Below are 72,089 nucleotides of genomic sequence, written 5' to 3' on the forward strand. Positions count from 1 at the left end.
CTTATTCTTATATAGATTTTTACACTTCGAATGCATGAATATAGATTTTTACACTCATTGTTTATACATATGGAAATAAGAAAAATTATTTAGTGTAGTGAGGATTTAAATGGTTCTCAATTTTTTTGACTATTTGAAATGTGATCTCGTATCCGTGGGAGCAGGGGTGGAGTTAAAAATTTTCGCCCTTAGCGGGGGTGGGGCGGGGTGGAAGGTAGAGTTTGTCCGTGGAAGCGGGAGTAGGAAATGACAAACCCAACCTGTGGCCACCTTTATCCATTAGGTTCATTTACTTTACCCTTTTTTTTATATATTATTATTATAAAAGATGGAACCGTTTACTCTATCAATACCAGAGGAAAGACTCTTGTAATTTCATTCAATTATTAATATTATTGTTATTATGGAGAGTTGTAAAAATGTAACATCAACACAAAATAATTGTAATGTTATACGAATACAATTAATTTATGTATTAAATTATGCAATTAAATCTTGAGAATTTTTTTTTAAAGATCCTTAGTATTATGATTTTATAAAATAAAGGACATACAATATTGAAACAATCAGTGATAAATCCAATCTAAGGAGAGTATAAGGCATTAGGTCTAATGGATTTTTTTTTTTTTTTTTATTTGATGAGAGGTTCAAACTTTGTGAAATAATTTAGTGAGAAATCTTAAAGGATATTTTGTTTCCAATTTTACCCATTAACTTTTTTTATATGTTTGACTTTTTCTTGATTATCTGTTCAAATCTATACCTATCTGTTCAAATTTTTTAACTCTATGTTCAATTTTTTATCTTATCTGTTCAATTTTTTCTCTTAAATTTTACCTATCTGTTCAATTTTTTCCCTAAATTCTATCATTTGTTCAATTTTTCTTATCTATTAAAATAACAATTTCTTATTTATTACTCAAAGTTGAAAGTTCATTTTTCCTATCTGTTTTAAATTCACAAACTAATTTTTCAACCTACTGGAATTATCTACACCAACACTCAAATATTACACAAAAATTCACAAACTATTATTATTTGTTTAATTTTTGACCAACTTTGTCCTATATCTGTTCAAAATTTTAACCAAATCTCACTTATCAGTTCAAAAGTTGTCCTATATCTGTTTTATCATCATGGGCAACAACTAAAAAAATAAAAAATAAAAAATAAAAAGTAGAGATCTGTTCTGTTAAACAAATCAGTGGCTTTCTCCGCAAATCCAAATCTACTACACATTCACACACCAGAGATCTGAGCCGAAATAAAAATAAAAATAAAAAATAGATAACCAACTATTATAGCTCTGTTCAGATCTAAGCTGTGATAACCCGGTGTGTTATCTGTCTTGCTTCTTTTATTTAACCCCGAATCTTGCCCCGTTAGTGTGTCGGGTTTCACTTAGAGCTTTGTAGATCATTTGGGTTTATAGTATTCGGAAGTTTTCCCTCAAATAAATTCTTGTTTTTGTTTAATCAGTGTTAAACTTCACTTGGTTCGAAAGGTGCACGGCCGAGTCCGGAGTGCCTGGGAGCGAACCAGAAAAATTCTAGGTTGCTAGGCCTTAGGCCGTACGTGCGGGGGATGAGGCCGCACGTGTTGGGAGGGGTGAGTTTTTTAGGGTTGCACACTGCTTAAATTGCAGGTACAGAGGGGGAGGTGAAGAAGGAGCCGCACGTGCGGGAGGCACGCTCCGCACGTGCAGTCGGGCTTTAATCCAAGAGGCTCTATTTTTCTTTTCTTTTTAGGCTGTGTTTATCATTTTGCTTGTATCTCTCTCTCACTAAAAATCATCTCCTCTCCCTTTTGTCTACATTCCATAGACCTAAAACACTTAGAATCCTTGATCTCTTTAGATCTATTACTTTTCTACCCCAAGTTTCTTCATTAAAGTTGAGGAGCAAGGCAAAGGCTTCACTTTGTATGGAGGATATCGGATTTCTACACCTTTTAATCCTAGGGCTTCTTCAATCTCTTCATCAAGCTTGAGGTAGGGATTTCTTGAGTTATATATATATGTTTTGCAAGTGATTAATAAGGGTTTTGGGTTTGTTTTGGGTATAATGTGTGAGTTTGATTTTGGCTCATGAGTGTAGGGTTATTTCAAGAAGGGAATTTTAAAATCTTTAATCTTTCTAAGATAATGCCTTGAGGGTTGAAACCATCTTGGGCAAGGGAATGGTGCCTTCATTAGTATCTCTTTCAAATGTTGGAGTATGTGTGTGTTTTGTAAAGAAGAAAACCTAGAAATTTTGGAGATTTTCTTGAATAAAGGAAAATAAGGGTTTTGGGTGATATATACATATACATATATATATATATATATATATACATGAATTCATAGTTGTGTGTCATGATAAGTAAAGGGAGTAGAGAGTTTTTCTTGTTTTATTACAAATGTGTATATATACATAAATATTGATGATGAGTTTCTCCACACATGAGAATTGTTGATATTGGGGATTGCTTGTCCAAAGCTTTACTATAACCTTAAAATGATGAAAATGATGAAAGTGCATGAATTGGGAACATGTTATTATGTTATTGATAAATGGTAGTAAGTTTTTGGCTATTTGTGAAATGGCATTGAAAGGAGAAAAATGAAGTTTTTGATCATTATAAAATGCTTGTTGAAATTATGTTGAAACTGGAGAAATATGGCATAATATAGATAATTGTTGCATTGGCATTTCTAAAACTTTGCATATTATGAACATTGGATTGAGAGTTGGAATTTTCACTGAGAATGTAATATTGTGGATGAAATCACGGAAAATGTTGTGGAGTAAATACATTGGTAAGTCCAGTTAGGAGGTGTAGATGAAATTGATAAGTTGGCCTGAGTGTCTTGGGTGAAAAACTGAAAACATGCGCAGAAAATGTACCACTTCCCTTTCGGTTAGCAACCGATAAAGTGGGCTATTGGTAGTGCTTGTTGAGCCTACTTGCAGACATCAACCTAGTGATTACCAGTGTCGTGTTTACCGCCCCTATTGATTTAAAATTGGAAGTTTCAGAAATTATTGAGATCACAAACTGTAATGAAACGTGGTGCTTTTCAAGAAGAGCATGAAATGAAATTTTCCTTAAATTGGCGTTGCATGACATTTGCATTTGCATTTAACATTAAGAGTTTGCATAACTGTATATACTTTGTAAGAATTCTCTACTGGGCTTTATGCTCACCCCTATGGGATTTTGGTGCAGGAAAAGACGGGGTGATCCTGCCAAGTTGAGGGCGTGGATAATTTGTGAAGAGTATGTAGCTTTGTTTTGTTGTGATTTAATTGCTAACCAAGATTATTTTTGTATGGGTCTGAGAGGCCACTTTTGTGTAACCGGGCTTAAGCCTTAGAAATTGTAGCCCATGAGGGCATTTTATTTATTTTGAAACTTGACGCTCTACATGCTATAGATTCATGTATTCAACATCCTTGAATGTATAATTCGCATGTGGAACTTTTGTATAAAACCAGTTATTAATGATGTAAAGGTTGAAGGTTTCGTTATATTTACATTGTGAATGTTGGTTAAAGTATTTCATCTTGATGGATTATTTTCAGGGAGTTACATAAGCCAACATTCATCATCATTATCATCAACAACAACCAACTACAAAAAAAAAAAATAATAATAATAATAATAATAATAATAATAAATAAATAAAGAGGAGAGAGAGAGAGAGAGAGTCTGTATATCTATTTTTTTATATAAAAAAAGACAAATCCAAACAACACATATCTGAAAATCGAACAACACAGATCTACATTAATGGAATCGAACAACACAGATCTACATTAATGGAATCGAACAACAGATCCACAGATCAAAACCGGACAACAGATACACCAATGACGACTATAAGGAACTATCTACTGCAACAAAACATATGTGTTGTCAACACCACTTAAAATAGAGATTTGAAAGCAAATCAAAACAAAATGGTTAAGAATAAATTAAAGATTAATAAATAAAATTTCAACATTGTGAAAATGATTGTGTAGAAAATTAACCTAAAATGCAACTCAGTTTTAAGAAACTAAATGAGCAAATTGTTCAACAATTTGAGAATCAAGAAAAGAGAGTAGAACATAGTGTTGAACAATTTGAGAATGTCACGACCCAAACCCGCCCTTATAGGTTTAGCGTCGTAACCGGCTAGTAATCTTAAGATTACCAAAAGCCTTTGAGACAGATTAGCAAAATAAGGGGCTAACGGAAGTAAAATACATAAATACAATGTCCATAGAGCTGTGCAGACTTATATGGATAGAAAATTTAAACTTATTTTTAGATATATTACCATATCATTCTTACGTCATTCATACACATACAGATAAACATAAATGGACATAGCCCTATTTATAGAGTAACACAAAGACTTGTTCAAATAAACAAAAGAAATAAAATCTTAAAACTTGTTCACAACACATTGATTACGGAACTTATCCACAAAAGACTTTCAGGAACCTCCATGTGAGGCACTTAGGTTAGCTGACAAAACAGAAGTCTAGACAGGTGCCATTAGGCTCGGTCTTGCACTCAGTCACCTACATGTATATATATATAAACAGTGAGCTAAAGCCTAATGAATAACATTAAGGTAAAGAGGTTAGTGAACGAATTCCAAACATTTCATAATCATAAAACATATCATAACATAAGCATTCTCATATCTTAACATAATAATTGTACATCCAATAAAACATAACATATCGTTTTTCGACTAGAGTAATCGGTCCCGGACTTCGATTATCAAACATAACATCACTTTGTCAAGTGGCAAGCGAGATCTTGTAATCACATATATGTTATGGACCTGTATTAACATGTTGTCCCCCATGACTGGGGACTTTCTTTGGATGTTATAATAGATCAAAATAGGACATTCGTTCACGAAAACAAAATATAATTTTAGAAATCATAACTTATCCAATACCATTTTGAATATGATTCGTATGAACATATCTTTACAATAACGTTACTCACAGTGGACTTCCAGAAACGGTTGATCAGTTTTTGAGTCTTGACCTACAATCACGAACATACATAGCACAAAACATGTCTTATCATTACACATTCGTATGGCCTTCATGGCTTAGCTTCCTTTACATTAACTTCTTATTCTTCATTATCACATTGCTTGTACGCATTGAAACACACACTCTGAATACACTTGACTTATCACATTTTGTTTTTAGGTGTGTTTCTAATTCTTATCCTCATTATTATAGCTTAATCATAGCTTAAGAATACCTAGGATGTAATGAGGATGCAATTATGCACTTTGAAACACTTGACAAAATTTTAGAAAACAGGACAGTTCGCTTAATCGAAGCTTTGGTCGCTCGAGTGGACCCCTTGGTCTGCAAAACTTCTGAGAGCTCGCATTTTAGGCTCGAGCCAACTTCTCGATCACTTGAGCCAAGACTGAAAATAAAAGTGGTCGCTCAGGCTAACCATCAAACTCTGCAAAAGTACTGAGAGCTCGCAAAGTACGCTTGAGCGGTGAGACAAAATTATGAAATTTTTAAATTTATATTCAGAGCTCAAGACTCAATTTCAATGCACCAAAACTCATTCTTTTGGGCCAAAACTTGAGAAAACACTTAGAAACTTGTATAACATCATGAATTGAAGGTCATTTCGCAAAATCAAAGCCTAAAAACATATCAATTCTTCAAAACCAAACTTTAAAAACACATGTATGAAATGATCATGAAATCCAAATGTCCAAAACATGGACAAATGAGATGTTTAAATAAGAAATCATGGTGAGCTCTCCATTCTTAGCGCGTATAAACACTTGCATGTGTGAAATCTTAGAAATAAACTTAAAACTTGCATGCATGTGGAAATCTTTTCCAAAATTATTGTTAAACTTCAAAAACATAGAAATCACTTTCAAAACTTCGTAACTCATGCATGCATGTAACTTATAACTTCTAATTTCATCTATAATGACATGAATGGTGTTAAAAAATGAGAGTTCATGACAAATTCATGCATGTATGTATGAAATTGACCTTAATTCTCACAATCCTAGCTTAATTATCAAAAAACATGCAAATGATCAAGTATCATCCATGAATACAATTCTAAAACACATCATCTTCAAGAATTGAAAGGTACATGCTCACCTAAAGGCTTCAAACACACTAGTTCTTGTACAATCTTGATGAATTCAAGCTATGTCTTCAAGTTCACCTTCAAATATGCACTTTCTCAATCTACAATTGAGCTCACTCTCTCTCTAAACTTGATTTTTAGATTTTTGCACGTAGATAGTGAAAGTTGAGCTCACAAATGATCCTAAGGCTCTCTGTATATAGCTATGAGTAACATAATACAATAATTAGAACATTAGGTCAATTAAATACAACTTAATTTATCAAACTGAATCAATTTTTAATTAAACTTACCAAATTGTTCCAAAAATTCCAAATAACATATTGATGTAACCAATTTCGGTTTCGGATGCAAATAAGGCTTTAATTTTCAGATCAAAGCAGAATTCCAGATAAATATTTCTACGAGTAATAAATAGAAAGTCAAATAGCATGTAAAACACACAATGAACACATAATTTTATTTTAACCTTTTAATCCTTAACTATTGATTAAGAGCATATTACGGATTGGGGTTATTATAGAGAAACAATAAACAAAGCATTTGAAAAGTGAGAGAAAAGAGAGCTAAAAAGTTTATTAGGATGGCGGTGGCTAAGCGTGTACCAAAGACATGTTTTTGGAAGGATAGAAAGCTTGAGCGGTATCACCGAGCTGCGATTGGTATGGGAGACAAAAGAGATCCAAAGCTTCGAGAGAGAGATTAGAGAGCTGAAACCAAATAGCGAAGCGTAGATCTCGACGGAGACAACGTAGATCTCCAAGAGAACTCAAACGCTGGTGAGGACGCGAATGACAGATTCTGTCACGACCTCATTCTGCCCCTAGTAGAATGGTGCCATGATGGCTAGTAATCCGAGATTACCAAAGGCCAACTTACAAAGTCACACACAATCAGAGTATACATATGGGGCCTACATGTGCGGAAGCAATATATTTAAATCTAAGTAGTCCATAAGAGCTGTACATAGATCAAATGAAATGACATACATCTTAACATGGTTTTATAACTTGGATACAAATAAAATAAAGTACATATTACATCTTGATCAAAAGGCTTCTCAAGCCAACATATACAAAAGAAGTGAATTAAAACTAAGAAACATAATCTTCAAGAGGTTAGCAAAATGAATCCAAAACAACTAGCAAATAACATCTAGGCGTCACCGCCTTCTTGCTCACCACCTACATATATATAAAGGGGAGGGTGAGCTTGGATACTCAGTGAATGATATAATTAATAAACATTTGAATGAATGATATCCGAGATCTTTATCAAAACGATACATATCTGTAGACGCGCCCGTGGGCCTCATGCTACAGTTCGAACTCGATTTGTGTCACGGTTCTAAGTCTGAACCAAAGAGTCCAAATCCGGCAAATCGTTTTGAGAAAAACAGATTTTTTTGAAAGAAGTGCCAAACATGGACTGCTTTGCCAGATACAGAGTCGCCACCTAAATATTTTAAAATGGGGGAATTTAGGAAACCCTGACTCGGTGCCGAAGGCCACATGTCCGTCATCACCGGAGTTGTCTCGGCTCGGGAGCTTGGGTACGATCGGGGAAGGTCAGCTATGAGCACCCCCTTTCGCCCGGTCCGAAGACCGGCCTCTACTAACCGTGATATCCGATTTTGAAAACGTTATGTGTTCTTATTCCTTTTATTAGCCTAGAATTACTATGTTATGCGCGCAGCAAACAAGTATAGACCAAATCACCCAAATTGGAACAAAACATTTCATGTTTGTTTTGAAAATGGTTTGCTACTCGCAAGTAGGCTAAAATGCAGATTTCGCCACCCTCAAGTGGGTTTTTAGAAAAGATGACTTTGCCACTATCTAGTGGGCTTAAAACTCACAGTTTTAATGCATTATTCCAATTTAGGTAATTCAACCTCCATCCACAGGCATTCAAGCAGTTATATCACATAAGCAGCTAGCCTCATGGTAATCATGCTACCATGGCAACATTCACACGCATGCGATATGCTAAAGCATAAAAGCTTACCTAGTACTCCATGCCAAAACAGTAAACTAGTTAGCAAAAATGTGCGTGTCCTAGTTCATGTTAAATTGCCTAATGCAACACATACAAGATGCAATTTAGATAGGCTCGGTTAACCTAAGCATGGCATATGTAATGCGATCAACTAACAAGTACTCAACTTGGAATTGAAACATACAATATAGTTTGTATGATGTACCGAGCCCGGTGCATGTCAACAAATGCATGAATGCACGCATGCATAGCATAAGGTATGCTAAATTAAACGTGCCCTAATACTAACCATCAAAGCAGGTAAGTAAAAGGGAAGAAAGAAGTGGGGATTGGAAGACATACACACCACCCACGCACACTTATTACAGATTTGCCCTCGCTCGGAGGGACCAAATAAATATTACAAATTAATTAACTACGCAAGCTAATTAATATTACAAATTGCCTAATTTAATTAACAAATTAAATAGACTAAGAAAAACAGTAAAACGCCTCGAGAAACGTGCCGCCATGCGCAAGCTGCCTCTGTTTTCCTTCTTTCACTCCTCTGGAGGCTGTCAAAACCTCAGGATTGCATCCCTGGGCACTGGGAAGTACCACCGGCTGAGTGGAATCACCACCGGCACTGGTGTGTATCCATCGGCACAAAATTGAAGCTGTCGGCAGAGAAAAGATTGCCGGCCGGCACCTTACACTGCCGGTCGGCAAAGAAAGCCTGCAGAACCTGCAACTCACAGCAACAGAGGGCAAAACAAGGCATGGCAGCACAATTCAAGGCATTTAAGCACCAATCACATTCCTTATCATGTTAATGACTCAAAGGAGGATGTGCCCCGATTCTCGGACCACCAATCACGCATTTCCACGCATGATGGCCCAAAGAACCAAGTATGCAACTTTGATTTCAAATGCATGCAAACCAATCAAACAAACTAAAGCCCAACCTCTATCACATGATCAAGAGGCAAGGCATGCATGCCAATGCAATGCAACCTAGGCATACGAGCTAAGGATGCAACATGCCGATACAAGCAAACATGCAAGGTGAGCATGCAAATAAGCAAGGGATGGTCTTAAACATGAATTAGGCAGCTCTAGTTAGGCCCAAAACAGTGGCCAAAATGCTAAGTACATGGAGGCAAACGACATGCAAACATGCATAGATACATGGTCCAAGACTCAAGCATAATGAAGCAACTTTTCGACGCATTTGAAAGGCACAAACATGGACAATTTTCATGCAAATTTCAGAGGCGATAGGTGATGCAAAACAGCCCCGAAACATAACGAAACAACACTCAACGCATGGAATGAATCCCGAAATGCAAAATTAGGCCCATGAAATGGTTTACAGCTATACAAAGCATGCATAATATGGACATGGAGCATGAAGACAGAACCAAGGCAGCCCTGATATGAGCATTTTTACAATTTATGGCATGGCCAAACAGCAAGCAAAGATGGGGCTAAAATGGCATACAAAAACGGGCATAAACATGAGATTATGAAGAAACTCACAGCTGCTGTCCCCAAACATGTTAGGGCCCTTCAACAACATTGAAGAGGGGCCCAAAATATGCACATTTACAGTTCATGGCAGCCCCGAAAACAAACATGGGTAGGACTAAGCTCTTATGCAAGAAACGGGCCAAAAGGTGGCCAAAGAAGCAAGTATGCAAAACATTCATCAAACAGCCAAAGACCCTTAATAAAACATGACAAGGGGGTCAAAATATGGCTGTTTTTAGTTCGGACCTCAGCCCAAAAACAGCAACATCAGGGGCTGCCAAGACATACAAAAATGGGACCAAAAAGAGGATATAAAGGGAAGTACAACATGGAAATCCCAAACAGTGTTGAGCCCTTCTTCAATGTTGAAGAGGGGCTCAAAATAAGCTTATTTTCAGTTTACATCAGGCTCTAAAACAGATCACACACAAGCCAAAAATTCTATGCAAGATTATGGCATTCAAGGAGGATATTGAAGCAAGTGCAAGCTACTGTCCTCAAACAGCAAGAGGTCCTCAATCAAACATTAAGAGGACCTCAAAATATGATGGTTTGAAGTTTGGGTCGGAGCCCAAAGATGTAAGCACAAGAAGCTAAGATATAGGCCAAAAAAATGCGCAAAAGAGGGAAAATGAGACTCACCCTTGTAGAACCAAACTTTAGCAACCTTTGGACTGAGTTTGGGAGCTTTTAACCTCTGGAGGACAGCCTCAAGCTGCTGGAATAGGCATTGGATGCCTTGTGCTATGAGTTGATGAAGAAATGGCCCAAGAACAAGGGTGTTTGATGGTTGGATGAGAGAGATATGGAGAGAGATTGAGGGTTGTATGTATGTATATCAGATATATGTATAATATCTCTGGTTTGTTTGCTTCAAATCTCTAACCTAAACAAAGGAGGAGGAGAGGTGCTTATATAAGCAATGCTAAGCTTCTAAGACAAGCTTCAAAGGGGCCAAGGGGTTCAAAGGGGGGGTGCAAGGCTTCTAGAGGAAGCTAAAACAGCTGGCCAAGCTTCTCCAAGAAGCTTGGCCAAAAGGTTCAAGCTTCTAGAAGGTTGGGGGGTTCAAAGGCTCACAAGGTGCAAAACAAACACACATGTGCGTGGGGGATCAATTCTGTGCATTCCAGCTGGCACAGCTGGAATCCACTCAATCTGCAGAATGCTCCGGAAGGTCGTCGGCTAGCAAAAATTGCCGGTCAGCAAAATAAAGTGCCGGTCGGCACAATAAATGGCCGGTCGGCACAATAAATTGCCAGTCGGCACAAACAGAGTGCCGATGGGTGGCCGGTGAGGTCAAAAAAGTGCCGGTTGGTGTCCAAATTGAAGCCCCGGAAGTTAGCTTTCCAATGGCGCAAACCTTGCATTAAAATTCCTTCTGTGCAAAACGTTATGCCCTTTTTCGTGAAGCCGCGCAGATTCGATCCAACCAGGATGATGCCCGACTTCAACTGATCATATCTCCCCCACCCGGACTTGGCTCTAGGAGATTCTTGAGTGAAAAATGAAGCCCCGGAAGTAAGCTTTTCGACGGTGGTGGCTCTATAGCTAAAATCCAAGCGTACAGACAGATAAGCCCGATTCAGGGAGGGCTGCGCGACTCGCTTCTACCCGGATTCATGCCGAACTTCTCCCAAATTAGTTTTCTCCTCTCCTTTCCTCTCTTCTTCAACTCCAAACTCCTAAACAAAGTGTTTTGAAGGATTTGCCTCTCTCCTTGCCAAAGAAACTGAACATTTCCCCTGCATACCTGTCTCCACCAAGTAAACCATCAGTAACGCCCAAGTCTTAAGGGCGGTCAAAAATGGGGTGTCTACAGTTGCCCCTCTTTGACAGAACTCGAAAGTCATAACAATGACGGGAGTGAATGTCAAAGCCCAGAGACGACCCATTTTTGACAAGGCCGAAGACTTGGACAAACAAACAAAATACAAATGAATGAATGGTTGTGCCCGCAGGCTGCCTACGTATCCCTTTGCAAGGAATCAAACCAGCGTAGTTCAGGGGCAGGATGCAAATGATATGAAAGGAGACTTTGACAATTGGACTTATACGCTACGCGAAGCCGGTTTGTATTCAAAACAATGCAATGTACTAACAAGTACAAGTGAGGTGCGCAAGATAGCGTGAACGAAATGTAATGCACAAAACAGTGCGATGCACAAAATAGCGCGAACACATGCAATGCACAAACAAGTGCAATTGAGGTGCGCAAGATAGCGCGAACAAATGCAATGCACAAAATAGTGCGATGCGCAAAATAGCGCGAAGGAAATGTGATGCACAAAACAGTGCGATGCGCAAAATAGCGCGAAGAAAATACAATGCACTAACAAGTGCAAGTAAGGTGCGCAAGATAGCGCGAACAAATGCAATGCACAAAATAGTACGATGCGCAAAATAGCGCGAAGGAAATGTGATGCACAAAACAGTGCGATGCGCAAAATAGCGCGAAGAAAATACAATGCACTAACAAGTGCAAGTAAGGTGCGCAAGATAGCGCGAACAAATGCAATGCACAAAATAGTGCGATGCGCAAAATAGCGCGAAGGAAATGTAATGCACAAAACAGTGCGATGCGCAAAATAGCGCGAAGAAAATACAATGCACTAACAAGTGCAAGTAAGGTGCGCAAGATAGCGCGAACAAATGCAATGCACAAAATAGTGCGATGCGCAAAATAGCGCGAAGGAAATGTAATGCACAAAACAGTGCGATGCGCAAAATAGCGCGAAGAAAATACAATGCACTAACAAGTGCAAGTAAGGTGCGCAAGATAGCGCGAGTGAATGCATGTTCTATGCAAATGAGGTGCATTTTCTATGCAAGTACGGAAGAGTGCATTTTCTATGCAAAAGATACGAGCATTTTCTATGCAAGAAACAGGAGCATATTCTATGCAATATTGAAAGAAAATTCTATGCAGAATCGAAAGCAAGCATATTCTATGCATGAATCATAACGATGTGCGGCACACATGTCACAGAAGTGTATATGAAAGTGCACATTCTATGCAATGGAAGGGCATCAAACATGTACTCTGGTGCCTCCGATTTACCTTTTGGAGGACTTTGTAACAGACTCAGCTCAAAAGGGGACACCCTGTTTATGTTGGCAAGAGATAACATCTGCTGCTGCTTTAATTGCCATTCTGACTTGAAGCAGGCTTACACTTGGGGTCGAGATACACTCATACTCCAGGGAAATGGCGAGGTCTGGGAAGGTGCACCTGAAATGCAGTCTCGGATCTTGCCAAAGCTGGAACACCCTAAGATGCTCCAAATTTTCCTTTTTTTCTTTTGCTTTGCAGTCTGGAACCTACATAACTTCAGATAGGTCCTTGATCTACTGTTCACACTTATCGGGGGTGGACCCTGCAGTTTTATGAAAGAACAAATACTGTTTTGCACAAATGTGGAGAATGGCACAGCACTCTGAGCACAAGATGATTTTTTTTGGAAATTGAGAAATGAGTTCTTAACCGGGTATTGAGCCGACGACTGGCCATAGCCAAAACGACTCGACAAGGAAAAAAAAACAAAGGTAAACAACCTAAACACATTGAGTAACACGCTCGGAACGACTCAAAGCAAGAATCGAGACAAACAAAACAAAAGACACGGCACACAGACGTGCACAGGGAGCCTGTTTCACCTGGTATTATTCCCACCCTTTCTTATTTGTGATTCTCACATCACTCGGCTCTCAAGCTCGGTTTTTCTCTCAAAACCCTTTTCTCGCTTTTTCTCTCAGCGCACATCTCTCTATTCTTTAATCTCTCGTTTTTCATCCCTCCCCTGGGTGGTTGATGGATAGGCTGGAAATTGTGGGCTCTTGCCCCTGGTATTTTACCAGACTCTTGTTCACAACAGTAAGTTTCTCCCACAGAGGGGTTGTGCTACAACTGGGTGAGTAGCAAATCTGCAGCTAACATCGGTTGATGATGCCCTGCTGGGGAGTTTGGATGTGGTTAGATCTGTCCAGATGAGGGAGTGGAATATCTCGCCCCATCCCAGTTCGTGCTTCATACTTGGCTCGATACCTCGTTGCTTGGAGGATGAAAGAGCTTTCAGCCCTTTGTTGTTGACTTCAGTTGTCCCCTTTTCTGGCAGGTAGAGTGCCCTTCTTGGCAAGTATGTTGAAAACGGGGAAAAGACAGGAAGCCTGACTCAACTGTGCCCCTAGTTCATCATTTTGACCATTTTTTATTTTGTTTTTCTACTAAAACAATTTTGACCAACATGAGAGTTAGATTAACACACTTGTTCGATTTTTGATTTGAAATCATGCAAGTTAGGCTATGAGCACTGAAAATTTTCCTTTTTTGGGTCCAAGAAATGGTCCAGTTTTTGGAAAAGATGGAACAATTTTCGAGAAAATTAGTCAACCTCAGTAAAAATTCTCAAAAACTATTTTTGCAAACAGCCAATGCTTAACAAGTACGGAACCCACTCTTGAGACGCACAACCTCGGATTTGGAGGAAAATTGCCCCCTTGCTTGAAGAGAGCTACATGGCAACGGAAAGTTGCCCCTTGTTTGGACGGCACCGCAGCGCATTGAATGGCAACGGAAAGTTGCCCCTTGTCTGAATGGCACCGTAGCGCATTGTAATCAGTTCTCAGAGCGATGATTGCAACCGAACTCCCGGATACAGAAAAGACAAAGATGACTAGAACCATTACATGGACACAGTTGAATTTGAAGTGTTTTAGGCTGGACTTCAGGATGAAGTTGCCTACGTATCCCAAACATGGGAATCAAGCCTTACGTAGTTCGGGGTTAAGGTACACTCGGGTATTAACCTCTCCTTTTTAGGCTCTAACTTTTGCCAAGGCACCCGTTGCGGGTTTTCGACCTTGCGAGCTTTGTTTTTCTTTTCTTTTCAATTCTTTTCATTTCTTTTCATTTTTTTTGATTTTCTTTTTTTGTTCTTTTCTTTGCATTTTTTTTTCTTTTTTGTATTTTTCTCTTGCTCTAACTTTTGCCTGGGTCGCCCTTCCGGGTTTTCGGCCCAGCAAGCCTCTCAAAGGGTGAAAGCGTAGTTTGGTCCATGTCAAATGGTTGTAGGACTTTGAAGCCATCCGTATCCAGGAAAGTGGCTGTTGATTTGCAAGAGGACTCATCTTCGGCTCTTCGAGCACGTCTGACATCTTTGTCCCTAGTTTGAAGGGTACTTCTGTTCTAGCTTTGCAAGCTTCTTCTGATGAGGTCTAATCTTCTTGATCTGACTTTCTTGCCTCTTGTCCGAGGGCTGCTTCGAATCTGGCCACACAGGCCTCACGTTGTGGTTGACCGTTGAACGTTCTGAACTCAGGTTCAAGGTTTGAAAATGAGGGGTCGAGTCTTGAGGCTGAGAGCGATCCTAAGCTGCACAATCTCAAGAGCGATTCCACACAGGTCTTCGTAGGACTGCACAAAACATTTTGTTTTTGAAAGTTTTTAAGAAAGCGACAGATCGCTCGCGCCGAAGACAGTGTAGAACCAATCTGGATCAAGTGAGGATCCTTCTCAGTACTCACATTAACAAGCATGATCTCGATCATTAAGGGCTTAGCATGCCTCTCTTTCTCTCAATTGATTAAATTTTGCAAAACCCAAGGAATTCCTTCCTCTTTGTTTTTATCACAATGTTTCGAAAAAAGTTTTGGAAAACTTAGGTCATTACAATGACTTCAAAAGCACAGAAAAGGCAGGCGAAGAGCACTGTCATTCCATTCGAATTTTTGGTACAACTGACACAAGGCAGAAGTAAGCACAAAAGCATGAAAAACCACTGCTGTTTCATTCATAACTGTTGGTGTAACTGGCTCCATGGCAGAAACAGACTCAAAAGAAAGCGAAAAGACAAACACAAAACAAAATAGTGATGCCCGAGGTAACACCCCCGGAATCACCTGACTTTAACAAAACAGGACTGACTCGAAACAACAAGACAGACCTGAATGACTCAGTATGAAAAGACTGACTCAATACAAAATAACAAAACTGACCCAATACCCAAGTCAGAAAGTACAAAAACTAGTGTTCGCACATTGCCCAAAATTGTGCGTGCCAAACGCCACATCTGAAGTAAACTGAGCGCCGCCCGCAGGTGGTTCATCCCCCGATCGCACCGTATTATCCCCCAGGTTCACTGATCCAATGACGATAGACTTTGTTGAGTTGGTGCGACGATGACCTTATTGTCAATCAGATCTTGTATTTCGTGGCGAAGACGGAAACAACCATCAGTGACATGGCCGACTTGCTGATGAAAGGCACAGTACTTGGTCGGATCATGGGAGGAAGGAAGTCTATCTGGCAGTGGTCGCGGCTCCAAGGGTTTCAAATTCCCCTCTCTAATCAAGATCCTAAAGGCCGCTGATAGAGACATGTACAGCGGTGCGAACACCCTCTGGCCTCGAGGTGGATATTTTGAGGTTTGTGGAGTTTTGCTGGATGCACCAGCAAAGCGATTGGCAGGCGTTGACTGGGTTTGCTGATCTCTTCCGAGCAAGGGATTAGGGCTGAAGGGAACATTCCTGGTACAAAGGCGCTTCTCCCGGCTTTCCCCTTGATTCAGACTGCTCTCATTCTGAGTGGCGAAAGTGTCATCCACAGTTTTTGTGACAACTGCGAGGACTTGCTCTTTGTTCAGTCCCTCAGCTTTCAAAGCCTTAATATCCCACTGAAGGTGTTCATGGGGACCATTGCCTGCCCCTACCTTGTTCTTACCACTTGCCTCCACTTTACTAAAAGATTGGCCTTCTCCCAATACAGCCCGTCCTGAGGAGCCTTTTGACATGAACTCCCTGGTATGTGATGCGGTTGATGATGGGGCCAAAACTCCAGAGGCCAGATCTGCCACAGTTCTCTGAAGATCTTCGATCATCTTCATCAGCTCAGAAGTAGTGGGTTCATGGGTTTGAGATAATTGGGGTTCAGATGCACCCATCATGCATAAGTCCATGCTTTCCGGAATAAACACCTTAGGCCTGGGTAGATGGGCCGGGGTGATGTATACGCTGGGGTCGTAAGGGACGGCCAGTGTGTGGATCAGATTGAGATGTGGATGAGGTACTTGGTCATCGGGGGCTGATGGTGGAGCTATCGTCCGGTTGTCGATGAGATTTTGGACCTCATGACGAAGGCGGTAGCAACGGTCGGTGCCATGACCGCGCTGCTGATGGTACATACAGTACTTGGAGGGATTATGTCTGGCCGGAAGTGGGTTAGGCAGAGGTTGAGGATCGAGGGGTTTGAGATGCCCTCTTTCCATCAAGGCTTTTAGTGCGCTAGTCAGGCTCATATAGAGGGGAGTGAAAGTTCTGCCCTGAGCTCGGGCTGGGCCGGCTGTTTGTAGGCTTGGTTTGGCAAAAGGGTTGGCTGTAGCGACTGCATTGATCTCGGTGGGTTTGGGAATGACGTTATTACCAGCATTGGTACTCCCTGCAATCGCCCTCCTTGTCGGTTCACTTGTTCTGGGAATGATCCCGCTGTTGAACGCATTCTCGACCTGAACCCCCAGTTCATGCAAACTTTTGAAAGTGAATAATGGAGCGACTATCAACTTTTGCAACATATCATGCTCGAGGTTTCGCACCATCATCTGCACTTGATCCCTCTCAGAAGGACGATCTATCATCTGTGCTGCCTTTGCCCTCCACCTTGCTACAAATTCCACAAAAGGCTCTGTTGGGTTCTGGCGGGTTGTTTCAAGCTCTTGCATGGTCATTTCAACTTGGGTATTGTAGGAATACTGATCAACAAAGGCCTCAGCCAATTCTTCCCAGTCTTGCTTCACTTTGTCCTCCAACTTAGTGTACCAAGTGGCTGCTACACCCGATAGGGTTCTTCCATATAGAGAGAGTTTCTGTGGCTTAGTCAGTCCCATCGGCTTTAGGACATCCAAGAAAAGTCGGATATGTACCATTGGATCTCCAGACCCGTCGAAACGGTCAATACATGGCATTTTGAATCTGTCTGGGAGCCGAACGGCAGCCTCGGCGTGCCCATCCTCAATGTCGGGAATGGAGTTAAGGCCCTGGGCCCTTTTGAATTGCTTCTCAAGGTTCGCAATCTTCACTGTAGTCGGGTTGAGCTCATTAACATGAAAGGGTCGAAGCCTCTCAGTAGGCTGCACCAGGGGTCTGAGCACCTGAGCTTGAGTCAACCTTTCCCGAGAATTCAGACACTGCAAATCTTCAACCGGCGGAAGTGGGTCAAAGTTTGGCTGGGGTCCCAAAGCTGGATGTGAGGCAGATACCCCAGATGGGCGCTGCGTTTCAATACTGGTCTCAGCCTGCATGGCAGTTCCCTGATTTAACGCTGCTATCACGGCCACAAATTCTTCTGAACCCTGTGCCATCATGATCTGCTGAGTCCGAACAAAGGTGATGTGGCTGGTGACTGTCAGATCAGATGAACCAATGAGCCCTGTTTGGCCCTTCTTTGCCTTGCCTCGGCAAAAGAACACTGGTTGCCCTTGAATTGAATTTCTGACCTAACAAAGTCTATCAGCACTAGTCCAATGTACCCGGGGGATATCGGAGCCTTCTGAAGCTATGGTTCCAGGACCTACCTTGCAAAAGAGAAAACAGACAGCATCTCAGCTCGGATATGATCATAGTGGAATGACTGTGCTCAACACTGATCGCTGTTCCCCAAATATCTGTCCCAAAATTGATACCCTCAGGTAGAACTGATTCCCCAAATACTGATGCCCACAGGCCTAATGCCCAAACTTGCAAACTGATATATGCATTCCTGTGGAGACGCACTCTAAAAACACATAACAGATAAGTGAGAGCCAAGACACCCCTATGTTGGGGTAGGGTTTCCCTGTCCTATTTTGTCAGGAACTAGGGTTTCACTACGCACACAGCGGTTTCAAACAACCTATAATCGGGTAAGCAACCTGTCCTAGCTTGGAATGGTCACTATGGTTTCCGAATATGCATTAGGTCGAATGGTCAAAAAGGGTGCCCCGGTAAAATCGGGGTTTGTGTTCCCATACTGTCAGAGCCCATAGCCGGTCAGCCTTATGGACATGCCTTGACAAGACAAGCCTCCGGCAAACCATTCAGGAATGGCAGATGGCAAACACTGTGTTCCTAGGCGCACCAATGCACATGCAATGCAAAGAAACACATAAATGAGATCACAACAGGATATCACGAGTTCGAGTCAAGCTCTCTAAAATCCCCAGCAGAGTCGCCAGAAACTGTAGACGCGCCCGTGGGCCTCATGCTACAGTTCGGACTCGATTTGTGTCACGGTTCTAAGTCTGAACCAAAGAGTCCAAATCCGGCAAATCGTTTTGAGAAAAACAGATTTTTTTGAAAGAAGTGCCAAACATGGACTGCTTTGCCAGATACAGAGTCGCCACCTAAATATTTTAAAATGGGGGAATTTAGGAAACCCTGACTCGGTGCCGAAGGCCACATGTCCGTCATCACCGGAGTTGTCTCGGCTCGGGAGCTTGGGTACGATCGGGGAAGGTCAGCTATGAGCACCCCCTTTCGCCCGGTCCGAAGACCGGCCTCTACTAACCGTGATATCCGATTTTGAAAACGTTATGTGTTCTTATTCCTTTTATTAGCCTAGAATTACTATGTTATGCGCGCAGCAAACAAGTATAGACCAAATCACCCAAATTGGAACAAAACATTTCATGTTTGTTTTGAAAATGGTTTGCTACTCGCAAGTAGGCTAAAATGCAGATTTCGCCACCCTCAAGTGGGTTTTTAGAAAAGATGACTTTGCCACTATCTAGTGGGCTTAAAACTCACAGTTTTAATGCATTATTCCAATTTAGGTAATTCAACCTCCATCCACAGGCATTCAAGCAGTTATATCACATAAGCAGCTAGCCTCATGGTAATCATGCTACCATGGCAACATTCACACGCATGCGATATGCTAAAGCATAAAAGCTTACCTAGTACTCCATGCCAAAACAGTAAACTAGTTAGCAAAAATGTGCGTGTCCTAGTTCATGTTAAATTGCCTAATGCAACACATACAAGATGCAATTTAGATAGGCTCGGTTAACCTAAGCATGGCATATGTAATGCGATCAACTAACAAGTACTCAACTTGGAATTGAAACATACAATATAGTTTGTATGATGTACCGAGCCCGGTGCATGTCAACAAATGCATGAATGCACGCATGCATAGCATAAGGTATGCTAAATTAAACGTGCCCTAATACTAACCATCAAAGCAGGTAAGTAAAAGGGAAGAAAGAAGTGGGGATTGGAAGACATACACACCACCCACGCACACTTATTACAGATTTGCCCTCGCTCGGAGGGACCAAATAAATATTACAAATTAATTAACTACGCAAGCTAATTAATATTACAAATTGCCTAATTTAATTAACAAATTAAATAGACTAAGAAAAACAGTAAAACGCCTCGAGAAACGTGCCGCCATGCGCAAGCTGCCTCTGTTTTCCTTCTTTCACTCCTCTGGAGGCTGTCAAAACCTCAGGATTGCATCCCTGGGCACTGGGAAGTACCACCGGCTGAGTGGAATCACCACCGGCACTGGTGTGTATCCATCGGCACAAAATTGAAGCTGTCGGCAGAGAAAAGATTGCCGGCCGGCACCTTACACTGCCGGTCGGCAAAGAAAGCCTGCAGAACCTGCAACTCACAGCAACAGAGGGCAAAACAAGGCATGGCAGCACAATTCAAGGCATTTAAGCACCAATCACATTCCTTATCATGTTAATGACTCAAAGGAGGATGTGCCCCGATTCTCGGACCACCAATCACGCATTTCCACGCATGATGGCCCAAAGAACCAAGTATGCAACTTTGATTTCAAATGCATGCAAACCAATCAAACAAACTAAAGCCCAACCTCTATCACATGATCAAGAGGCAAGGCATGCATGCCAATGCAATGCAACCTAGGCATACGAGCTAAGGATGCAACATGCCGATACAAGCAAACATGCAAGGTGAGCATGCAAATAAGCAAGGGATGGTCTTAAACATGAATTAGGCAGCTCTAGTTAGGCCCAAAACAGTGGCCAAAATGCTAAGTACATGGAGGCAAACGACATGCAAACATGCATAGATACATGGTCCAAGACTCAAGCATAATGAAGCAACTTTTCGACGCATTTGAAAGGCACAAACATGGACAATTTTCATGCAAATTTCAGAGGCGATAGGTGATGCAAAACAGCCCCGAAACATAACGAAACAACACTCAACGCATGGAATGAATCCCGAAATGCAAAATTAGGCCCATGAAATGGTTTACAGCTATACAAAGCATGCATAATATGGACATGGAGCATGAAGACAGAACCAAGGCAGCCCTGATATGAGCATTTTTACAATTTATGGCATGGCCAAATAGCAAGCAAAGATGGGGCTAAAATGGCATACAAAAACGGGCATAAACATGAGATTATGAAGAAACTCACAGCTGCTGTCCCCAAACATGTTAGGGCCCTTCAACAACATTGAAGAGGGGCCCAAAATATGCACATTTACAGTTCATGGCAGCCCCGAAAACAAACATGGGTAGGACTAAGCTCTTATGCAAGAAACGGGCCAAAAGGTGGCCAAAGAAGCAAGTATGCAAAACATTCATCAAACAGCCAAAGACCCTTAATAAAACATGACAAGGGGGTCAAAATATGGCTGTTTTTAGTTCGGACCTCAGCCCAAAAACAGCAACATCAGGGGCTGCCAAGACATACAAAAATGGGACCAAAAAGAGGATATAAAGGGAAGTACAACATGGAAATCCCAAACAGTGTTGAGCCCTTCTTCAATGTTGAAGAGGGGCTCAAAATAAGCCTATTTTCAGTTTACATCAGGCTCTAAAACAGATCACACACAAGCCAAAAATTCTATGCAAGATTATGGCATTCAAGGAGGATATTGAAGCAAGTGCAAGCTACTGTCCTCAAACAGCAAGAGGTCCTCAATCAAACATGAAGAGGACCTCCAAATATGATGGTTTGAAGTTTGGGTCGGAGCCCAAAGATGTAAGCACAAGAAGCTAAGATATAGGCCAAAAAAATGCGCAAAAGAGGGAAAATGAGACTTACCCTTGTAGAACCAAACTTTAGCAACCTTTGGACTGAGTTTGGGAGCTTTTAACCTCTGGAGGACAGCCTCAAGCTGCTGGAATAGGCGTTGGATGCCTTGTGCTATGAGTTGATGAAGAAATGGCCCAAGAACAAGGGTGTTTGATGGTTGGATGAGAGAGATATGGAGAGAGATTGAGGGTTGTATGTATGTATATCAGATATATGTATAATATCTCTGGTTTTTTTGCTTCAAATCTCTAACCTAAACAAAGGAGGAGGAGAGGTGCTTATATAAGCAATGCTAAGCTTCTAAGACAAGCTTCAAAGGGGCCAAGGGGTTCAAAGGGGGGGTGCAAGGCTTCTAGAGGAAGCTAAAACAGCTGGCCAAGCTTCTAAGCTTGGCCAAAAGGTTCAAGCTTCTAGAAGGTTGGGGGGTTCAAAGGCTCACAAGGTGCAAAACAAACACACATGTGCGTGGGGGATCAATTCTGTGCATTCCAGCTGGCACAGCTGGAATCCACTCAATCTGCAGAATGCTCCGGAAGGTCGTCGGCTAGCAAAAATTGCCGGTCAGCAAAATAAAGTGCCGGTCGGCACAATAAATGGCCGGTCGGCACAATAAATGGCCGGTCGGCACAATAAATTGCCGGTCGGCACAAACAGAGTGCCGATGGGTGGCCGGTGAGGTCAAAAAAGTGCCAGTTGGTGTCCAAATTGAAGCCCCGGAAGTTAGCTTTCCAATGGCGCAAACCTTGCATTAAAATTCCTTCTGTGCAAAAAGTTATGCCCTTTTTCGTGAAGCCGCGCAGATTCGATCCAACCAGGATGATGCCCGACTTCAACTGATCATATCTCCCCCACCCGGACTTGGCTCTAGGAGATTCTTAAGTGAAAAATGAAGCCCCGGAAGTAAGTTTCCGACGGTGGTGGCCCCATAGCTAAACTCCAAGCGTACAGACAGATAAGCCCGATTCAGGGAGGGCTGCGCGACTCGCTTCTACCCGGATTCATGCCGAACTTCTCCCAAATTAGTTTTCTCCTCTCCTTTCCTCTCTTCTTCAACTCCAAACTCCTAAACAAAGTGTTTTGAAGGATTTGCCTCTCTCCTTGCCAAAGAAACTGAACATTTCCCCTGCATACCTGTCTCCACCAAGTAAACCATCAGTAACGCCCAAGTCTTAAGGGCGGTCAAAAATAGGGTGTCTACAATATCATAGCTTGTAACAAAACATGGGATGAATCAAGTTCATCAATCAAATCTTTCAAATCTTCTTGGGATGTTTAATAACATCTACATAATACATTGGGGATGACATTCCGGACAAACCCACGCGGTAAACCGTCAGTGGCAAGACAAAGGAGATATCTCAAACAAACGCGCTAGTTGCATTATAGTCTCCTAGCACTAAGGACTTTCCAAGAATGTCATCAAAACAAACATAATACTTGATACAAAAATTAGGGATAATCATTCGTGCTTGATCAAATACTTTTTCCAAAACGAAGCAAAGCTTTATCAAAACTTTATAACATAGTTTTATTAAAAATACCACTCACATAGCTCTTCGGGTGTAGGGATTAAGGCAAGGATCCAAGACCTACAAATACATAATAAAGTCTACTGAATGCACTTCAAGAAGACAGGAAGAGATGCTCAAAGATGGATATGAAATGTATTCTTAAAACAAGCTTTTCATGAGTGCAAATGATCCCGGCATTTCTTTCCAAAACTAAGTCAAGACAAAGTAAAACATGCTGGGAGTTAAATCACTGTTTTTCATCTAGGGAAAACATGTTGGGTGTAAAAACACTGTTTTTCATCTAGGGAAAACATGCTAGGTACCAACCAGGTCTTGGAATGGATGCACAGAGATGATCTAGGCAAAAATGACCTAGCTGGGTGAACTTAAGAGGTCTTGGCTGAGGTCCCACACCTCTTGGCCGAGGTGTGGTACCTAGGCTTCGGTGTCCAGCTGCCTGCCGAGGTGTTACAAGGTGCCGACAAGGGTGTACCATGGTCGGCCTAGGTGTGAAGTAGTTAGCCTAGGTGTGCATGCAAGATAGACTAATGGTGTAAGTGATCATGCAAGGTAGGCCAAGGTGAGATACAATGCTTGGCCTAGGTGTGAGATCTAGGCAGGAGTGGTCTCGGTGACCACACCTAGGGAAAGGTAAAGTCTGGAAATCTGGGTTTCCCCTTGAAGAACATGAAGAACATGAATGCTAAATTCATAACTTTTATTCCAAAATCTGAGATTTCATGAGATGAGTTTGAAAACATGGACCTGGGTACCCATACTTAAAGATCTTATGAAAACAAACACAAAAACATGGATCTTGATACAAACTTTCGGATCAAAACATGGTTTTATTTCAAGAACACAAGAACATTATTTTCTCTTTCTAAAACAAGCTTTAAATCAATGCATGGCTCATGAATCGTGCTAGATCATGCAATGTGATTGAAAAAACATAAAAAACAACAATAGTAGATCAAGAATCTAACCTCAAAACACAAATCTAACGGTTCAAACTCTAAGGATCAAGCTTGGATTCTAGCTCTCTCACTCTAAGAACTTCTCTTCCTCTTCCTAGAGCTTCTCTTTCTTCAAAGGCAAAGATATGACAAAATGATATGTTTTCTCTCTCTGCTGGGACACGTGGCAACGGCTGGTTGGCTCTCCTAAAAAAGGTGACTGACTGACAAGACAAGAGCATGACAAAGGGTGTACAACAAGTAAGGTGACATGGGCACTCCGATAGGTAATGATCTTGGATTAGGACATAGGCTTCGACAAGTGGGTTTCAGTGATCTCGGTTAGGAAGGATAACGTTTGACCTAGTTGTGCCACACCTCGGTCTAGGTCATACCAATCCAGGAACAAGATCACTAAGTGCAAGAATCAAAGATCTAGGACGCCTAGATGATAACATCTCAGCCTAGATGATACACATCTCGGTCTAAGTGATGCACACCTCGGCCTAGATGATAACATCTTGGCCAATATGCCAGGGTGAATGTGGAGGTAAACCAAAGTGGTTCCAAGATGGTCCTAGGTGTAAGAGGTTCAAAGATCTGACCTAGGCTTGGCATGACCTAGGCTTAACATGACCTTGGCTTGGCGTGACCTAGGCTTAACATGACCTAGGCTTAAGACAGCAAGGAAGGAACAAAGCATGCACATAACACTTAGGCAAACACACGATAGCATCAATATAAGACAAGAACCTTTACCTAGGCAAAACAAGTAAAAGTCTACATGTACAAACTTAACAGGGCAAAATTATATAAATGCTCACGAACATGACTAAGACAAGAATGTGGGTTATTACAGATTCATCAGTGGGAGGTGAGGCGATGGCGGAAGGCGGCTAAGATTGCAGAGATGTGTGTGTGTGTGTGTGAAAGAGAGAGAGAGAGAGAGAGAGAGAGAGAGAGAGAGAGAGAGAGAGAGAGGAGTTGGATGGGTTTGGTTTGGTTTGGTTTGGAAAAGAATATATCTATATATAATATGGGTAGTTTGGTCATTTGGCAAAAGTGTGTCCTTATGGACAAAGAAATTGGCACCTTGACCTTAGACAAAGAAAACTTAATTTTGAACTTTTAGCCCGAATGCCTTACAATATTTTCATAATAGTTAGAGTCCCACAATATTTTCACAGATAAAATTAGACACAGAGAAATTTCGTCTCGATATAGAAACATTTCAATTTTCACAGAGAAATTTCATCGAGAGACTTTAATTTATTAAAAAAAACATATTGAATCTCTTATACTATCCAAAGTTGGAAATGGATATTTCACTATTTTTTCCTTAAATCTTATACTTTCATCTCTTGTAATTATTTTGAGTTTATATCAATTTTTTATAATGCCTTTATTATTATGATTATTATATAAGAATTAATAGAAGAGAAATAGAAGAAGGAGAAAAAAAGCCCCATCACATTCGGCCCATCCACCAAGCAACCCTGGTTCTCCAAAACTCTTTTAAGCTCAGTCCATTACAAATGACAAACGCCTGTAGGCCCATGGGCCAAGTCGAAAGAGAACACTATGCAACTGCACGAACTGCTGAGAGTGAAACAGTATGGGTTGCCAGCTTTACAACCTACTAAAAGCAAGTGGAACAATCAGATATTAAGGTCAAGTTTGGCAATTTAAAAATAATCTATATTTTTATTTTTTTATCTTTTTTTTTATCATATCATCTCTCTATTTTTCTGTACATCTTTTCATAAAAAGATAAAAAGTACATTTATTTAGGTCATCTCAAGCAATCCTTAAAATTATTGATAAATTATTTAATATTTTCAAAATACCACTTATTTAATATACTTTTACATATTTTTTAATTATTTAACATAATATTTTATTTATACATTTTCCCTACTAATCATAATATTATAAAATATTACGGTATTATCCTAAATTATTAAGGAACATTTAAAAGGTCCGACTACGTCATTACCATTCCAACAATAACCTTGGCCTAAATTTACAAGTAAAAGCACGCAATTCACACCCCCCAAACTACACCCACTCTCTGCCTCCCTCTCTTCTTCCTTTTACTCTTCTCTCTCTCTCTCCTCATCATCAGTGATGTCTCTTCTCTCTTTTCTCTCCCGAACCCCCTTTTGAAACTTTTTAAGCACACTCACTTTTTCACGAGCATTGCCTGAAAAAGCTAGGGTTTCGTCTCACAAAAGGTCAATACTCGAGATTGGCTCAAGGGAATCCATTAAAGATCCTTTTTTTTTTTCTCTCTTCTTTTGCACCAGAGGACGATTTTCCAAGACCCTGTCGGTGCTTCTTCTTCTTCTTATAATCTCAACCTCCATAACCTTATACCCCAGGTTTGATCCTATGCTTACTATGTGTCTTTAATTGGTCTGATTTTGGTTCTCATTCAATGGTTTTCGAGATCGAACATGTGAAAGTTTAGTAACTAGGTCATGTGGACTGAAATAGCTTAAGGGAAAAGATTAATTTGCCATTATTAGCGTCAAAAAAGTGGAATTACTTGCTTCGAGCTACTTTTTCTGGAGACGTACTTGTGAAGCAATTTAGTGTTTTCATGTTCCCTAACTGTTTTCAGTCCATTGAATCCGGAGTTTTACTGTGTGATGAAGATGGAAGATTCCGGATCGTCTTCTTGCTTAGAACTCGTGATTTGATTTGGAATTGAGTTGAATAAGTGAAAATTTTGGATACAACTTGTGATGCTTTTTTTTTGGATATATAAGCTGTTTTTCTGATCAAATTGATGGGTATCGATAGTGGGTTCTCTAGAGGATCAATTAAAGCTTAGTGGTTTAGCTAGACGGGCTTCAATTGAAAATATTTATGTTGTAATCTAACTGTGAGTAGAATAGGCTGGGTTTTTAAGATGGAGGATATTGGGTTGTTCAAGCAAGGGTGGAAATGGCTGCAATCGAAGAGGCATTGTTACCCGGTAGCACGAACTGCGGTGATCAGTTTCAGGGACAAAATCGGAATGTTTATGGAGCGTCACTGGCCAATGGTTTGCAGTGGATGTGCAAGACTGGGGAGGATCTTGCTTTTGTTGTTGATTTATTGGTGGGATTGTGTGCTCCGGGGAGTTCGGTCATTTATTGGACTGGGTTCAGTGGCGCTGCTCCTTATAATGTGGAGTTGCTTTCTTAGTTTGACATCAATGCCGTGTCTGGTCTATGTACTTATGAGTATGGTATGTTTTAAATTCCATTTCCTTCCAAATTTTATAGTTCTGTTATGGTTACTTATGAGTGGCTTTGCTTTCCATCCTTATTTCTCTAAAGATTTTATTTGTTGGCTTAGCATATTTTTTTTTTTTTTTTTTTTTTTTTTTTTCATTAGTTATTGTTGGACGTGCTTGCTTGTTTGTGTTTTTGTTATGCCTCCTTGTAGTAATGCAGCATCGTCAAATCCATGGTGGATTTATATGCTTTTCATAATATGAATTAATAATCAGTTTTAAAGCAGTAGAAAAAGTATGCTAGAGAGTTAAATTGATTTGATATGTTCAAAATTTACTTGGGTGAAATATTGAAACGCTAAATAAGATCCTGTGCAAATAATGGCTGAAATCTTGAAATGCTAGTATGTAAACAAAATAAAATAAACCGAATAAAGAAATTGTAAAATACTAGTACTAATAATGGTTTTGCTTAAGGTTACCTTAGTTCTGGTTATTAAGTGCCATGGAAAGAATTGCTCAATATGTTATTTAAGTGCGTTTGTTGGTGAATTTCCAAGATTTTTAATTTGTGAGACTCAATTCACAACTTTATTTATCACAGAGAGAGAGAGAGAGACTGTCAACAAGTTCTAGCGAAGACATCTAGTTGGTGCCCTTTGATAATCTAGATGGTCCTACCATTGTTCTGCTTCTACTGCAACTTTGCAGTTTTTTTTTCTTTTCATGTATCTTCGCTTCAATCTATCTGCCCAAACTTAAGTAACTTTGCAGTTTTTTTTTTTCTTCATGTATCTTAGCTTCAATCTATCTGCTCATACCTAAGTACTACAGGCTGAAAGTTGACTGGTCACAAAACTCCAAAAGTGAACCCTTATGCAAAGTCCTGAAATATTTCTTTTTATGTTCTTCTACTCACAAATCAAGCCATATATTCTAGACTTCCAGCCCTACAGAAAGGACTTGGTGTTTTTAATGTTCCTTCCTATTGATCACAGTATATATATTCTGATTACTTCAGTGCAATTGTAAGCTTATGAAGGCTTTATGTAATATTTGCCAATTGCAATTCTATTTTGTACATTGGGAGAATTAATGTTCAATTTGAGGGAGGCTTTGAAGCATGGATATTTCTTTAATGGAGTCAAATCCATACCTTTCCTTATTGAATACTAATATTGTTAGACTATGTTACATGGACTCTTCAAATTAAATCAAATACCCGTGTCGGACACCCGACACTCGGACAAGGGTATGGGATATGTGTCGGATACTTTTCAACGGATACTTTTTATATAATTGTATATAACACTATTATTATATGTATATGTTGTTATATAATTGCTATAAATGTCATTTTGACACTATAAGTTAAATATAATACCATTTTATCTCACATATTAGATTAAAAATATAAAAATATGACATTTTTTTGCTGAGTCCGCGTATCTTTAAATTTATGATTTGATGAGTCCGACCTCTAGATACATACCCGCACCCGACACCCGTACCCGAGTCCATGTAACATAGTTGTTAGATACTTGCGGATATGTATCCGGCACTTTACGAATACTGTAACCTATCTTGAAATTGAGATGTGGGCATTTAATTTGTAGCTTGAGAGTACAATTGTTAGGATAATAACAAGAATAATTTCCAATACTTAGTGTACTCTTCAATTAAACGAATTGGGAAATAGTGAGATGAAAGCATGTCAGATTGGTCCATGCTGTGTCTACATAATATAACCCTAATTTTTTAGGTGTATATATCGTAAGTTTGAAATTGAAAATTTGGTATATAAATAAAAACAAATAGTTTGTCACAAATATATCATAAAAATTACTTTTCTTTCAATTTATAGAGTTAATTACCTAAATATCCTATTTACAAATGTTATGGTAGTTCAGATTCAATTTAGAATTTTTTGAACCAATAAGTCCTTAGTAAAACTGAAAATATTATCAATTTTTTTTTTTATAATTTTTAAAACTGAGAACATTATAAATTTTGCATAGTAATATTTCATATAATTGTTTCACTAACTGATGAAAAAAAAACAAAGCATGAGATTAAACATTTTTGTCTTTCTATTTATTGGTTTGATTCAACTATCCAATAAAATTGAGAACATTATTAGTTTTTTTCAGTTTTAAAACTGAGAATATTATTAGTTTTTCATTTTTAAAAGTTATTTATTTATTTTTTTGCATTTTTGCACATCAATGTTCCATCAGCATGCTCTTTTATAGACACAATTTTCAATTTTGCACAAATAAATAATTTAGTTTTTTCAGTTTTTTCAAAAAAAGAAAATTATGGGTGTGTTTGGTTAAGCTTCCCAAACTTAATTTCATCCCTTGGTTTGAGCCATGTGTTTGGTTACAGTTTTTGAAAATTGATTCCACACCCATCTATGAAAACACGTCTACGCGGTCATCCTTCCGGACATTCGGCTGGTTGTCCGAAACAGTAATTTTTTTTTTCACCTATTATTTTAATATTTTAAATAAAAAATATTTTCCGAATTTTTTTAAAATCTTTTATGAATTTTGGATTGTGTGTTTGGTTATGAGCTGTAAATTTTTGAATCAAATATTATATGTCATATCACTCAATTCAAAACTCATAACCAAACAAATATTGCATATTCAAATCATAATTCTAAAACTCACAAACTCAAAGTATAAGTCTATTTTTAAATCATAATTCTAAAGGTTTATCAAACGCAATCTTAGTTTTTTTTTTTTTTTTTTTTGCACATAATTTTTTTTTGTAGTTTTTGAATTTGAAAGTTGATGTTTTAAAATTTTAAAAATCAAAATAAATGTTAAATCATCATATTCCTTTATAGATAATCATAAATGATGAACAATCATTGTTTGAATGGCAATTCTGACTATTAAAAATTTAATGAGACTTTAAGATCTAAAAAATCTTAATTAGGACTTAATGGAGTATAAATTCATAAATTAGCACTTGTGTGTAAATGCCCCTAATTTATATACATATTTATTTGATATAGGTATATATGTATACATGATGTTGTGTCTTTGATGCATCTGCATCTAGCTTTTTAAGAATTTGTCATATCTATTTATCTATGTTGTGAATATTCATGTCCTTTAGGGGAAATGGAAAGTAAGCAATGCCTTGCATTGTTAGTTTTTAAAAAAATAAAAGAATAAAAAAATAAAAGAATAAAAAAATAAAATGAAAAATAAAATAGCATTTGAGAGGCATATTTTGCCCTCTGTTACTTTTTCTTCTTCCAGGTTGGCTTTTGCTTTTGGTTCCTTTTAATGTTATAGGTTTCTTTGCTTTTCTATTTATTTTACACAGTTTTTTTTATTCTAGATAAAGGATTGGATGCTGTAGATGTTATCATATATGTCTCTCTCAAATTATTTAAAGAACTATACCACTGACATTTGCATCTGTTATCTCAGGGAGCTGCCGGGGCTGCTGTTCAGTACTTGGGTTATACTCCTGGATTTTTCATTGTAGGGCTATTCGCTATTTTGATTTTATGGATGTACGCTAACTTTTGGATAATGGGTACATTGTTTATAGTTGGAGGTATGCCATTGTTTCTTGACTGATTTTGAATTTAGATATTAAGGAGACATTCTTGCATTCCTCTCTTTTAATGCATTCCTTCCTAGGATGGTTTTTTAGGGAATTAAAATCATGAGAATACTTCTCTGTTGCATATTGGATTTTGAAGGTGAAATGTCATAATAATTTGTGTGCTATTATCCTTGTTCTGAAAACCCTTATTTTGATTTCCCTTTGTCAATCTTGAATATTGGCATAATTTTCATTAAGTTCAGTTAAAATTCCTGCTGTTCTATTCTACTTGCAAAGTTTACAATCACAAGAAACATGTTCAGTTTGAGGTTGTATATGAACAGTTTCTGATACAATTAATTTCCTTGGGCTCAAAACCTTTATTTGTTGGATGGTCACTTGATTTTGTGCTGCTCAAGACTTATTTTGAAGCTCTTGAGAAATAAAACTTATGTGCTTCATTTCTTTCTTTTCAATCTTTATCTAATTGCAAATTTGCAATAGATAAATGAACAGTTGCATTTAGATGGTTCCTATCCTTCTCTCATGTGCTTCATCTTTTACAGTAAATTCATGTTGCAAAATGCAGGTTATTTGTTTTCTTTAAATCATGCGCGGTTAGTAGTCTTAATGGCAACTATATATGCTGTCTATTGTGTCAAAGTTCGAGTTGGATGGCTTGGAGTTCTTCTGTCAATAAACCTTTCTTTCCTCTCAAATGATGTATTGAATTACTTGCTCCAATGGTGCGATAATTTGAGTGAAAATACTCATTTTGAGGAGCAGAAGGAACCAGAGTCATTTACAGAAGATGATTTGTCTGGGGAGTGTGGATATTCTGTTCCTATTGATGAACCTGAAAAGTTGCACTCCTGTAAATCATCTAGCAAAACTGCTGCTACTTCATCTGTTATATGCAAACAAAAAGAATCCTCTGCTAAACAGGTGGTCAGAGAAGATACAAGTTCAATCGATGAGATGAAGCGGATATTAGGTAGCACGGATCACTACGAAGCACTGGGATTTCCCCGCCAGAAGAAAATTGATGCTATGTTGTTGAAAAAGGAATATCGGAAAAAAGTATGTTACTTATAGGTGTATGCATGCATTTTCCTTTTAGCTGTTCTTGTCTGCATGCATATGATTTTTGAATAGTAGAACTCATTCAACTTCGTGTGGCTGTGTTCTGGCAGGCCTTTATGACTCCCTTTCTCCACATCCTAGGTGAAAGAGATCAATTTACTTTAGGGTCTTTTTTTTTTTTTTAATAGATGATCATGATCTCCTGATACACCAACTATTTGTTTAGAATTAAATGGATGTCTGACAAGTGTTCTCTTTTAAAGTGTCAATTTTGGGGGTTTTGGCATTTTTGCTGACAATATATATATATATTTTTGGATAAGTTTATTTTGCTGAATTTTTTATTTGATATTAACTTTTGGAATGGAGAAAATGGAATGCTACCAAAGATGGGGACTTTTTTGGCATTGGGTTGACTGTTTTTCCTATTATTATTATTATTATTATTATTATTTATTTATTTGCCCCCGGGGGGGGGGGGGGGGGGGGGGAATAGACTGTCAGTTGGAAACTATTTACATAGTGTTTTTTTTTTTTTTGGTTTTTAAGAACCTGCATTCATTAAAAAACTTGAAAAACCAGCAGATTGTCATGTCTTCAATGTTTTTTCATCAATTAAAAGTGTAGAAATGAAAACCAAAATTTGAGCAAGATGTTATATTTTTCCTTAGAAACTACTTTCTTTTATCAGTTTCAGTTGTTAGGAGGCCTTTTTTGTTCTTAAATATGCAAATAACTTTCTGTGCTTGTGAGTGTTTCAACAATCTGGTTTCCAGGAAACATCTAAAAAGTGGTTCTTGAAAACACAATGCTAGTCTCTGTATACTACTAGCAAATGAGCCGAGCGGAGCCAAGTTGAGTTTTGTAGAGCTCGAGATCAAAATTCTAGCTCGAGCTTGGCTGGAAAATTAATCCAGATTGAGCTTGGCTCAGCTCGTTAATACTAATCAAGCTTGAGGTTGTCTTGAAGCTCAATAATGAATTTTTTTTTGGCTATTAGTGACATTATTTACTGAGCTTATTTGAGCTAGAGCTCTGCTCATTTATTAAATGAGCTTAAAAGTGTGGCTGGAGCTTGTTTATTTACTTAACGAGCCAAGTCAAGTTGAGCCCTTAATGAGTTGAGTCGAGCTCGTGATGAGCTTGGTTCATGCAGCCCTACTAGTCATGTTCATTTCATCCACTTTTCCAGAAACAAAATAGACCTGCATTCAATAAATGCACCTATTCCAAGATAAAATAGAATTTATGTATCGATAGAAGGAAATAGTATCTAATATGTGGAGGTAGAATCAGAATTCAGCAGAGAAGCAATTGTATGCCACTCAAGTAGGTGCCATTTAAAAATTTATCAGAATAGATGTAATTTTATCTCATATTTTTTTTTACTTTTTCTAATAGTTTTCCTTACTAATTTTCTTCAATTATGATGTCTACTCTTTGTTTCTTTCTTCTGTTTACTGACTGTTACCCTTTTTTTGGCGTAGGCCATGCTTGTGCATCCTGATAAGAATATGGGAAGTCCACAAGCAAGTGAATCATTCCAGAAACTTCAATGTGCATATGAGGTAAGGGTATATGCCTTGAAATTAATTCTATTGTTAGATTATATCATTTAATACATATGCTGATGTTGTACCCTTCTTGCAACTTACAATGGCTTAACTTTTCAGGTTCTTTCTGATTCTGTGAAGAAGAGAGACTATGATGAGCACTTAAGGAAGGAAGAATCTAAGCGTGTCTCTCAGACTTCACATAATGCTTCACATCCGGTATTATTATGTGGCTTTGCTTGTTAATTTAATTGCAAGTTTTACCATCAATGTTTGAACTTGTTTATCTTTTGAAGGATGGTGACAACACTCAAAAAGGGAAAGGGAGCGTAGTTTATAAAACTTATCTTTAAGAGGATATGAATTTGCTTTCTTAAAATATAGGGTAAATTACATTGACCTCCTTTAAGGTTTGCCAATATTACAATATAGGGTGAACTTATTTATATGTTTAACAAAAAAATGTAGAACATGCATTTGACTAATCAGTTGTCAATCTAGCAGTAAAATTTCACATTTTGGAGCCATAACCTTTGCAGTGGGTTGATTTGTGACAATCTAAGGTGAGGAAAATATCACCACCGTCAACCACCATTGCCACCGTGTACATCCACTCTCGTTCAATCCACAAATTATGAAACCCCAAATCCAAATCCATGTGTATATAGATACATGCAAACATATACAATTTTGTTTTCATATAACCCTTGGATCTGTAATTGCGTCTGTTGGATTGGATCTACAATCACTTTGTACAACCCTTGAATCTGTGGAGTTGGTTGGGTTGTCCCTCGTTGACTTGCACTCCTTTGCAGAGGCCAGCTTCGATCATGACAGGTGGTGTACCCATCCCAGCGATGTACTGTGTTTGTGGATGAATTGAACAGGGAGGGTGGTAGGTAGCCATGGTGCTATGGAGAGGGAAGAGAGGGTGGGGGTGTTGTGAAGGGGGGAGGTAAGGTAGGTGAGAAGGTTGGGTGGGTGGCATGTGGTGGTGAAAGGTAATGTTAATGGTTGCCTTTCAGTCTCCTCTGTAGTCTATTGTAAAAGAGAGGAGAGAGTTAGAGGGAGAAGTTTTTTTCATTTCACATTAATACAATTTTACTGTAATGTTAAATGAAGGGGAAAAGGGTAACCCTCCGTTTGGGAAGTGGGTTGGCTTTTTGGCTTTTTGGATATTTTAGCCTGGGGCTAAAAAGCCTGGTTTGGGAAAGGCTTTTTGGCTTTTTTGACTTTTTGGCTTTTTGGTGAGGTGTCTTCCTGTTCATTTACCAAAGTGTCCTTGTTGTTGTTGTTGTTGTTTTTTTTTTTTTTTTTTTTTTTTTTTTTTTTCTTATTTTAGGTTTGGATTTGGCTTTTTTTGCTTTTTTTTTTTTTTTTTTTTTTTTTTTGATTTTGGGTTTGGATTTGGCGTATTTTGCTTAAATTTTTTTATTTTTTTATTTTGGGTTTTATTTTGGCGTATTTTGGTAAAATATTTATTTTTTTTATTTTGGATTTGCCGTATTTTGCTTTATTTTTTTATTTTTTTTTAAATTTATGTTTTTGTCATTTTTATTTTTTTATACATTAATTATTTCTTTTTTTTAATTTACGTTTTTTGTCTTATTTATTTTTATTGGTATACAATAACATTTTTTTTATTTATGTGTTTCATTTATTTGTAAATTACGTGTTTCATTTATGTGTTTCATTTATGTTTTTATGTTTTTTTTTTAATATATTTTTGAATGAGGCGTATTTTTCTCGTTATTTTTTTTTTAATTTACGTTTTTGTCATTTTTTAATTCGTACACCTTAATTTGTTTTTATATTTCAAAAATGGGTTTTCATGTGTTTTATTTATTTGTAAATTACATGGCAAATGGTAATTTCTGCTTTTTTTTTTTTAATCTTTTTGGATGAGGCGTATTTTTGTCGTTTGTTTTTTTTTTCAATTTACGTTTTTGTAATTTTTTAATTCGTACTAAATATTTTTTAATGAGGCGTATTTTATTTAAAATAATTTATGTATTTTAAGTTTTTTTTTTGCAAATGGTTTTTTCATGTGTTTTTTATTTTTATTTTATTTTCATTTTCTGTGAAATGATAAAAAGTGAGGTTTTATTTTATTGTCCTGTGTAATTTAAATAATTTAATTTTAAATATTTTATTTTAATTTTAATTTTATTTTAATTTTAATTTTATTTTAATTTTTGGTAAAATTGTAATTTTATTTTAAATATTTAAATAATGTAAATAATCTAAAAAATTTAATAAGCAAAAAATTAAAATAAATATTCAAAAAATTTAAAGCGTAAAAATTTAAATAATTAGATATTCAAAAAATTATTTTAAAAAAAATTTAAATAATTTAAATATTCAAAAAATTTAAATAATTTAAAATGTTAATATTTTAAATTTAAAAACAACTCTACACTCAAATCGTAACCAAATACATAAAATAAAACTCAATTAATAAATTATTTTTAAAACTCATAACCAAACACATAACTTAAAACTCCATACTACTTTTAGAAGTCTACACTGAAATCATAACCAAATACATAACAAAAAAATTAAAATATTTAAAAAAAATTTTTTTTTGGATGAGCCGTATTTTTGTCATTCTTTTTTTAAAATTTTTTCCTACACACTAATTTATACAATTTGTTAATACATATTTTTTCATAAAAAATCAAAAAGTTAACCCAAATATTCATATTTTTTTTTCAATTTTGTAGTCAAAAAAGATAAAAAGTATACTTATTTAGGATACCCTAAACAATCTCTTAATATAATATTTTATTTTATTGAATTAAAAAATTTATTGTTATTCTTTTATGATTATTTTAGGGGGAAAAAAAAACCCAAAATCCTTCCATGTCAAAAAATAGTGACAGTGGGTCAGTACTCCAAAAGTCACGCTGAGGGAACAATGCCAAGAATAGCTTCTTCTCTTTTCAGGGTATTTTGGTAAATTTACCCCACAAAGGATTGAACCCAACACATTGATTTCTGTTTTGTCTGGACGTGGCTAAATAAGCCTAATTTGTCCGGACGTGGCTAAAATAGCCTCAGTTTTGCTTCCCAAACGGTGCCTAAATTTAATATCTCCATCATCTCCATTTAGGTCACCCTTGCAAGAAGGGAGGTTGGTGTGATTATGCCATCTAATTATAACACTCGGGTGGTCACTGTAATTTACCCACAAATTTATGTGATCTCATTTTTTTACCTTACAACATATTGTTGACATCTTTAACTAGGTTTATCAGTGCATAATCCTTTTATTTTTGTTAGTATTCCACTGCTTGTTTTGTGTTTCAACCATCTACAAAAAGCATGACCATGTAACAAAATAAAAAATACTTAATTGTTTGTGCTTTCAGTTGTCTTGTCCTGTTGGTGAGATTGGTTGATGAATGAACTAGGATACATATTAACCATATCTGTATAATATGCAGGATGGCTCTGATTACTGCTCTGAGGAGTCCAGGCGTATACACTGCACAAAATGTGGCAATTCACACATTTGGGTTTGCACCAATAGGTCTAAGGCCAAGGCAAGATGGTGTCAGGTTGGACTTCTTTTGATCTCTCTCTCTCTCTCTCTCTCTCTCTCTGTGAATGGATAGATCGCACTCAGTTGTTTTAAATGGTTGAGGTTTGTTTTGGATTTAGGATTGCTGTCAATATCATCAAGCCAAGGATGGAGATGGATGGGTTGAATATAAAGGCTCACTGGTCTTTGATCAGCCTCAAAAGGTATCATTTCAACGGAAGCTTGATCTATTTGTTATTTCTTTACTTGTTTATTATATTAAAATTGCTTCAAAATGTTGTTTTGAACTTTAGACTTGTAATACCTTGATTTGTTTATTTACTGATGTATAATACCGCGTTTGATATGGTTCTAGCTCTTCAACATAAAGAGCTACGATTCATGAGGATGTGTTTTGGAGGCCAAATGTCTTCTACAACCAAATTTCAGTTTTTATTTTTCTTAATGATTGTTGGAGCTGCTTACTATAAGATTTGGCAATTTGCTTAATCCATGCCATAGCCTTTCTCAAGAAGGCAGCACAGAAAAAGCCTGGCATAGTAATCACACTTTGTAAATGTGCGACTGCTTGTAACCCTGTTTTTCCTTGGTTTGAGAAATAAGTTTAGACCTGCCCTTGTTGATTAATAAAGTTCTAAAATAATCTTGTCAGGTAAAGAAGCCCCATGTAAGTCAATTTGATGAAGATTTGATTTTTTAAATTTAGATTTTAGCATGTCACATATGACAATTAATTAAGCATGTGTGCGACACTTAAGTACTTCCCAACTCCCTATATCATATATTTTCAGAAGACTTTTAAGTCTCTCTTGGGACCTATTTGTGTTTTAATGAAGGATGTAAAGGATTTCCGCATGCTCGTTCTATTTTCCTACTGTCCTTGGTGTTATGCTTTTCTTCAGGTCGCAAATTTGTTGACTGACTCTGTTGATTATCATGTTAATCATTCATTTTGCTAAATGATTCATTTGCCATTTAGGTGGAAATACCACGTGCTTTTGTTTGTGCTGAGAGCAAGATATTCGACGTATCAGAATGGGCTATTTGTCAGGTCAGTTTTACGTACACACCTCCCTATAAAACATGTGCATCCTTGTGCTAAGCAAAATACATATTTCAGTTGTGGACATGCAAACAATACCAAAACAAAGTTTTGGTATAGACAGAGAGGATGAGTTTGCTATCAGTTTTTGATCAATTTACACCAGAAAAATGAGTTGCACAGGGGAAGTCTTCATCATCTGTGCAAAATTTAATTTGGAGTCTCCTTTGTATGTGATTTGATTGCAATGCAGAGCACACCTGAAATTGGGTTGGCTGCCTTTGCTCTACTACCTGTTTAATTTTAATCTACAATTCTAAGAAAACCCCCTTTTCTCTTGCCAAGTGCAATAGGCTAATGCAACCGAGGGTAAATCCTTCCCCACCCATTGAACACCCAACCCAGGATTTAGGATTAAGTAAAATTTTGTCGGGGAGAATTTTTTTTTGGATTTATTTAGGACCTATTCTTTCCTGATTTAATGACTGACTGAACCTTGCTGAACCAACTATCGTGTTTGTATAGTGTACATAAAAATAAAAATAAAAACTATTATGTTTTTACAATTTGAAAATTTCTCTTAAAGCCCATAGAATTTTGGGTGTTTATGTTACAAAATGGTATTTTGCCCCCTTGAATGTCTAATAAATTTTACATGGCCCTGTGAACTTCTAAGAATTTCACTTAGGTCTAGTTTTTTTTTTTTTTTTTTTTTTTTTTTTTTTTTTTTTTTTTTTTGGAATATTATGAAACAGTAATTTGGCCCCTGTAAAGTCTCTTAAAGCCCATAATTTTTACCTGCCCCCCTAAGCTTCTGAAGAATTTCACTTAGGCCCTATAATTTTTCTTTGGGTATTTCAAAACTCATGAAATTTTAGATGTGCCTTTAGCAAATCATATACTTGGGCTTGTGTTGTGCATGTAATGAATACTAGAAGAATCATTACTCTTCTGCAATTCCATCTTTAATACTTTGGAGCTCAAAATTGTTTCTGTATAGGGAATGGCTTGTAGGCCGAATACTCATCGGCCTAGTTTCCATGTAAACATGGTTGGGCTGGAGAAAACTCAGAGATCCAACTCAAGCAGGTATCCATGGGATTTGGATGCTGAAATGACAGATGAAGAGGAAGAATTTGAACTGTGGTTACAGCAAGCTCTGGCCTCTGGCATATTTTCCGAGACACCCAAACGCAGAAAGAGCTGGAGTCCCTTCAAGTTGCATCAAAAGAAAGGAAAGAAACCATCGCGAAGATCATCTCCATGAGTGCAAAACCCTTGTTGTATCGACAGATCTACTTCCTCCTCTGACTCGTCAAGAACTTAAAATAGAGAATGTCAAGATTTAAAGTTGCCCCCATGATATCAAAGAGATGAGAATGGGGATGGTTGGGGTGGGGTAGAGAGAAATAGAAAATCAACTATTTGATCCTTGTGCCTGTAAATAACACAAGATTTTTATTTATTTATTTTCCTTCTTTTTTCGGTCACATTTCGTCCGATGCAGATGTTTTGTCTGCCCTCTGAAGGTTCATACGTGAGAATCGCTAGTGAACAGAACTGAGTGCACGCTTATTTGTGTATATTGATTTGACTCCCCTACCTTCTATTATGCACTTGTAATAATTAAAAAAATCCAATTTTTTTTTTTTTTTTTTAAATCATCAGATTCTCTGCCCCCTTTTCCGTTTATCTTAAATCATTTCTCTCCTTTCTATCTTAAATCATTTCTCTATTACATGATTTATCTTGTTGACTATAATCATGTGATGAAGAGGGGTTGGAAGATGGTGGAACAGAAGATTTTCAGCCCAAGATGATGATGGTTTTTTTACTCTCATGTGCTTCACAATTTCACTTGCATATATTACTGTGTTTTTTGGATTTTGTTGACATGTGCACACGTTAGGAAAGTTAAAAAGATGGTAGATAATACAAGATTGCAGATGATGTATGAAAGGGGGTGTAATATGTATAATTGTTTTTACTTTGAGGATATATATAAATAAGATTTTCTAATTTTATTTTTAAATTGGTAGAAAGAGAATGAGGAAAGGAAAAGTTGCAATAGAAAGGACGATATCGCATAAAGTGAAATGGTAGTTTTATTTTATTTTTTTTAAACTCAAATGGTAGTTTTATTTGATCTGTTATTTGAGCAAGAGGAAGTGGGATTTTCTCTTCCACAGAAAATGTGAAATTTGCCAATTGGTCAAGCCAAAGGTTGATGTGGCACAGATTTGAGATTACAAAGGAAGAATGATGTCACTATATAAACTTGGTAATGTTTGGTCGTTGAAATGGTTGTTTATCTAGGTGGTAACAAATGAACATTGATGAGTTAGTTGGGGTGAGGTCGTCCTCTCATTATAGTTGTCCTATACATGTTAACTACCTATTATGAGATTAGGTGGTTGGACAGACGGATCGTGGAGAAATGTGGTCCCTGATGTAATCCTTGTTTGTTTGCCAAGGAAAAAAATTAAAAATATTTTGGAAAATAGGAGGAAAAAATTATAAATTATAATAACAGTAAGAACTTGAAAAATAATTATAAGAACATAAATTTTTTAATCTCAACGATGAATTTGCTCCTCTCTTTTGTTCTCTACTTCTTCTCTCCTAATGAAATTCTCATAGTCAAAACCCATCACCGGCCATTCTTTCCCTCCACCCTCAACCTTTCCCTTAGCTGCTTTCTTGCCACCTCCAACCACTTTGATGCCCTTACCTCTACTCGCCATTGCGACACTCACATTGCCCTCCTCTCATCATTGCAACACCTTTAGCTCTCTCTCCCACAATTTGCAATGAATTTTTTTTGCAAATCGAGATTGAGATATATTCTGCATTTTTAATATGCCTCATTCTTTATCTCTTCGATATTATTAATCTACATATTTACTTGTGATAAATATAATGATTCATTATTTTAAAAAAATCTCATAGTTTTATAATCATGCATGTAATGACGTGGCCTAAAAAACTTTAAAAAATAAAAAAGAAGATACAAAAGAGGTAAGGGATTTCGACTCAAGGTGGGAAAAGGATGAGGAAAGAGTTGAATAGGGTCAAGGAAGATGAGAAAAGTTTTAAAAATTTGTTAATGAAATAAAATATTAGTAACAATTGGAATAGTCAAATTTGAAGGTGAAGGAGTTGTAAGGTAAGCATTGGATTCCTTTTGTTATGAAGTGGGCAAAAGAGTTATATCACTCATTTAACCCCCTTGGAGGACAGTGCCCTACTTGGCTTTCAGTGTGGGCGGTTAGTTTGGTTATAACTTTTATGATAGTTTTATGAGGGCTTCATCTAGGGCGGTTTTTAACTACAATGCAAGCTTATTATGAGAATGCTCTACCTCTCCCCACTTCGCTGTTTCTTTTTAAACATTTTTTCTTATCTCTTCTAATGAAGCCCTTTGTTGTTGTCCTGTGTATGTTGTAACCGGCTTGTTGTTGTCCTCTTAGTTTGTCCCTTCTTTTTTCTGTTAAAAAGGTAAATTATAGTGGTCAAAATATTTGAAGCTAGTGAGTAAATTATATTATTATTCCTCTTTTTATTGGTATCTTCAATTATTAGAAACAATCTCTCTCAATTATTTTTTTGCATTCCTATTGAATTTAATTTGATTTTAGCATACTTCGAGAGTTCAAAATGAAATATAATGTTATTCACTTTTGATAACAATCATAATTTATTGATTTAACAAGTATTTATTTGCGCAAAATTTAAATTGAATTAATATTTAATCTAACACAATAATCTAACCAATTAAACTAACCCAACATGTTTTACATATAGCAGTCAACAACATATTTACACACCTTAATATTTTATTTATTATTTTAGATTTTTTTTTTAATTTTATACTTTTATATAAAAGTCAAAGTAAAAGAAGAGATTTTTACTTTTTATTTTTGAATCCTTTGCACGCGAATAGTCACGCTTGGGGGCCTTGACCTTTGTTCCAATTTAAAAAATAAAATTAAAAAATTTTCATTTCAAACCATAGGCTACCAATGCACTACAAATTAAAATAAAATAAAATAAATGTCATAAATCTATAATAATTATCTAATCTAATACCAACTATGACCAATCCGATTGCTGCTCTTTGTCTGCATCCATCACCTTCTTCTTCTACTTCTCCTTCTTTCTTTGTTTCAATTCAATCTTTAGGGTTTCGTGTGCTTCTTTCTTTGTAGTATTGTTGATTATGCATTGTTTTCTCTCTCTAATCTTGCACAAAGTGTTTGATTCTAACTTTTCTCTGTTTGTTCCTTTTCCCCCATTTGAATTGATTCAATTAGAGCTTTGAAGAGCAAGTGATATTGATTCTGTGACAAAGAGAATATTCGAATCGAATGGGTGCTTGCTATTCCTCGAGAGGTGGAAGAAGAGGAGATACAGAGGAGGAGGTAGATGGTTGGTGGAAGAGCAAAGCCAATCGGAGTAGTAATAAGAGGACAAGCTTCGATTCCAAGTCCAAGAGAAGTTACACCGGTGATTTCTCTTCTTTTATCGGCAAGTTCGGCGGAGGAGGAGCGGCGGCGGAGGAGGGTTCGCTGCTTCAGATTCCGGGGAGGCTGTTTGGCAACGGGTCTAGCAGCATCGCCTGCTTGTACACCCAGCAGGGCAAGAAAGGAACCAATCAGGACGCCATGATCGTTTGGGAGGTTCGTTGGAAACCCTAGTTAGTGTGTGTGTGTGTGTGTGTGTGTGTGTATAATATATATCATTGTTGTATAGCTGAATTTATAAACTTTGATTATTGTGCCCTTCTCTTTCACTTCTACAATTTACTTGGAGTTGTCTTTTTCAGCATTGTATTGCTTTAAGAGAGACAAAAAAGGTTGTATCTTTCTCTTTCTCTGCTGTTCTATGTCTGCTTCGCACCATATGTATCTGCATATTTCTGTTATCTTGGCTCCATGTGGCTCAAAATTTACTTTTTTTCATGTTCTGTACTGAATTTCTGTACTAGAACAGCATATGCAAATTAAATTGTAGCTCAATGTGATTATCGAATCCCGATTTTAGAATTAAAGAAACCCTAAACCCTAAATCTTGATAGGAGCTTCCTATGTTTGTATTTGAGATAGCTATTATTGGTTCTTTATCATGTTTTAGCTCTTGGGTTATCCTATTTCGCTATGTCTAGATTAGCAACAGTACACGGCATGATTATTGGGTATTTTTTTTTATCTTATCTAGATTCGAATATTTGATAATCTTTGTTCTTCTCTATTGGGTCAGTTAATGATGACTTGCTTGGAATGTTTCTGCAATAGAATTTCAGTTCAAGAAGTGATACAGTCTTTTGTGGTGTGTTTGATGGTCATGGTCCTTATGGTCATATGGTTGCAAAAAAAGTGCGAGATTCCCTTCCTGTTCTGCTGTGCTCTCAGTGGAAAGCTAATTCCAAAAGTGACCGAAGTGAGAATGGAAATGCTACCAAAAGTTCAAATTTTGAGGAATGCGTGGATGACGATTGGTGTGAATCTTTGGAGGTTGAGGAGAATGAAAAACTCCCTGAAATGTACCTGCCACTAAAACAATCAATGTTAAAGGCTTTCAAACTGATGGATAAGGAATTAAAGTTCCATTCAGCAATTGACTGTTTCTGCAGTGGAACAACTGCTGTTGCTTTGGTAAAGCAGGTAATTCTTATGCTGTATTCTCAAACCATTTAGCACTCAACGTTTTGTAAATTTTTTTTTGATTTGTTTTGTTGTTGTCGTTGTTGAAAGAAAAAAGTTAAGGGAATGAACAGGAAACACTGAAAAGGATCACAGAAGTTTCAAACTTTAAACTGGACCTGTTTTGCAATTGCTAAACATGGGATGAATTTGGAATTTGACATACATCCGGAAATTTTGTTAATGTTGGGTAGTATTTGAAAAGATTGGCCTACATCTGACGTAATCTTAATATCAGATAATGAAAGAAAGGCATTAGACATGCAGTAGGCATTAAGGCATAAAAGCATAAGGGACCTCGTCATCAATTGTCAAACTAATGTATAAATTCAACAGACATTCTAAATGATGTTTCGGCCTTTGGTTGTTGTTAAGCAAACAGGGAAGAGTCTGGTTATGTTTATAAGTTTTGGAATCACTTATGATTAAGCATGTTTATGAGCTTGAATTATTTTGGTATTGAACAATTGCAGATAAAATTTGCATACTGAAGTTATCTTCACAATTGGATACTAGATTCATTTAGCCGACCCCATTTGATTGGGACATAAGCCTTAGTTTGGTTTGGTTATAGTTTAGATAGTGGCTATTGCGAGTGACTAAAGTAGGATAACAGACATGAAAGTTCATGTTATCAACCATTTCACCTAACATATCTTGGTGAATGGTAAGTGTATAAGCAAGCAAACAGTTCACAGATTGGTATTTGTTGTCTATTGATTAGACATAAAAAATTGACAGGATGCTAGTTGGCTAGTTAGTCTACCTGCATGGTACTAGACCAGACATGACCACTGTTGTTGGTATAATCTGGAATGCTGTACAATCTAATCAGTAAAGAAGTTGCAGGGCTTTGTTTTTTAGTGGTTAAAAGTACGAATTTAGGATGAAAATTGTTGTGTTGGTGTGTTCATGTTGTGTCTATATCGTGTTACGTGTCCATATCCATGCTTCTTAGATCATATTCAAAAGTTATGAGATGATTTAGATTGATCTTACATCATGTTATCACTTTACCATTTGTTTTCAGGGTCAGGATCTTATAATTGGAAATGTTGGAGACTCGAGAGCAGTACTGGCTACAAGGGATAAAGATAATGCTTTGACTGCTATACAGTTGACTGTTGACTTGAAACCTAATCTTCCAAGTCTCTCTCTCTCTCTCTCTCTCTCTCTCTCTCTCTCTTTCTCTCTCTCTCTAAACTTACTTTTTACTTATTGTTTAGGGGAAGCTGCTAGGATCCAGCAGTGCAAGGGAAGGGTCTTCGCATTGCAAGATGAGCCGGAGGTTGCCCGTGTGTGGTTGCCTAATAGTGACTCACCTGGTTTGGCCATGGCTAGAGCTTTTGGAGACTTCTGTCTAAAGGATTTTGGTTTGATATCTGTCCCAGACATTTATTACCACCGCCTTACAGAGAGAGATGAATTCATTATTTTAGCCAGCGATGGGGTATTCTTCTGTTATTTCATATTAGTGTAATCAAGGAACTTTACTTTTAATTTTGATTTGTTTTTTCTCATGATCTTTAGGGGGATGATTTTGTGTAAATAAAAAATAATAACAACAACAACAACAACAAAAAAAAAAAAAGGAAGGAAAGAAAAATATTGGATTTTGCATGGGTAATAATTTGGGATGACAGTTGCCCACTAAACTCGTATATAAGTCGGTAGTTTTTCAATCTCATTGGTGTTTAAAAGTACATATTATTATGACACAGGTTTGGGATGTCCTCTCGAACAAGGAAGCTGTAGATATAGTTGCCTCAGCACCAGGTTGTGTAACAGCAGCTAGAGCTCTTGTTGACTGTGCTACTCGAGCATGGAGGCTCAAATACCCCACATCCAAGAATGATGATTGCGCTGTTGTATGCCTTTTTCTAGAACACGTGCCAGTACCCGATGCAGCTCCAGCAGAGAATGATTTGACAAAGGATACTGAGACGGTGCTAAAGATAATCTCTGTGACAAATGAGGACACCAGGAATTCAGCTATTGGTGGTGGTGTTTCAGCTTCTGATGCTTCTATTATTGAGGAATCAGGTACTTTCAAAGACTCTGGTGAGATTGTTCCTGTTCTTGAGTCAAACGAGGAAAAGCTTCCTGAAAAGTGCCTGGGCCAATCTAGGAGAAGCCTAGCCGAGTGCCTTTCAACTGGGGAAGACGAGGAATGGTCTGCCCTTGAAGGTATTACAAGGGTTAATAGTCTGCTAAGTATTCCCAGGTTTTTTTCTGCCGATAAAAGATCAGGTAGTTGGAGAAAGTGGTTATAAAACATCTAAAGAATGCTCTTTGATCTTGATTTCGCTCGCAGCCAAGTAGAATTGTAATTATTTTTATAATTATAATATGATTGGAGCCGTTTTCTCTTCAAGTATTGCTTCTCAAAGCAGTTGGAGAAATTCTGTAGTTTTCAAGTTGCCCGATACCAGTGATGGAGGTGCTGAAATCACAAAAACCACCAGGCAAGTATCTCTGCCTGTTTCAAGCTGCAAGAAGCCCTAGAAAATGGTTACTGCGAGGCCTATATATATGTATCAGTGTATATTGGCAAAAATTAGTTGGTTCGATTAGATTTTGTGTTATGTTTCATTGAAAAGGGCAGCTTTAGATATTGTTGCTAATTTTGTTTGTAGGAAGACAGATTATACGTAATATGTATTTTTTTTTTTGTTGTTTTTGTTTTTGTTTTTGTTTTTGTTTAGTGAGAATGAGTTTTCGTTCTTATATTTTTGGTTGGCATTGCTTCATGCATTTGTCTAGCTGTAAACTCCTCTGTTCATGAACCAAATTATTTTCCTTTCCTTTCCTTTCCTTTCCTTTGTTGTCATGTAGGAAAAGAAAACAAGACTGGATGATTTATATTTAGAGTAATATTACAAACCCACCTTTATTAACTCAAAAATTAATTTTCATCACACTTTACATGTACTTTACACTACATAAATTAATTTTTACTATACAATTACGCATCCAGAAAATTCTAGGCGGATAAGTCTTGGTCCTTAGAATTTCCCAAATATTTATGCACCTAACTTTTTTACCTTAATTAGATGTACCTAAAAAATTAAATATTTGTACAGAAATTTAAATTTTTTTTAATAAAAAAAAATAAATGCAAATGTAGTAAATTTTTATATTTTTGTATTTAGTGATTTTTTTATTAAAAAAAAATTCCCTAACTTAACAAGGTAAAAATACTGGCCCTATTTTAAGCGATTTTTTATGGTATAAAGATGTTTTTACCTCTAGAATCATGCTTAGAGATGATTGTATTAAGTTATTTTGGAAAGAAAAATTCATTAATGGATTACCCAATCTTTTTGCCCATAAAATTCGAGATGTTCTTAGTCAATCTACTGGTATTATAGAATATGATAATTTAACTTATGGTGATATAATTAGTACCATTTAAAAAGAAGGATTAAAAATGTGCATAGATATGAAACTTAGTCAAAATGCTACTAAAGATAAACACAAAGCTAAATACGAATTAAGAAATTTCTGCGAACAATATGGTCTACCTCTTGTTGCATCATCACGACTCAAACATAATAACAAGAGATCTTCACACAAATACCCTGCTAAATATAAGAAGAAATATTCACCTACTAAATCACCTGATAAGTATTATGCTAAACCAAAAAAGAAATATCACAAGCAAACTAATCACTTTAAGAAGTTAAAATTTACCCAAGATATTACTTGTTACAATGGTGGAAAAAAGGATCATTATTCTAATAAATGTAAAGTTAAAGAAAAACTTAAGAATAAACTTAACCAACTATAAATTACTAAAGAATATCAAAGTCAAATATTCAACATATTTAAACTAGCTAATACCCCAAATCAATCTCTCGTTCATTCTAGTCTATCATCCAGTGACACCATTCCCTTGAGTGATACTTCTATTTGTTACTCTTTGTGAGAATATTGACGGAGAGATTGAATTAGGATGTAATGATACTTGTTGTAAACAAATCAATGTTCTTAGTAAATCACAACAAGAAGAAGATTCTTTAATAGAATTAATTAGCAAATTAGAAAATTCTAAATTAAAAAGAAAATACACTAATAAGTTAAAATCTTTACTAATAAATATAGACAAAAAACCTCATCAAGATAAACCAATTATTAGTTTCACAACTACTTTAGAAAGATTCCGAAAACATAAACATAAAGAAATTACTTTACAAGATTTACAAAATGAGATTAACCAAATTAAACTAACCATTCAAAAGTTAAAAGTTAAAGACAAATCATTAGAAGAAGAAATTGCAATGTTAAAAATCAATAAAAATATTAATGATTTCCAAAATAATAATGATACTTCTTCTGATATTAGGCTATCATGATAATTAATAAATCATGCATCTCTTAAGCATAAAAGAATAGAAGTATTTTTACCTTGTTGAGTTAATGGTTTGATTCCAACTTGAATTAATCTTAGATGAATAAAATTATGACCATCTTTAATATGTTTTTTAATTGACTCTTTAGATAATAACTGGCAAGTTTCTCTAATTTTAGTTAAAACATAAACTTGTTCAACAGTTTTGACCTGTAAATCTACATTAAATGTTGATTGTAAAAAATTGGTTTTATAGATTTTTTTAATCCTTACTTTAGGGATATTCCAACTTAAATCAAGTTTAACATTTTGAAATTCATGTTCTTCTTCGTTAATAAGTAAATCGTTATCAGGTATAGGAGTTAATGTTATAGATTTAGAGCTAACTGAAGAGTTACTTCTAAATAATTGACTCATATTTCTATATTTATAAAAGATTGTCAGAAATCTGAATTCTGAATTAACTTATCATATTTTCACTTATAATGTGTTCACTCATATCCTTTCCGAGAACCCCTATTTCCGTTAACTGCCTAAACCTAAGGACTTACACAGGATGCAGGACGAAAGATGGATAGCTATTGACAGAGTGTAAAAGAGATGATAAGGTTAAATAGAATAAAGATGACTGGAATCAATTACGAAGATAGATTAGAGAAGACCGATTCAGAAATAAGAATAATCAACTTGGCTCTGATACCAAAGAGAGGTGGAAGCAGCATATAGATAAAACAAGTTAAAACAACTAAATTAAAGTATAACTAAATTAAAATAGGATATTCATAAATAAAACAGATAAGCAGAAATAGCAATACAAAATAAACTTACAATCGTTTACTAGAAGTAACTGGAAAATACATAATTGTTTATTGGAAGAATTGGAAAATACAGCTTCAACATGCATCCTTAAAAATTAAATTTTAAGGCAACAACCTAGAAATTTTACAGAAAATGAGAGAAATTGCGAAAGAAAATTGTAGCTCTTTCCAACTCTGAGTTTGCCTTGACTGAAGGGCTTCTTTTATAAGCAAAGTGGATAACTGCTAGGCTTGTGAGTTAGGAACTGTGAGGCCTGTGACTGGAATTGTGAGGCTTGTGACTTCAAGAGATGGAAAATACTGTGAAACTTGTGATTTAAAAAGTTGGAAAATAAAAGGCACATGGGTGCTGAGGGCATATCGAGAACTTTTTTTTTTTTTTTTTTTGTGTGTGCAGTGAGGAAACATGACTGCACAGTTGACTGATAAGGAATCAATATATATATATATATATATATCAACAGTTTTTCTCAAAATAAGAGTAGTGATTGAAGCTGATGTATATATATGGAATCCAATGACTTTTTTAAGCATATGGGTCCTGAGCATTTTGGAATTGTGGACCATATGGATCATGACTGGTTGAGGCTTCAAAGGAGGCTGAATCATCCGAGGCTTCATCTTCAATTTGTGACTTTGCTTGGGTCATCAATAATTTGGCCATTTGGATCAATTCATCACTAGAAGTTGACTTAGGCTTTGCTTTGGGCTTGGCCTTGGAAGACTTGGATTTGGAAGGTTCAATGCTGGTTGATGGGCTTCCAAATCTGACTGTAGTGAGAGGAAATGGGCTTCCTTGTGTGACTGAAGTATTTGGGTTTTGCTGAGATTTGACCATTGCAGGAGTAGGGGCATAAATGTTAATTGAAAATTCTTGCTGGACTTGTTTAATAATACGATGGACTTTGAATGCATCCCACCATTTAACAAAATGTTGCCGACTGACTATGTTATTGGATAGACTGTATTGCCATTTAAAAATCCAAGGGACTTTATATTTGGACATAAAATGGAGTAACCAAGGAAACTGACTTTTATACTGGCTGAGCTTGTAAATTGAAGAGAAGTAATTGACTTATTCTATTAATTCAGAAAAAATGATTTCTGGGATGGCACCATGCTGTGACCACCATCTCAGGAGCCAAGAAGGGAATTCTGATTTGAATTTGTGGTCAAATGAGAAAAACCAAGAATGATTATATGACTCATTTTGATGTTACAGGATTTTGAACCAAGCATCAATGTAATCATAGTAACTATATTGTATATCACGGTTGGGAAGGTCTCGTAGAAGAAAATGGAGACCCCATTCTTCCATGGAAACAATATTATGAATGTACAAGGAATGATAAATGATTTTACTGGTCTGGACTCAATCATAGATAGGTTTAATGACTATTGATTTATGGTGGAAAAGAATATCCTTATAAAAGGTTATTGACTTATCAAAATGGGAAGGAATGGAACGCCTTCCATTAGGGAAATATGATTTGACTAATTCAAGAACATTGTGGATATTTTTATGGGTTGGTTCTTTATAAAAAAAAGGTTGAATGACTATTTAAGAACATAATCTGTTCTTGGGGTAGACTTGTTATGAGGCATTGGCGTAATTGACTGGCAGGCAAAAGGGTCTGAAGCCAAAGCCGAAGTGTAACTAGGTTTAGGAATATTACCAAGAATTTGGTATCGATTGACTAGATCAATTAGAAGTGCAACAATGGGTTGATTGGTTGGCATAATGGCAAGAGGTTTTGTAGTAGATTTGTGGCTTGACATCTGTAATAAAAATGACAGAAATAGATTAGCATCCACTGATGACATCTAATCTATCCATATGAAAGTTAACTAGATTAGTGTAATGAGCAATGAAATTGCGATAACTTTTAATCTGATTGAATTGAAGGTAAGGGTCTTGATGAAGGTAAGGATCATTTTGTAGTGACTTTAAATAGGATATTTTAAACTTATAATAACGAATAATTTTGCGATATCTTGTGACTTGTAATCTATTTGTAGAACAATAAGGAGTAGGCATGATGCACTATCTTCCCTGTAAAAATTCTCGGATAAGGAAATCAAGGATAGAATTTTGACTACTAGGAATATATTCAATATCAAAATAAAAATACTTAAAATGAATTGTCATCGAGCAAAAATATGTTTACTAGCAATATTTTGAACATATTTTTTCAAAACATATTTAGCACTTTTGCAATCAACACGTAATAGGAATTTTTGATTTAAAATGTCATCTTGAAATTTACTAATACATAAAACAATAGATAAAATTTCATTTTTAATAGTATAATAATTTTTCTGTACTTTGTTCCAAACACCAGAATAAAAACGAACAATTTGTTCAGATGACTGGGAAGTGATTTTTTGAAGGAGAATGACACCATAACCAACATCAGAAGCATCAGTCTGAATAATTTTGAATGAATTTTTAGTAGGAATGCCAAGACAAGGCAAGGTCTTGACATATTTTTTGATTTGTTGAACAATAGCAGTATGAGTAGAAGACCAAGGAGGAGGATTATCTTTCAACCTATCAAAAAGGGGTTGACAAGTTTTCCTAAGGTCATTGTAAAATTCAGCAATGTAATTTAAGAAACCTAAAAACCATTGAAACTGGATTTTGTCTAAGATTTCATCGAGGAACTTAGAAGCAAACTCAATAGATCGACTGATAGGAAGAATAATACTTTGGTGAATATCATAACCTAAGAATCTAACTTTAGTTTGGAATAGCTTAATCTTAGGAGCATAAATAACTAGACCATTTGTAGACACCCCATTTTTGACCGACCTTAAGACTCAAACGTCATCGATTGAGCGCTCGATGATTGCGCATGTTGTGCTCGTTTCGAGGTTTCAGAGTTCTTGGCTGAGGGCGTCACCTCTGGACCTCGGGACTCTTTGTACTTTGACTCGGTCTGCGGACTAAGTCTTGTTTTCTCTTCCTGGAGGGAGGAAGAGGTCTTGTAGACAATCTCTCAGTGGTCGTAGACTACTTTTCATAGTCATACGCCACTGTTCCCGTTTGGAGACTAGTTTTCGGTTTTCGGAGCCGTCGGCCGTGCGCCTCGGTTCGGGACCGCTTAACATTCTTCGTTTGGCACGTTTTTTGGAACACACCTTGTTTCCTCTGTCTAGAGGGACACTGTGGTCCGGGAGACCACTTTTGTGGTCATACGCCACTTTTTGTGCTCAACAGCCAGTTTTCGAGGCCCCCGGCCGCGCGTCTTGCCTCCCGAACTCTCGTTTTGCATCCGTGTTGATTCGTTCTTGGCATGAACCTTGTTTTCCTTATTTGGAAGGTGGTACAAGGGTGGGAGACCATATTTCTCCTCGGAAACCACTTTTCTCCCCGCCAGCCGATTTTCTAGTCGGGAAACTGGTTTTCTTGGTCTTTGGGCCACATTTTCTGGTTTCCCACCCCACCATTGGCTTGCTTTCAGTGTGGAGACCACCAATTACCTTGGCCAACCACTTTTTTTTTGGAAAACCACTTTGGGTGGTCGGCCGACCACTAAAAGTAGCAGGCCGACCACATTTTCTGGTCGGAAGGTTTCCTCCTGTTTTGTCTGACGGAATGGATGCCAGTTGTGCTAACTGGAAGGCACAGACTGTATCCTCCATACATGTGTGTGGAGGGATTGCATCCAAGTTTAGCTTCTCCAAGAAGCTTAAACCCTTGGTTTCTTCTATAAGAGAGGCTCTCCCTCTCCTTGAACCAGGTTCAGAAAAATTTCCTAAGGCAAAACACATATCTCTCCCTATATCTCTATATTTTGAGCCAAAAGTGTGTATTGCTCTTGACCTTTAACACCCCAACTCTTAGCCATACATCCTTACCATTGAACTGAGGTTCCTAGAGGTTATTTTTGGAGGTTAAGAGGGTGGTTTTTAGCTGAGGAACTTGCTGGTTTTGCTGAGCTTCAAGGGTAATCTTTTTTCTCTCTTTTTAAGCTCTGTCTTGATCACTCTCTTAGCCATACTTGCATGCTTATTTGAGCTTTGTTGTCAACTGAAAAAAGCTCCATATTTAAGTGTTTTTCATGTTTGTTTAAGGCCCTTTTGGTGCTAAGGGTCATCTTCCCTCTTACATGCCCTATTTGGCCTTGTTTTGTGCCATGCCATAAGGTCTTTGAGTTAACCCTTGCATGGCCTTTTAGCCACTGAAATCCAGTGGATTTTCAGTGGTTGGCATGTGGTTTTGAGGCCCTAAATCAGAGAGGGGTGACCCTCTCTCTTTTGGTCTTGTTTGCTTGCATTTTTGGCCTATCAAAGGAGCATATGTTTTCATACTTTCAAGGCTCAGTTCAGGCACTTTTTGGTGACTTTTAGGGCCTGCCTAGACTCTTTCTATGGCTGGTTTGGTCACCTTGGGTTTTCCTCTTGCATGTGTAGAGTAATCCCTTTTGTGGCTTATCAAAGTAGCATGTCATTCTTGCATGTATTGGTCATATTTCAATGGGTTTTTGGTCAAAATTTGGCATTGCATGACTTTGTTTTCAGTTGGTTTGGTAGCCTTTCACATGCTTCATATGCTTGTAGTGTAAATCATGTTTACTAGCTTAGAATGCATGATGTTTTGGCCCTCTATTCTAGCATATTTTGGCCATGCTCCAACCTGGTTTTGTTTATATTTTAGGCTGCCTTAGCTCTGTTTTGAGCCCTCTTGGTCAAAAGATGCCTGCCATGCATGCTTGTAGTGTAATAGCCTTGACTAGTTTTGAGTTTTGAGGTCTCTTGCATGCTTAACTTGAGATATTTGCATGTTTTGGCATCATTGGGAATGTTATTTCAGAGCATGTAGAGCTTCTATACTTCCATATTTTTCACTCTTTCAGTGCTCTTTAGAGTTATGCTTTTATGCCCTATTTGTGAGCCATTGCATGAGCCCCATTTTTGTGCCTTTCAAAGCCATCATCCCAACTCATTTTGCTACTGTTTTGGCTTGCATAAGGTCTGTTTGGGGTTGGTTTGGTCATTTGAGCATCGCCTTGCATGCCTCTAGTGCAATATGCTTCACTAGCTTTTGATACTTGAGCCTTTCAACATGCATTGCGTGAGTTGTTTGCATGATTTGAAGTCATTTTGTATGCCATTTCAGTGCTGGAACACATGCCATTGTACTCCATGTTTCATCTTTTTAATGCTCTTGGAGAGTTGTATTTTGTGCCTTAGACTTGGGCCATTGCATTATACATATTTGTGTATGTTTTGGTGCCTTGATTTCATCATCAATGGCCGCTGATTTGGACATGGCTGAGGCCTATTCATTTCGGTTTAAGTCCATTTCACATTGAGTATGTCATGTAGTTCGTAGCATTGAGCATGCCATGTTGTTACATGATTTATCATCGCACTTGTGCATGCCATTTTCATTGCAGTATGTTGTAGACGTCCCCGAACGTCCCGGGAGGGAATCCTGTTTTGTTCATTTGGGCTCACTACAATTCGAACTCAAATTGTCGCGGTTCTTAATCTGATCTCACAATGTGTGATGTGAGACTGATAAATCACCAAAGAGTCCAAATCCGACAAATCATTTTGAAAAACAAATTTTTAGAAAGAAGTGCAAACATGGACTGCTTTGCCAGATACAGAGTCGCCACCTAAATGTTTTATTTTTGAAAAATTTAGGAAACTCTGACTCGTTGCCTAAGGCCACATGTCCGTCATCACCAAAATTGCCTCAGCTCGAGAACTTGGGTACGATTGGGGAAGGTCAGCTATGAGCACCCCCGCTCGCCCGATCAAAGATTGGCCACTACTAAACATGATATCTCGTTTTTGAAAACACATGCGTTCTTATTCCGATTAATTAGCTAGAATTACTATGTGATGCGCGCAGCAAAACAAGTATAGACTAGATCGCCTAATTTGAAACAAAGCATCGCATATCTGTTTGTTTGGAAAATGATTTGAATTTTGTTACTCGTAAATAGGTTAAAATATGAATTTCAATGAATTACCCAATTCAAGCAATCCAACCTTCACCCACAGGCATTCAGGCAGTTATATCACCTAAGCAATTAGCCTCATGGAAAGCATGCTGTCATTTTAACATTCACACTCATACGAGATGCTAAAGCATAAACACTTACAGTGTACTCCGAGCCAAAACAAGAAACTAGTTAGTAATCATGCATGATCCTAATTCATGTTAATATGGCTAATGCAACGCATGCAAAATGCAACTAAGATAGGCTCGGCTATCCTAAAAATGGCATATGAGGTGCGACAATCCAATACATGTATTGAACTTAGAATTGAAATATAATGCAGTTAGCATGATGCGCCGAGCCCGGTGCATGCAAGACAGATGAATGAATGCAAACATGCGAAGCATAAGGATGCTAATTAAAACATGCCCTAAAACTAACCATCGTAAGCTGGTAAATAAAAGGGAGAAAGACGTGGAGTTGGAAGACATACATCACACACATGCACACTTATTACAATATTGCCCTCTCTCGGAGGGTGTGAATAAATAATACAAACCAAATAAATAATTAACTACTCTAGCTAATTAAATATTACAAAATTCTAATTAATTAACAAATTAATTACAAATGGAGGTGGCCGCAGCCCTACCTCGGAATGATGGGACGATGCATGCTTGATTCACCTCGCTCGGAAACCCGTTGCCATGCCACATATTGCCTCTGTTTACACTGTTCTGCACCTCTGAGAACTGCACAAGTCCCAAGGATGCTTCTGAACTACCTTCTAAGCACTGTGGAAGGTCACCGGCCATTGGAAAATGGTCATCGGCCATAAGTGGAGCTCTCGACCAACAATACATGGCCGGCCGGCACTGAAGATGGCCGACCGGCCATCTCTTCCTGTAGAATCCTGTTTTGCTGCAGCAGAGGGAAAATAAAGCATGGCAATGCATTTTCAAAGCAATGTATGCACAACCGCCTTCCCTATCATGTTTAAGACTCAAGAGAGTGTAGTCCTCGACCCTCGGACCATCAATCACGCATTTCAATGCATGATGGCCAAAGAAGCCAAGTGTGCAACTCGATATGGAATGAAATGCACAAAACACATAAAGGGCCTCAACCTCTATCATGATTGATCAAGAGGCAAGGGATGCACACACAATGCAATGCAACCTAGGCGAGCAAGCAAGAATGCAAATAACTCAAGTATACAACAAATGGCGACTCTACAGTTTCTGGCGACTCTGTTGGGGAGTTAGAGAACTTGACTCGAACTCATGATATCTTGTTTTGATTACACTTATGTGTTTCTTTGCATTGCATGTGCATTGGTGTGCCTAGGACACCGTATTTGCCATCTGCTATTCCTGAACGGTCTACCGGAGGCTTGCTTTGAGAAGCGTGCCATAAGGCTGACCGATTACGGGCTCTGCCACGATGGGAACACAAACCCCGATTTTTACCGGGGCACCCTTTTTGACCATTCGACCTAGTGCATATTTGGAATCCATAGTGACCATCCCAAACTAGGACAGGTTGCTTACCCGATTATAGGTTGTTTGAAATCGTTGTGTGCGTAGTGAAACCCTAGTTCTTGACGAAACTAGGGCAGGGAAACCTTACCCCTCCATAAGGATGTTTTGGCTCTCACTTGCTTGCTATGTGCTTTTAGAGTGCGTCTCTACAGGAATGTGTAGACACCCCATTTTTGACTGCCCTCAAGACTCGGTTGTACTTGCAGGTACATCCGGACACAAATTCGATTGTTCGTCAGGTATTCGACTTTTGTGGCAGAACGTCACAGGTTTGAACTTTCCAAACCCTGTATCCTTTCTGCCCCATTCTTGGACCATGACTTGGTCCTTTCAGAATGTGTTTCTTGGTGCACTGTCGGCCCTTTTTTGGGCCTACCGGCCCCCTTTTTGTTGCTGCCGACCATTGATTGAGCCTGTCGGCCATCAATGAGCCACTGCCGACCATCCTTGATGGCCGGCAGCACCCCTGTCTCAGCAGGTTTCACTCCAGATCTTTTGAGCCAGCTGGAATCCTTTTATTTGCCCTCCATACGTGTATGGAGGGATGAAGCTCTTGCCAAGCTTCTTGAAGAAGCTTTGCACTGCTTTTTTTCTATATAAGGAGAGAGCCTCTCTCTCCTTAGCAGAGGTTTAGCATTTTGAGAAGAAATATCTCTCTCTCTCTCTCTCTATTGTTGTTCATTAGTGCCTTGAAGTCCATTTTCCTTGCACTTTTACACTACAACACATAAAGATACACCACCTTCTTTGGGTTGAGGTTCTTGAGAGGACTTCTTGAGCTCTGAAAGTGAGGTTTTACCCCCTGAAGTTGCTGGTTTCGAAGTTGATCTTCAAGGGTGAGTTTCTTTCCATTTTTAGAACTTTTTTTAACCTCATTTTGGCCATCCTTGCATATTGCTTTAGGCCTTGATTTCAACTGAAAAAAGTATTGTATTTGAGTGGTTTTGAAGTTTGTTTAAGGTCTTTTTGCTGTTGAGGGTCTTCAACCCTCTTGTTGGCCTTGTTTGGCTTGTTTTAAGCCATGCCTTAAGGCCTCCGAGCTAGCCTTGGTTTGGCCTTCTAACCACTAAAATCCAGTGGATTTTCAGTGGTAGGCATGTGGTTTTGAGGCCTCGAATCAGAGGGGGTGGCCCTCTCTCTTTTGATTTTTGTTTGCTTGCATTTTTGGCCTTCCAAAGGAACATGCCTCTATGTATTTTTGAAGCTTGGTTCAGACCCCTTTTTTGTGAATTTTAGGACCTGCCTTGGCTCTGTCCATGGCTGGTTTGGTCACCTTTTGCAGGCATCTTGTATGTGTAGTGTAATCCCATTTGTAGCTCATCAAAGTAGCATGTTTGCTTAGCTTGTGTTGAGTCCAATTCAGTAGGTTTTTGGTGATGTTTTAGCATGCCTTAGATCCGTTTTGGGTTGATTTTGTCACTTCATGCATGTGCAATACACTTGTAGTGTAAATCACATAAACTAGTTTTATATGCTTCTTGCTTTAGCATGTCATCCTAGCTTATGTTCAGTCCATTTCAGCATATATTTGGTCATCGTTAGGCATGTCATGACTCTATCTTTTGCTGGTTTGGTCTTATTTTGCATGTTCCATGTACTTGTAGAACAAATCTTGCTTATTAGCTTTATGTGCATGATGCTTTGACTCATCATCCTAGCATATTTTGGCTTTGCTCCAGCATGATTTTGTTGTTATTTTGAGGTGTTCTTGGACTATTCTAGGTTGCCATGGCCGTATCACTCATGCTTTGTATAGCTATAGTGTAAATGCTTAGGTTAGTCTTGGGTTTTGAGGCCCCTACCATGCCATATATGTGATGTTTGCATGCTTTGCCATCGTTTTACATGTTGTTTCAGTCCATGAAATGTGACCATACACTTGCATTTGACATGCTTTTAATGCCTTGGAGGCTTGGCTCTTTATGCCTCATGAATGGATCATTGTGCATGCCATTAAGCCTAAGCCTTTGGCTCATCATATCAGTGCATTTTTGGTCTTGTTATACCATGATGCAACTCTATTTTACGTTGTCCAAGTCATGCCATGTTTGGTTTCAATAGGTGTAGTGCATTGCCTCTCTTGTAGCCTTGCATGCTCCATGTTTTTGGCCTTGTGTTTTAGCTTGTGTTGGCTAGCTTCAAGCTTGTTTTTGGTCTTGTTTGGACCTATCTTGGGATTGTTTTAGGTTCCCTTAGCCCTTTGGGGCTTGCCTTGCATGGCCATGGCTTAAGTCCCTTTGTTAGTTTCGAGCTTTGAGCTTTCTAACATGCTATGCTTGCATTGTTTAGTTGATTTGACATCAATTTACATGAGATTTCAGAACTTATCTTGTTGTCACATATCCATGCTTATCACTCTTTAAGTATGCTTAAGTGTTACATCTTCGTGCCTAAATCCTTGAGCCAATTGGCCCGCATGTTTTCCTTGTCTTTTCATGCTTTTCATATTATCAATTCATCACTTATGGCCACTGATTTTAGGCATGGCTGAGGCCTATCCATCTTTAGTGTAAGCCCATCTTACCATGTTGTCACATGCTTGTCCCATTTCGTATGTTGTTGCATACTTGTCCGCCTTCGCATGACTTGCATGTTTGTATGTTTATGTTGCATTTTATCATGTGATTCAAGGTTGTTACCTCACATCATGCTTATATGCTTGTTGCATGCTTGATTTTTTACATTACATGTTTGCATGCTTGTTGCATTGCATGTTTGCCATGCTTGTTTTGCATTGTCGTTTCGATGTGTTAATCCGAGCACCAGGAATGAGAGGCATTTCATACTTCAAGTGATGAAACGTGTCTCAATTCTCGATCGCCGACGCTCTTGATAATCCATGATAGAGTTCTAGGCTTTATGTGTTTATTTGTGCATTCATTTCATATTGATTTGCACAAGTTGGATCTTTGGCCATCATGCATCGGGATGCATGATTGATGGTCGTGGATCTGACTATGCCTCTCCCTTGATGCTTTGAGATGATATGGGGTGGTATAGTGCGTACATACCCTTGGGAGACCCTCCCTTTTCTCTGTTTTGTGCTCTACTGCAGCTTGGTGTCCCAGTACATCAGTGGCCGGCAGTGCCTTGCAAATGGCCGGCAGTGCCTTGTTGTTGGCCGGCACCCCTTCATTTTTGGTCGGTAGTGGCTCCCTATGGCCGGCAGGCCACTGATGCACTCTCCAGCATGTTTTTGGTAAGTTTCAGCAAGAATTCCTTGAGGACACTGTAGACACCCCATTTTTGACCGACCTTAAGACTCAGACGTCACCAATTGAGCGCTTGGTGATGTTGCATAATGTGCTTGTTCAGAAGTTTCAGAGTCGCGGCCGTGAGCCCTGCCTCCGGACTTCCGAACCCTCTTCTGTGCCTTGTCTCAGTTTGCGAACCAGACCCAGTTTTCTTTGTTTCTTTTCCTGAGGGAAGGGAGAGGTCCCGTAGACCATCTCTCGATGTCCGTAGGCTACATTTGGTGGCCGTAGGCCATTTTGCCCATTTCGGAGTCCGGTTCCCGGTTTTCGGAGCCGTCAGGCTGTGTGCCTCGGTTCGGGACCGCTTAACCATCTCCTATTGCTCTGATTTTTGGCATACATCTTATTTGCTCCCTGTTGAGGGACACTGGGGGCTGAGAAACCCACTTCGTGGCCGAACGCCACTTTCGGTGTTTAACAGCCCATTTTCGGGATCCCAAACTGCGTGTTTTGGCTCCCGAACATTCGTTTTGCAACGGTTTTCGTTCATTTTTGGCAGGTACCTCTGTTTTATCACAGGGAAGGTCACTGAAGGGTGGGAGGCCAGCAATTGTTGCAGCAGCCAGTTATCTCTCCTCCGGAGCCTCCCGGCGCCCGTTTTTCCAACTTCCGGGCTAATGTTGAATACCTTGGAGCTAGTGTTGCCAACTTTCAACCACATATCTGTGATCTACACACTTGAGAGGCCACTAAAAGTTGGTGGCCGGCCATTAAGGTCACCTGACCCTTTTGACCCCTTTCTTCCGGGCTAATGTTGAACCCCTTGGACTTTTTTTCTTGAACTTTGAACCACATATTTGTGATGTACACACATGGGAGGACCCTAAAAGTTTATGGCCGGCCATTAATTCCATTTGACCCTTTTGAACCCCTCCTAAAATTGGCTTGTTCTCTCTCCTGTTTTAGAATTTCCAAATTCGAACCACGGGGTTGTGAAGAGGAGACCTGGGAGGCCACCAATATGTGGTGGTCGGCCACTAATTGTACTTGACCCTTTTGACCCCTAGCTGGCCGGCTAGGGGGGGTGGCTGGCCGGCCACCTGCAGAAAAAGTAAAGGGCCGGCCATCTTCCTCATGATTGGTACTTCCCAATCCGGGGGATATTTTGTGGGGGAAAGCTTACCTCCTTTTTGCCCCACCTTTACACCCTCTTTTTGTCCATATAACCAGCTGGTGGCATCACATTTGGGGGTTGGGAAAAATTGTTCTTCAAGCCTCAAGATCCATATCTCCCTCCATCCTTCTCATTTTCCTAAAAAGCTCCAAGTCCTACACCACCATTTACACTACAACACCAAGCTCTACCACCACCACTCCATTCCAAGAGCAAGGAGAGGAATTCCAGCAGCTAAGAGGCAACAAATTTTGCCCAAGAAGCAACAAAAGAATTGGTCTTCAAGGGTAAGTTGCAATTTCCCCTTTTTGGCCCTTTTCTTGGATCTTTTGCAAGTCATCCATGCTTTTTGCTTTGAGCTCCGGCCATAACTGAAAGTGGCCTTATTTTGAGCTCATTTTCATGTCTCATTAAGGGCTCAACCCTGTTTGAGCCCTCCATATGCCACTTGCTTCAATACCCTTCGTAAATACCGTTTTCTTGCATGTTTTGTTAGCCCACCATGCTTTTGTTTTTGGTCGATTTACAGGCCTAGAGATAGTCTTATTTTGATCTTCTTAACATGTTTCATTAAGGGTCTTTGGCCATTTGTGGAATATTTTGCATACCTCATGTTATAGCCTCTTTTGAGCCTTATTTTGCATTGCATTTCTAGCATGTTTTTATACTGTTTTGGCCATTTTACAGTTCTGGAAATATGCTTATTTTGGTCCCTCTTCAATGTTGTAGAAGGGAATTTTTCAGTTTGAGCATTGTATATACCACTTGCCTCTTTGGCCACCTTTTGGTCCGTTTTCTTGCATAAAAGCTTAGCCTTATCTATGTTTGTTTTTGAGGATTTTACAGTTCTGTAAATGTGCATATTTTTGGCCCCTCTTCAATATTGTAGAAGGGCCCGAACCTGTTCGAGTACAGTAGCTATGAGTTGCTTCTTAATCTCATGTTTATTCCCCATTTTTGCATGCTTGTTTTGCCCTGTTTTTGTCCACTGTTTGGCCATACTATAAACTGGAAAAGTACTTATTTTGGGGCTGCCTTGCTTCTGTCTTTTCATTCCATGTGCCAATTATGCATGTTTGGCATAGCTGTAGGCCATTTGGGGTGCCATAATCGCATTTCGGGACAATTCCATGCATTTCATGTCATTTCGCCTCATTTCGGGACTGTTTTCCCCCATATTTTACTGCTGAAAATCCATTACCATGTTTGCATATCATTTCCCATGCCATAATTTGCATTTTTGCATTGCCTCGGTTTGCGTGCCCGTGTGCACGCATTTCAAGGCACTTCATTTTCATCCATCGGCATCCTATGTGAGTGTGGCTGAGGCTCACTCATGTTGGTATAAGTCCATATCATGTTTCCATGTCATTGCATTGCGTATGCCATCGCCTCGGTTTGCGTGCCCGTGTGCACGCATTTCGAGGCACTTCATTTTCTGGCATCGGCATCTCATGTGAGTGTGGCTGAGGCTCTCTCATGTTAGTATAAGTCCATGTTGTACTTACCATGTCATTCGCATCATTTTAGCATCACCTCAGTTTGCGTGCCAGTGTGCACGCATTTCGAGGCACTTCATTTTCTGCCATCGGCATCCTATGTGAGTGTGGCTGAGGCTCACTTATGTTGGTATAAGCCCATTTGTCATTTTTTTCATGTCATTTCATCACATTTTATCATTTTCTTGGTTTGCGTGCCCGCGTGCACGCATTTCGAGACACATATCATCGCCTCGGTTTGCGTGCCCGCGTGCACGCATTTCGAGACACATATCATTGCCTCGGTTTGCGTGCCCGCATGCACGCATTTCGAGACTCATATCATTTTCTTGGTTTGCGTGCCCGCATGTACGCATTTCGAGACACATATCATCGCCTCGGTTTGCGTGCCCGCATGCACGCATTTCGAGACACTTCATTTTCATAGCATTGTGTATGTTAGGATTGTATATTAGTTGCATTTCATGCATACCATGCATATTGCATCATGTCCGGAATAGGAGTTAGCCCGGGCACGGGAAACGAGGTGCATTTCGTACTCCGAGTGACGGAATGTGTCTCAATTCCCCAGTCACCGACACTCCGGATTATCTATGATGGAGTTAGGTTTTAGCTGTAGTTTCATGTGCATTCATCCTATATTGAGTTGTGCATTTCGATTCCTCGGCCATCATGCCTCGGTATGCGTGATTGGTGGCACGAGAATCGAGACATGCATATATCTGTGCAAATACATTGCTATGCCCCTTTCCTGCTCTCTGTTGCAGCAAAACGAAGAATTGGCAACTTTTTGGGACTTGGCACGCATTTCAAGAACAAGTGTAAACAGAGGCTAATTGGGGCATTCTTGTGGATTTCCGTGCAAGACAATCCGGACATGCATCATCCATCAGAAGCAAGGCAGTCCCTGGCTTGCACACCAGTTTTACTTGTTTTCTTAGTTAATTCATTAATTAATTAGGATTTTGTAATATTTTGGACTGTAACATTCTTTTATTCGGGACTGTAATATTCTTTCATTTGGGATTGTATTATTTATTCGGACCCTCCGTGCGAGGGCATAACTGTAATAAGTGTGCGTGTGTGTGATGTATGTCTTCCAACCCCACGTCTTTCTCCCTTTCATTTATCCGCTTTTGATGGTTAGATTAGGGCATATTTCAATTAGCATACAGTATGATAGCATGTTTGCATTCATTCATCTGTTTTGCTTGCACCGGGCTCGGCGCATCATACTAACTGCATTGTACTTTCAATTCCAAATTGAATACATGTTAGCTGTAGCATTCCATATGCCATGTTTAGAATAGCCGAGCCTGCTATAGTTGCATTTTGCATGTGTTGCATTAGGCATTTCTGTATACTTAGGGTCATGCATGATTTCTAATACAGTTTTTGTTTTGGCTTGGAGTACTCGGTAAGTTCTATGCTTTAGCATCCTTGCATGCGTGTGAGTGAATGCCATGAATAGCATGCTTACCATGAGGCTATGTGCTTATGTGATATAACTGCCTGAATGCCTGTGGGTGAAGGTCGGGTTGTTTAAATTGGAACAAATCATTGACTGTGAGTTTTAAGCCCACTAGATAGTGGCAAAATCACATTTTTCTAAGCCCACCTGAGGGTGGCAAATCCACGTCTTAGCCTACTTGCGAGTAGCAAACCATCTTTCAAAAAAAACAAACATGAAATGTTTTGTTCCAATCTGGGCGACCCGGTCTATACTTATATGCTGTGAGCATCACATAGTAACCTAGGCTAATAAACCGGAATAAGAACTCACAATGTTTTCAAAAATTAATATCATGGTTAGTAGAGGCCGGTCTATGACCGGGCGAGCGGGGGTGCTCACGAAGTGACCTTCCCCAATCGTACCCAAGTTCCCGAGCCGAGGCAACTTTGGTGATGACGGACACGTGGCCTTTTGGCACCGAGTCAGGGTTTCCTAAATTTCCCAAAATAAAATATTTAGGTGGCGACTCTGTATCTGGCAAAGCAGTCCATGTTTGGCACTACTTTTTCAAAAATCAGTTTCTCAAAATGATTTGCCGGATTTGGACTCTTTGGTTCAGACTTAGAACCGTGACTGACAAGAAAGTCGAGTCCGAGCTGTAGCGAGGTCCCCCGCGGGCTTGTTACAGACACCCTGTAAACAGAGCCTCTAAAGAGCAACCGAAAGGCGTTTCGAGGCAAGAAACCGAGCGCGAGCATGCATACCCTTCTGCTTCTGTGAACAGAGCTGGAACAGCTTTGTTTGTTGCTTTTCAATTTGTAGTTAATTAATTTGTTAATTAATTAAAGTTTTGTAATAATTAGTTGTAGTTAGTTATTCATTCGGTTGTGTAATAATTAATTAGCTTGTTAGTTAGTTAATTAGTTGGCATGTATTATTCATTCGGACCCTCCGTCGGGAGGGCGAATTTTGTAATAAGTGTGCGTGCGTGTGTGCATGTCTTCCAACCTCCATTTCTTTCTCCCTTTTACTTACTTGCTTTTATTGGTTAGTTTTAGGTCATGTTTCGATTAGCATACTTATGCTTTGCATGTTTGCATCCATTTATCTGTCTAGCATCCTTATGCTTTGCATGTTTGCATACATTCATCTATCTTGCATGCACCGGGCTTGGCGTATCATACTAACTGCATTGTATTTCAATTCCAAGTTGAATACATGTATCAATTGCTGCATCTTATATGCCATTTTAGGATAGCCGAGCCTATTTCTAGTTACATTTTGCATGTGTTGCATTAGCCATTTCAACGTAGCTAGGATCATGCATTTGATTACTAACTAGCTTCTGTTTTGACTCAGAGTACTAGGTAAGCTTATATGCTTTAGCATACTACATGTGTGTCATTGCTGCCATGAAAGCATGCTTGCCATGAGGCTATTTGCATAGTTGATATAACTGCATGAATGCCTGTGGGTGAAGGTTGGATTGCTTGAATTCGAACAATTCATTGAAATCCGTATTTTAGCCTACTTACGAGTAACAAACTTCAAGCCATTTTCCAAACAAATGGATATGCGATGCTTTGTTCCAAATTAGGCGATCTAGTCTATACTTGTTTTGCTATGCGCATCACATAGTAATTCTAGCTAATAAACCAAAATAAGAACGCATATGTTTTCAAAAATGAGATATCATGTTTAGTAGTGGCCGATCTTTGATCGGGCAAGCGGGGATGCTCATAGCTGACCTTCCCCAATCGTACTCAAGTTCCCGAGCTGAGGCAACTTTGGTGATGACAGACACATGGCCTTAGGCAACGAGTCAGGGTTTCCTAAATTTCCCTAGAAAAATAAAATATTTAGGTGGCAACTCTGTATCTGGCAAAGCAGTCCATGTTTGACACTTCTTTACAAAAATCAGTTTTTCAAAACGATTTGCCGGGTTTGGACTCTTTGGTGATTTATTGGTCTTACATTGCACTTTGCGAGATCAGATTCAGAACCGTGACAATTTGAGTTCGAACTGTAGGCATGAGGCCCTCGGGGGCACGTCTACAGCTTCTGGCGACTCTGCTGGGGAGTTAGAGAGCTTGACTCGAACTCATGATATCTTGTTTTGACTACACTTATGTGTTTCTTTGCATTGCATGTGCATTGGTGCGCCTAGGACACCGTGTTTGCCATATGCTATTCCTGAACGGTTTACCGGAAGCTCGCTTCAAGAAGCGTGCCATAAGGCTGACCGGTTGCATGCTCTGCCACGACGAGAACACAAACCTCGATTTTTACCAGGGCACCCTTTTTGACCATTCGACCTAGTGCATATTCGGAATCCATAGTGACTATTCCAAACTTGGACAGGTTGCTTACCCGATTGTAGGTTGTTTGAAACCGCTGTGTGCGTAGTGAAACCCTATCTCCTGACAAAATAGGATAGGGAAACCTTACCCCAACACAGGGGTGTTTTGGCTCTCATTTGCTTATTATGTGCTTTTTGAGTTGGCCTCTACAGGAATGCACGTATCAGTTTGCAAATCTGTATATTAAACCTGCGAACGTCAATATCAGTATTTTGAGAATCAGTTATATCTGCGGGTATCAGATTCAGATTTGGGACAGTGATTTTGGGGAACAGTGATCAGTGGTTGAGGACAGTTCTTTCAGCTTTTGTGTGCAATTCGAGTGTTGGTTTTCAAAACAAAAGTTCGATCTCATTTACATTGTCGTGTAAAGTGATGTGATGCATAAAATGTACAAATGAAACACTTTTTCAACAAAATACTGTTTTCATTTCATCATAGATTCTTTTTACAAAAGAGCATAGTTTTGAAAAGTAAATCTGCCTGACGCAGTACAATATGTAAACTACTAGTAAAAAGGAAAATAAAGTAGAAAGAAGAGCAACGTCTGGCTCAGCAAAATGTCTGGATCGGCACCAGTTGCCTCAAGACTGAAGGGTCCTCATCGTCCTCTTCCTCGACCGAGAGGACTCTGGAGCATCGCCGCCGTCAGTACCTGACTCCGAACTCGAGTCATCCCCAACTCTATCTCCATCCTAAGACGACCCTAACCGCAGACTCACTGCCTCCTCGTCAGACTCATCATCATCTAGGGCAGGCCCCCATGAACTAGTCCCTCGTCTCGCTCCCCCTGCTGCTTGGGGAGGTGCCGAAGGACCTGCCCCTGCTCCTGCTGAGGTACCGGATGGGCCTGGCGCCAAGAAAGGAACCTGAAAAGGGCAATCCACCAAAATGCATTAGTGATCAAGATGTATCAGATGCCAAGAATAATGTGCTGTGAACAGTGAATGATTTGCAGTGAATGTGTACCGTGAGCGGGGTATGGGCGCGATGTGTCAAATCGATGTAGTGTGCAACTGTGCAAATGATAGCATGTCAAGAAAAGACTATGTGGCATGAGGTGTAGTTTGAAAGAACTCACCGGAATACTGTAAATGCTGAACAGGTCCAGGCTTGTCTGCAGCATCCCCATCACCGAAGCCGTCATCTCCAGAGACTGACGAGTGTACTCAATGGGAGCCTGCAGAAATGTTGAAGTCATTAGTATTCTGTGGGATATCAAATGAAATGACTGTGCAAAATGAAAAGTATAGCACATACCAGGGTCGAGCCGTAAACTTCGATAAGCTCATGACCAACTAGAGGAGGAGTGAAGGGAATCTGATAAATCTCTCTAGCCCGCCCTCGGCATGCCATAGTAGCAGGCATCATGGGCCATGCAGTCCCTTGTCTCCCCTCAGGACCGCTCCTCCTACGAGACCTGGACGCTCTGCCTCTCCCTCTCGCAACTGGAGCCCTCGCTCCCTCTCCTCCTCGCATACCGGACAAAGGTGGCATCAGATGTGTCAGAATAGAGGTCGCGTAGTTGCCCTCTGCACGGAAGTACTCTGTCTCCAGTCCTACCATGAACTGAATTACCTGGTCGGCGAACAACCTGTGTGTCTCCCTCATTGATGGTAGAGGTGCCATTGGTACAAATGGAGCAGGCGCTCCCAAAGTCTGACGCACGAAGCGCTCACTCAAAAACCAGGCGCAGCAGATCGGGCCCTCGAAGAGAATGTGGAACTGAGACATAGTCCGAGCAGTATGGTACTAGTCTCGGAGCCTTGACAAGATCGCATCCCATGGCTGCCACGTGATCTGAGAAAAGAGAGTAAACAAGATGATCAATTGTCAAACAACTAATCAAGGTACATCGGATTAATTGAAATAATCTTATTGCAGACTTACCTCACGCGCTGTGACCGTGTTGAAAAACTGCCGAAATAACATAAAGCTCTCTCGGGGCCGACGATGGAGCTGGCCGTCGTATACATCAGAAAATGGGATGGTCGCTGGGGTCTCCTCCATAGGCTCCGGAGCAAGTGTCGGGAAGTATGTGTACACCCACAGCTGTGAGAAAGATATGATCAGTACAGTGTATGAACAGATTGTGGGAAACAGAACGCAGTACAATGAATAAAGGTTGCAGGCCTAGAGCAAATATTTGTTTGTGTGTGCACAGTGTATGGTATGTAGTGTGCAGCATGTATAGTGTACAGAAAATGCAAAGTAGAAAGCATACAGTTGTAGACGTCCCCGAACGCCCCGGGAGGAACGAGCTCCCGTTCTGTTCATTTTGGGGTCACTACAGCTCAGGACTCTCAAATTTGTCACGGTTCTAAGTCTGCACCAAAGAGTCCAAATCCGGCAAATCGTTTTGAGAAAACAGATTTTGAAAGAAGTGCCAAACATAGACTGCTTTGCCAGATACAGAGTCGCCACCTAAATGTTTTTTAATGGGAAATTTAGGAAACCCTGACTCGGTGCCAAAGGCCACGTGTCCGTCATCACCAAAGTTGCCTCGGCTCGAGAACTTGGGTACGATTGGGGAAGGTCACTTCGTGAGCACCCCCGCTCGCCCGATCAAAGATCGGCCTCTACTAACCATGATATCTATTTTTGAAAACTTTGTGTATCCTTATTCTGGTTATTAGCCTAGGTTACTATGTGATGCACACAGCATATAAGTATAGACTGGGTCGCTCGAATTGGAACAAAATATTTCCTACTTGTTTATTTGAAAGATGGTTTGCTACTCGCAAGTAGGCTTAAAATGCAGATTTTGCCACCCTCGTGTGGGCTTAGTAAAGATGGTTTTGCCACTATCTAGTGGGCTTAAAACAAACAGTTGATGATTTATTCCAATCCAAGTAACCCAACCTTCACCCACAGGCATTCAGGCAGTTATATCACATAAGCATATTGCCTCATGGTAAGCATGCTATTCATGGCAGCACTCACACGCATGCAAGTATGCTAAAGCATAAAACTCACCAAGTACTCCAAGCCAAAAAAGAGACTACAGTAGAAATCATGCATGATCCTAAGTATACAGAAATGCCTAATGCAACACATGCAAGAATGCAAACTATAGCAGGCTCAGCTATTCTAAACATGGCATATGGAATGCTACAGCTAACACGTATTCAACTTTGAAATTGAAATACAATGCAGTTAGTATGATGCGCCGAGCCCGGTGTATGCAAAACAGATGAATGACGCAAACAGGCTGTCATACTGTATGCTAATTGAAATATGCCCTAATCTAACCATCATAAACAGGTAAATAAAAAGGAAGAAAGACGTGGGGTTGGAAGACATACATCACACTCACCCACACTTATTACAATTATGCCCTCGCGCAGAGGGTCCGAATAAATATACAGTCCCAAATAAAAGAATATTACAGTCCAAATATTACAGTCCAAATAATATACAAATTCCTAATTAATCAATCAAATTAACTAAGAAAGCTGTAAAACTGGCGTGCAAGCCCGGGATTGCCTTGCTTCTGATGAATGATGTACATTTAGGCTATCTTGCGCGGAAATCCACCGGGATGCCCCAATTAGCCTCTGTTTAGCAGTTATCCTTGGAAAACGCGCCAAGCTCCGAAAAGTTACTGATTCTTCATTTTGCTGCAACAGAGAGCAGGAAAGGGGCATAGCAATGTATTTTCACAAATATATGCATGCCTCGATCCTCGTGCCACCAATCACGCATACCGAGGCATGATGGCCGAGGAGTCGAAATGCACAATTCAATATAGGATGAATGCACATGAAAACACAGCTAAAACCTAACTCCATCATGGATAATCCGGAGTGTCGGTGACTGGGGAATTGAGACACGTTCCGTCACTCGGAGTACGAAACGTACCTCGTTTCCCGTGCCCGGGCTAACTCCTATCCCGGACACGATGCAATATGCATGAATGCAACTAAGATACAGCCTAGCATGCACAATGCTATGAAAATGAGATGTCTTGAAATGCATGCGCACGGGCAAACAAACCGAGGAAAATGACTGAATGCGATCTAAGATACAACCTAGTATGCACTATGTTGTAAAAATGAGATGCCTCAAAATATGTGCACACGGGCACGCAAACTGAGAAAATGACATACGCAATGCAAATGACATGGAAATATGATATGGGCTTACACTAACATGAGAGAGCCTCAGCCACGCTCACACAAGAGGCCGATGGATGAAAATGAAGTGCCTTGAAACGCGTGCACACGGGCACGCAAACCGAGGCAATGGCATACGCAATGTAATATGGCTAAAATGGCATAGAGAATGCAACATGGACTTATACTAACATGAGAGAGCCTCAGCCACACTCACATAAGAGGCCGATAGATGAAAATGAAGTGCCTCGAAATGCGTGCACACGGGCACGCAAACCAAGGCAATGGCATACGCAATGCAAATGACATGAAAATGGCACATAGAATGCAACATGGACTTATACTAACATGAGAGAGCCTCAGCCACACTCACATAAGAGGCCGATAGATGAAAATGAAGTGCCTCGAAATGCGTGCACACGGGCACGCAAACCGAGGCAATGGCATACGCAATGCAATGGCATGGAAAATGATATGCAAACATGCTAATGGATTTTCAGCAATGAAATGTGGGGGAAAACAGGCCCGAAATGAGGCGAAAACACACCCGATGCATGGAATCTCTCCCGAAATGCAAATTAGGCGCATAGAATGAACTACAGCTATACAAAGCATGCATAATTGGTACACGAGATGAAAATATAGAAGCAAGGCAGCCTTAAAATAAGCATTTTTACAGTACAAATCATGGCCAAACAGCAAGCAAAGATAGGGCAACAATGGCATGCAAAAATGGCCCTAAACATGAGATTATGAAGCAACTCATAGCTGCTAACTCCAAATAGGTTAGGGCCCTTCAACAAAGTTGAAGAGGGGCCCAAAATATGATGTTTTCCAGAACTGTAAAAACCCCAAAAACAAACACAGGTATGGCTGCACTCCCATGCAAGAAAAAGGGCCAAAAGGTGGCCAAAGAGGCAAGTGGTATATGCAAAGCCCAAACTGAAAAATTTCCTTCTACAACATTGAAGAGAGACCAAAAATATGACTATTTACAGAACTGTAAAAACTCCAAAATAGTATACAAACATGCTAGAAATGCAATGCAAAATGAGGCTCAAAAGTGGCTATAACACAAAGTATGCAAAATATTCATCAAACAGCCAGAGACCCTTGATTAAACATGAAGAATGGGCCAAAATAAGACTATTTTTAGTACTGTAAAAAGGCCAAAAACCGAAGCAAGATAGGCTAACAAATCATGCAAAAATGGGGATTAAAAGAGAGATATAACATGAAGTGTATAAAATATGCCTCAAACCATGAAAGGCCCTTAATGAAACATGAAGAATGGGCCAAAATAAGACTATTTTTAGTACTGTAAAAAGGCCAAAAATGGAACCAAGATAGGTTGCCAAGTCATACAAGAATAGGGGACCAAAGATGGATACAAAGACAAGTGGTACATGGAGGTCCCAAAAAAAGATGAGCCCTTCTTAAATGTTGAAGAGGGGCTCAAAATAAGCCTATTTATAGTTCATAAGAAACTCCAAAATAGATCACACGTAGGTTAGAAAAAGCATGCAAAATATTGACATACAAAGAGGGTATTGAAGCAAGTGCAAGATGGAGGGCTCAAACAGGGTTGAGCCCTTAATGAGACATGAAAATGAGCTCAAAAAAATGATCTTTTCAGTTTTGGTCGGAGCTCAAAACAATAAGCATGTATGGCTTGCAAAAGATACAAGAAATGGGCCAAAAAGGGAAAATTGCAACTCACCCTTGAAGACCAATTCTTTTGTTGCTTCTTGGAC

General features: G+C 38.7%; 2 protein-coding genes across 8 annotated transcripts; both read left to right on the top strand.

Annotated features, from left to right (window-relative positions):
• The first annotated feature begins 26,133 nt into the window (after window positions 1-26,133).
• LOC114282713 (uncharacterized) lies at window positions 26,134-39,870 on the top strand. Of its 2 annotated transcripts, none has more exons than XM_028225447.2 (9): window positions 26,134-27,391; window positions 30,829-30,958; window positions 31,539-32,029; window positions 33,520-33,600; window positions 33,706-33,804; window positions 37,032-37,145; window positions 37,249-37,332; window positions 38,109-38,180; window positions 39,172-39,870. In XM_028225447.2, exons 1-9 carry the CDS (start codon window positions 27,071-27,073, stop codon window positions 39,436-39,438), a joined length of 1,659 nt encoding a protein of 552 aa, XP_028081248.2. In that variant the 5' UTR covers window positions 26,134-27,070; the 3' UTR covers window positions 39,439-39,870. The 2 variants fall into 2 exon arrangements, with proteins under 2 accessions (XP_028081248.2, XP_028081249.2); XM_028225448.2 differs by having other exon boundaries at window positions 26,159-26,537.
• Window positions 39,871-41,421: 1,551 nt separating this feature from the next.
• LOC114258014 (Protein phosphatase 2C family protein) lies at window positions 41,422-46,682 on the top strand. 6 transcript variants are annotated; one of them, XM_082884540.1, is made up of 6 exons: window positions 41,422-41,669; window positions 42,485-42,850; window positions 43,466-43,834; window positions 44,904-45,021; window positions 45,100-45,323; window positions 45,595-46,682. In XM_082884540.1, the coding sequence occupies exons 2-6, from the start codon at window positions 42,539-42,541 to the stop codon at window positions 46,144-46,146; spliced, it is 1,575 nt and encodes a 524-aa protein (XP_082740666.1). In that variant the 5' UTR covers window positions 41,422-41,669; window positions 42,485-42,538; the 3' UTR covers window positions 46,147-46,682. The 6 variants fall into 6 exon arrangements, with proteins under 6 accessions (XP_082740666.1, XP_082740663.1, XP_082740665.1 ...); XM_082884541.1 differs by lacking the exon at window positions 41,422-41,669 and adding an exon at window positions 42,185-42,290; XM_082884537.1 differs by having other exon boundaries at window positions 41,539-41,669; window positions 44,904-45,323.
• Window positions 46,683-72,089: the final 25,407 nt, after the last annotated feature.

This window comes from Camellia sinensis, chromosome 8, assembly GCF_055761805.1.
Source record: "Camellia sinensis isolate YWXY chromosome 8, ASM5576180v1, whole genome shotgun sequence".
Classification (NCBI taxonomy): Eukaryota; Viridiplantae; Streptophyta; class Magnoliopsida; order Ericales; family Theaceae; genus Camellia; species Camellia sinensis.

What these genes read in the sequence shown, in the direction of transcription:
- LOC114258014 (XM_082884537.1), top strand. Translation starts at nt 42,539, where the DNA reads ATGGGTGCTTGCTATTCCTCGAGAGGTGGAAGAAGAGGAGATACAGAG. An exon ending in CTGTTGCTTTGGTAAAGCAG is followed by an intron (nt 43,835 to 44,903) that starts GTAATTCTTATG and finishes ATTTGTTTTCAG; the next exon opens with GGTCAGGATCTTATAATTGG. An exon ending in TTATTTTAGCCAGCGATGGG is followed by an intron (nt 45,324 to 45,594) that starts GTATTCTTCTGT and finishes ATTATGACACAG; the next exon opens with GTTTGGGATGTCCTCTCGAA.
- LOC114282713 (XM_028225447.2), top strand. Translation starts at nt 27,071, where the DNA reads ATGGAGGATATTGGGTTGTTCAAGCAAGGGTGGAAATGGCTGCAATCG. An exon ending in TCTATGTACTTATGAGTATG is followed by an intron (nt 27,392 to 30,828) that starts GTATGTTTTAAA and finishes CTGTTATCTCAG; the next exon opens with GGAGCTGCCGGGGCTGCTGT. An exon ending in CAGAATGGGCTATTTGTCAG is followed by an intron (nt 38,181 to 39,171) that starts GTCAGTTTTACG and finishes GTTTCTGTATAG; the next exon opens with GGAATGGCTTGTAGGCCGAA.